At 40.0% G+C, this 72,089-nt stretch overlaps 1 long non-coding RNA gene across 4 annotated transcripts; it reads left to right on the plus strand.

The window, feature by feature from the left end:
• The first annotated feature begins 4,619 nt into the window (after nt 1-4,619).
• On the plus strand, nt 4,620-24,981 carry LOC122211268. 4 transcript variants are annotated; one of them, XR_006198618.1, is made up of 5 exons: nt 4,620-4,973; nt 9,808-9,909; nt 9,982-10,126; nt 19,198-19,445; nt 24,432-24,981. It is a non-coding gene; the product is annotated as an uncharacterized LOC122211268 (long non-coding RNA). The 4 variants fall into 4 exon arrangements; XR_006198592.1 differs by lacking the exon at nt 9,808-9,909; XR_006198664.1 differs by lacking the exon at nt 9,808-9,909 and having other exon boundaries at nt 24,647-24,981.
• Nucleotides 24,982-72,089: the final 47,108 nt, after the last annotated feature.

A 72,089-nucleotide genomic window follows, 5' to 3' on the forward strand; every position in this document is an offset into this window, starting at 1 on the left:
AGGACCGATGGGGACAGCTCGCAGCTTACAATGCGATGCCAATACTGACTGTCGTGAATGGTGCGAGAAGGAGAGAAAGTGATCTGCCTAAACTCCCTTTTCTGGAAAATGGGAACAATGCCCATTGCCACCTACCTCGCAGAGTTTTAAGTCAATCATTGTGGTGTTATGTTAAATCCTAGGAGTGTCACATTATCATAACATGAGAAACTTACCAAGCTTTGCTAAAGGCAGAGCGTTTTTAAAAATAGCCAGCTATTCCTGGGACCACATAGATCCATATTCTTTATCTGCAAATTCACTAACCTTATTTGCTTCTCACTGGCTTATGACTATTAGCATTATGCAGTGAATTGCATATAACTGCCTTATACAGTAACCATATCTTGAAATTTCCCAGGCAAGGGAAAAGCTCTTTGGCAGTTGTGTTTGCTTCCTATAGCCATAGGAATTTATCAGCCCTGGAATTTCACATCCACATGTGGTGTGACTTTTGGCAGGAGTATGTTAACAACCATCAAATGGTAAAAAACTGCGGACAACCATTCACATTAGCTCCAAACTGGAAATGACCCAAATGTCCACCCATATTGAGTGAATTAAATAATTTTTGGTAGTTGCCTACAAGGGCATACTACACAGCAGAGAGAACGAATCAACTATTGCTAATTGGCAGCGACATCTATCAATCTCACCAGTATAAGGTTGAGGGAAAGATGCCAGACAGGGAAGAATACACACTGAATGGTTTCATTTACAGAGTTTATAAATGTGGGTTTATGACAAAGTGAGCCTGGGGCATTCAAAGTCAGAGCACTGGTTGTCTACGGATGGCAAGTCGTGACTCGAAAACGTGAAGCAATTTCTGGGGAGTTAGCACTAACTCTGTTTCTTGACATGAGTGCTGGCTACTGGGATGTACTTATTTTGTGAAAATTTACTGAGCTGTACGCTTATAATTTGTGCACGTTTCTGTGTGTATGTTTTATACTTCAACAGAAATTCAGGCTTACATAAAGACATGAGCAGGGCCCCCCAGTTTTTTCCAATGCAGATATGTACTGTGTTCCTCCAGAGCACATACCTTTTTTAGAGAGTTGGTGATATTTTAAAATAATGTTAAGAGGGGCGCTTGGGGTGGTGGCCCAGTCGGTTAAGCAGCCGACTTTCGGCTCAGGTCATGATCGCACGGTTCATGAGTTCAAGCCTCGCGGGCTCTGCGCTGACAGCTCAGAGCCTAGAGCCTGCTTCGGATTCTGTGTCTCCCTCACTCTCTGCTCCCTCTCTCAAAAATAAATAAACGTTAAAAAATTAAAAAAAAATAATGTTAAGAAATCTGCAATTTTCAATTGGGGCTTTTGATAATATGCAAATCACCAAAAATAATTGCCCATCCACCCCTGAATTGGGTTATCATTCTTTTTATTGACGTATCTGTTCATCTTAAATAATAGATATCATAAAGCCAACTGTGTGTTCTAATGACTTGTTAAAGTGGCCGGATACAAAGTGAGCCATGATGGGGACGGACTTATCGGAAGCTTCTCTGCAGGAGGCAGGATGACGGTGGTGTAATTTTGCCCTGGTAAGGCCACCCGGTCAGGTTGATACACTGCATCCAGTGTAGCGCATGCAGCAGGAAGAAGGGGGAACTTCTATGTGGTCAGCGCAGAGAGGGCCTTTTTCCTAACTGGTGGACCTAAATGGGTACTATTTCAGAAAGAGGATGTGACAGGGATACAGCTTGCTTCTGTCCCCCACAGGGCCCTTTTCTCTGCTCATCACTGTTGATGTAGGGCACTGTCCCTCCCTCCTCCAGTTACCTACCTTTTTTTCCCCCTGTTTTTACACAGGAAGCCTTTGGGAACCATCTCTTTTCTTTTACGTCTCCCTTTTGTTCTGCCCCACGCTCCAGAGCAGAGCTAAGGGTTACACTGTTCACTTCGTAGAGATAAAAGGTGGGAGTCCTGTTTAGGAGCCACTGAAAGCCGGTCCCTAGGGTTGATGTCTAGGAGGAATTTCATAAATCCTTGTTCAAAAAAGGAACTACAGATTCCTGGTATTTCTTTTGGCCCCTCTGCATTTTTGTCTTTCCCTTATTCTGGGCTATTCTGATTATCAGTGAGGTACAGTGGAAAGCGAGCGGGTATCAGAGTTGGACAGACCTGATGCCGGAATCCTGCCCTTTCCTTGTCACTTTTTTAACCCTGGGCAAGTTGTTTATCTTCAGTTTCATTTTCCTCAACTGTAAAATTGGGATGATACTATCTTCTTGCAAGGGTCTGGGGAAGATTATATAAATAAAAGGTGTGTGGTTCCTAACAGTGTTTGCACATAGCATTGCACATTTATTCATTTTTTCATTCATGTGTTTGATAAACAGAACCATGGGGAGGGATGCATTTGTAATCAACAAATGTAAAAATGCCTTTTTCGTTATGGGTTTATAATACAAATATATGATCGGTCATCTATCTATCCATCATCTTTTAGCTGTCCAGGCATCCATTCTTTTATCTTTACATGTATGTGATTGTTCTATCTGTATCTGTTGTGATAATATCAAGTACTATACGTGTTTGCTATTATTATTAATGATAATATTATAACTCTGTACATACAGAAAAATGTCTGTATAACTATATACATTGAGATGTTTACATTACAATTATTTCAGGGGCATAAGATTTGAAGTGGGTTTTTCAGTTTCTTCTTTCAACTTTAACTTTTTTTTTTTTTAACGTTTATTTATTTTTGAGACAGAGAGAGACAGAGCATGAATGGGGGAGGGTCAGAGAGAGAGGGAGACACAGAATCTGAAACAGGCTCCAGGCTCTGAGCAGTCAGCACAGAGCCCGACGCGGGGCTCGAACTCACGGACAGTGAGATCGTGACCTGAGCCGAAGTCGGATGCCCAACCGACTGAGCCACCCAGGTGCCCCTTCTTTCAACTTTTCTATGTTGTTTGAAATCTTTAGCAGCGGCTAACATTTTCAAAAAAAATTAAAATACTAGAAATGTTATGACCTAAAAAATTTGAAAATTTAGAGAAAATGGAAAACATATTACATGTCAAAACTGAAGTAAGAAATAGGGAACTTGAATAGACTAGTAAGTTTTAAAGAAATTAAGTGACAATTGATAACTTCTCCCAATCAAAACACTGTAGGCCCAAATGGTTTTTCAGGTGAGTTCTATCAAAGTCTTGAGGAACAATACATTTTTATCTGCATTGTAAGTTATTCCAGAAGAGACAAAACCAAATGCTGCAAGCTCATTTCATAAACTTGGTATAAATGAGATGAACACAGTATAAACAAAGAAAGAAAACTATATGCCTTTTTCTCTTATGCAACTAGATGAAAAATATTCTGAAATATCAGCTATTTGATTCCAACAGTATGTTTTAAAATAATACAGTTTGATTAATTAATGGTTAGTCATTAGGGATTCTGCCAACATAATTCAGAACATTAATAGATTAAAATTTTAAAACTCATGATAATTTCATTTGATGCAGAAAAAGCATTCAATTCTTTACTTATTTATGATAAAAACTCTTAGCAAACTAAGAGTAGAAAAGGATTTCTTTAATTCCCTTAAATGGATGATCGTTATATTCCAAAACCATTTTTACTTAATGGAAAAAATTTAAGTCCATTCCTGCTAAGACTGGAACAAGAGAAATATTGTCAAAACCCACTATATATTACAACCAACACTATAATGCTGGAAATCCTGGCCAGCCCTGAATAAAAGAAAGAAATAAAGGAATTGGAAAGAAAGAAACAAAATTATCAGTTTTTTCAGGTGCTATACTTACCTACTGAAAAGAACCAATAGAATCAACAGGTAAATTATAAGAACTTGATGGGTATGTGATGAAATTATGAGAGCATTTCCAACAGCAAACAGCTAGAAAATGTTATTTTAAAAAGGCAAGATACCGTTCACATATCAACAACTGAAAAATGTTGGGTAATTAACTTAACCAAGATTATATAAGTCCTCTTTGAGAAAACATAAGAGTTCTAATAAAGGACATAGAAAACAAAAACAAAAACAAAAACAAGTGAATGAGTAGCATTCCTTGTTCTTGACCCAAAGGACTTAAAATTGTAAAGATATCAACTCTCCCCATATGTGTTGTAGTTGCAACAAAATTCCAGTTAGATCTTTGAGATCCATGATAAATTTATTTTAAAATGTATCTGGTGTTGAGGCAGTGAAGGACTTTTTAAGCAAAAACTTCCAAAAAACATGGGATAAAGTTGATTAGAGAGTACATCAAAGTTAAGGATTTATGTTATGCAAAGGGAACATGGATAATGTTAGAAACATACTTCAAAATGGGAGAAGAGCCTTTACAATGCGTCAACTGGATGAGGGATTCCCATCTAGAATATAGAACATAAATCAAATAAGAAATCTAATAAACAAATCAACAAGAAAAAGACAGTGACCTCAATAGAAAAATGGACAAAGTATGTCAACAGGCAACTTACAGAGAGATACACTCAGAAAGCTAAGACATCATAAATAACTCAGGAAACTGACATAACAATGAGCTATAATTTTATACCCAGTTGACTGCAAAGGTTTCAAAAGCTGAATTACACTCTGTGTGAGCTGGATATGGACCTAGGTCCTGCTGGTGAGAGTAAGGACCAACACAGTGATTGGAAAGCACAATCTGTACTACTCAAGCAAAGTAAGAACACCCATGTCCTATGAGCTGGCAAGATTGAGAGGAGGGTAAGGAAATGGGAGTAGAGAAAACAACAAAGATTCTGGCTTAATTGACTTGGTAGATTCAGGTGACATTACCCAAGATACAGAATGAAGAAGGAGGAAGAGCTGGTCTGGGGGTAAAGATGATGTTTTCCAATTTGGATATGTTAAGAATTATGAACTCAGGGGATGCCTGATGAGAATAGTAGACACTCAATCGATATTATCTTCTCTCCAATCAGGTAAGTTCCCTTTTTCTTCTCTGTTTAGGAAAGACTGAATTTTATTTTGTAATTTTCTCCAACTTAAATGCTATTAGTTTTTTGTTGATAAGGACCAACGTTTCTACTCCCACCTTCTCAAAAATAAACGAATGAATAGATGACACTGATTTTTAAGATCATTAAAACTTTTCAGCTATTTTTAGGAACTGAGTGGGAAGATATCCCTACTTTTTCCGAGTCACCGAATGTCAACATTCTTGGGCATATATTTTTTTTATGTTTATTTATTTATTTTGAGAGAGAGAGAGAGAGAAAGAGCGCGCGCGCGCGCGCGAGCGAGTGGGGGATGGGCAGAGGGTGGGAAACAGAGAATCCTAAGCAGGCTCCACACCCAGTGCAGAGCCCAATGCCGGCCTCAGTCTCACGGACCATGAGATCATGACTTGAACCGAAATCAAGAGTCAGCCGCTCAACCCACTGAGCCACCCAGGCATCTCTTGGGCATATTTTTTTAAGTGAGGTAAAGAATGGTTAAAAGACATCATGTCAGACTGAAAAGCTCATGTGTTTTGGTGCCAGAAAACCTGAATTTAAATACCAGTTCTGCCACTAGAGAGCCATGCAACTTGGGGGAAGATATTTAGCCTTTCAATAAATGTAACTAATAAAAATTACCTTTTTGTAATGTTATTAGGGTTAAATAAAATCATATAAATCAAGTGTCAGACACATAATAAATGTGTCATAAAGGCTATTATTATTATTTTTTTTCTATACCATTGTAGACCCTTATCTTCAATAATTCTAAATTTCACAGAATAGTCTACATCAACACTGTCCGATAGGAGTACAAGGCAAGCCATATAGGATGTTTAAAATTTTTAGTAGCCATACTGAGAAAATAAAAAGAAACAGGCCAAATTGGTATTAATAATACACTTTAGCCCAATATATGCAAAATACAATTTCAACATGTAACCAGTATGAATGTTATTAATAAGATATTGTACATTTTTGTTTTTGTATTGTTTTCAATATCTGGTGTGTACTTTATACATGAAACATAACCTCAGTTCTGATGAGCCACACCTCAAGTGCTTAAAAATCACATGTGACTAGTGGTTACTGCGTTAAATGGGTCTACATCCAGTGTTTAAATCCTGCATTATTTAAACATTCTCTTAAAAATCAACAAGTTCCTCTGTATGGTTCTCAGATAGTAAGAGTTTGTCTAACAAACAGCATGGCATTTCTCCCCCATCTCAGCCACTAGAAATGGAGATTCTTTGGAACACTCATTAGGTAGTTAGAAGTTCTGGCAAGAGGGGGTACCTGGGTGGCTCAGTTGGTTAAGAGTCTGACTTTGGCTCAGGTCATGATCTCACAGTTCATGAGTTAGAGCCCTGCGTCGGGCTCTGTGCTGACAGCTCAGAGCCTGGAACCTGCTTTGGATTCTGTCTCCCTCTCTCCCTGCCCCTCCCCCGCTCACATTCTGTCTCTCTCAAAAATAAATAAACGTTAAAAAAAGTGTATAGAACTTCTGGCAAGTGGTCTTTGCAAATCTCCCCCCTTTCCCTCCTGGCGGCTACATGGCCTTGGAAGGATCTCTTGGCCCAGCCCACAGAGCAGTTTTGGCTGCACTTTGAGGGGCTGAGGATTTTCTGACTCTTCTCCTCGAGGTTCAGAATATTAATTCTAAAAGAGATCTTATTCCCTCCCAGACCTAGGAAGATCCAAACCACAGTAGCCATTAAACCAATGGGAAGGAGGGAGGCAAAGTTTTCCATGTGGGGCTCACTCACGTTCCAGTGCAATCAAGCAGACCATTTGTTCTGTTTGGAATTAGTTTGGAATGAGACAGAGAGGAAAGAAATACATATTACATAAACTTACGGGAACCACAAACTGGATAAGACAAGTATTAACAATACTTGAAACATGAAAATGTATGAAATTATTACCTTTCTCTGCAGTATCTAATGGAATACCCTGCTTTGGGTGAGAGAGTGACGGGGTGACTTCTCTCAGATCCATTTTAAGTCTATTATTCTCCTGTTTTTGAAATAATTATGTCGAGAACTTTTTTTTTTTTAACTTGTGGTAAAAACATATAACATGAAGTTTCCTATCTTAACCACTTTGAAGCGTACTGTTCAGTAGTGTTAAGTATATTCGCATTATTATGAAACAAATCTCCAGAATTTTCTTGTGTTGTAAATACAAAACTCTGTCCACATTCAATGAAAACGCCCTTCCCCACCTCCCACCCCCCAGCCAACAGACAACCATCACTCTACTGTGTGTTTCTAGGAGTTAGCCTGCTCCAGATACCTCATATAAATGGAATCAAACACTGTCTTCTTCTGACTGGCTTATCTCACTCAGCGTAATGTCCTCAAGGTTCATCCACACTGTGGCAACATTCTTTTTAAGTTTAGTTTTCCAGATTTATCATTTTAAAAAATGCATTTGACTTGATTCACCAAACTTTTACTAGGCAACCACTATCTGCTACATGCTCTATCTATTTTCATGTTTAGTGGCTTGAAAACTGGAATATTCCGTCTCAAGTTAACGTAGCCATGGTTGGGACTTCCTTGAGACTTACTCCAGGAAGCTCTGAACAACAGGCCAGGGGATACATTCGCATTGTGTCCAATTTAAATTCCATCCATGCTCCTCAGCCAGGCGCTTCATTACTGCGTGTTTTCTCACTCCCCTAGGGGCTGATTCAGGTCCACGGATTATGGAGAACATAGGTAAAAGTAAGCACAGAATATGCGTGTGGCCTTGAATGAGGTGGAGATCGTTTCGTAAACTCATTATTTCATTCTCAGTGATTTGGGTGGCTCACCGGCGATAGGCTGGCCAACAGCAAAGAATCTCACATCACCAGACTCTGTCCCCATCCTCTGTCTTTCCCATTCCCAACACTTGATATGTCCAGAGCAGCAGGGAATGCAATCCTGCCATGTGCAGCTTAGCTCAAAGAGAAAAGGCACAGAGTTCCAATTTGTGATTCCCAGCCTGAAAGGGACCAATAAACTGTTGTTCTGATAAACAACACTTGAGCTTTTTTTTTTTTTTTTAACGAAGGCATTAAACTGACCTTCTTTTGAAAGGGGCTAGACAGGGTAAACAGGAGAGGTCTTGTTTTCTCTTCGTCCTGGAAAAATAACATTTCTCCCTTTCCAGCTCAGTACAGTTGACTGAATTGGAAAGGAATCTATTTTCTCTGGAAAGATTTATTTGCCCAACAGTCATGTTTTTGTATATGTGTGTGTGTTGGCAAGAGGCGATAGATTTTCAGAACAAGGGTCGTCTTGTTCACAGTTTAAAGGGGCCCAGAAGTTGACTAAGGAACTGAACGTTAGGGAAAGCTTTTGCAGCCTTCATTAATGCTATATACAGACTCCCAGTACATCTCCGGTTGGCCTGGGAGATGGGGCAGTGACTCTGTGGTGTCACCAAACTCATCTGAGAGCAGGTAGAAACATTTCTCCTTCCTTCACCTCAATCTCAAGACATGTGACAGCCAGAGTCTGTAAGAAAGCATCTGCGTTTCTAGTTGTTTCCAACAAAGTTCAACAATATTTGAATAAAGCCATGTGGAAAAGTTAAGCACAGAATTTCCTCCTTTCCCCACAACCAGACTTCTTTCTCCACCTGAGGACACATGTCCCAGGATCGAGCAAAGGAGATATATAAATTCCTTCCTGGCCAAATCAGAGATAAGATGTACAGGAATTATTAGCTGTCCCCATCTCCTCTCACCTCTCATCTCCCCTACTCATCTTGACACAGGACAGGTATCACATTGAAGATTTGGGACCAAATATGTTCTCCTTTATGAAGAATGGATTTCACTACTTTTAGTTTTCTCACATTGTGTGCCAGGCATTAATATCGCATAAAGTAACATTGTGTACTTGGGGGTATATTTTTTTGCGAACATCTCTCTGGAGGTGGATGGCCTATTTCTTGTCAATTCAAAAAAAAAAGTTGAATATATGTATATACCCTGGCACTAGAGACGCACTGTACTTTAAGCTGGTGGCTCCTTCCCCTGGTTTTGTTTGTTTGTTTGTTTCTTTCTTTCCAAGTCACTGTTTGCCGCACTCAACTGACATCTCAGCTAGATTTTGCACAAGTGACTTTTCACCCAGCTGGTCTTTGCCTTGCCAGGTGCGGCTGGCCAACATAAAGAAAGAAAACGTGTTTTTCCTTTTAGCAGGAACGTTAAAACTTTTCCCACATTTTCCATCACCTGGTGTCTGTTTTCAAGGAAGCACAGATCAGCAGAAACCAGAGGAGTCTGAGATTGCTCCTTCATAGGTGTTGGCTCTGAGCCTTTTAGTGCATTTAATTTAGCAGAAGTCCACATCGTGAAATGAGGGCAAAATGTAATTTTTCTTTGATGGCAAAATGGTTTCCATGAGGAGAAACTGGCTGACGGCACTGAGTCCCGTGTTGCTGGAAGCCTTCACAGCAGCTACTCACCTTTGTCTTGCACCCAAACTCCCCCAGAGGCTGGCTGCACTCACGGGGACGAATGGCTTTCCCCTCAGCAAGTGCATACCTTCTTGAGGCATTTTTAACTTTCACCAATATATTTCCATTGTGTGCCAAAGTCCATGTACCTGGCAGAATTGGCAATTTCATCAATTCCTAGCGTGTTCTTTATTCGCCTGGTTGAAAGGTAGTTCGGACTGAATCTGAGCTAAATGGGTTTTGTACTTGTTTTCAAGCAGCCCAGCACAGCGACTCCCAAAGAATCAGCATGCTTCTCTGGGAAAGACACCAGAAGTTTTCCAGGGTAGGGTCCAGCTTTTCTTCTTAATCTCTTTTCCAGATATCTACCCCATGCTTGGTGTTAAATAAATATTAATTGGAAATGCTGACCACAAGGTAGCAGAAATGGAAGAGAGGAGAGAAATATGTCAGCTCGCTGCAGGTTAGCAAAGGATAAAACAGGGTTGATCATCCAGGAGAGCTGGACCTGATTCTCGATCTCTTATTCTTGTAGGCCTCACAGCCAAGAGAAGTTTCCAGGCCTCTCTCTGCCATGATCCCTTCTCTGATTCACCTCCAGTGATGCCCTCTCTACTCTGCCCATTCGTCGTCCATCAGCACCCTTCCTTTCCCACCCCAAGGTGCTGAGAACCTCCAGGGTAAGTGCCTCCCGTATCTCTCATCCTATCTCTTTCCCTCCAGCCACTGGCCTTAGGATGGGAGTGGGGGAAGGTGGGATTAGAAGCAGGAAGTCTCTGGGATGGGGTATTATGTAGCTAGTTGAATCTTGCCCCCAGGGTTTCCAAATGTAGGACAAGAGGTAGCTGCCTGGAGTGGTAAGAAGGAGATTTAGGGATGTTAGCACTTGCCACCTAATTGTCAAGGTGGGCTGTTCACAGAGATGTGTTCTTCCCTTGAGTTGTGGACAATAGGGAGAAAATGTAAACGAATAGGGAGAAAATGCACAATCTCAGCAGCTGGCTTCAGAATTTCTCCTATCTTGATGAACCAGCCTGATGTGAAGAGTTGAGCAGGAAGGTTAGGCCCCAGGAAAGTTATGGAAGGAAAAAATAGAACGAAGAGAGGACTATACAAAACAATGAAACTGTAATACTTTTTGTTAGTGAGGATGGGGGTAGAGTGTTGAGCTACCAGGTAGTAGATCTCAGTTGATGGAAAAAAATGTTTATGTCGTATCATTTTTAACTGTTTTATTTGTTTGCACTAGTATGATGTAAACTCCTCTATTTAAGTAAAGGGCATAAAGTACATATGAATTACAATAAAGTACATGTAAAGACTCTGTGTGTGTGTGTGTGTGTGTGTGTGTGTGTGAAAATCGAGGGATCCTTCTGGATTTTCTACATTCAGGTCCACATGTTAGAGAAAGCCCACAGCGGACAATGAGATGATACACATATTGAAACACAGAGTCAATATGTCAATGGGAGGAACTGGAATCTGATCAGCAATATCGAAAGGCAGACCTTCCTTATGCATCCAGAATCCAAGAAGCAGAAGGTTTGCGAGCTCCTTCAGGTGGCAATGAAAGGCAATTCATTTAATACTCAAAAGACAGATTTTATTTTTCTCTGATGCCTTGGTCAAATGGAGAGCACATTTAGTAAAGTAGGGAGACAGGGCTGGGCAGCCATTTACTGACTTGATTTGGGTCTAGCAGTATTACCTGGGAAAAGACACGAATGGAAAGAAAATGTAAACTTCTATCAGCACTTTGACCCTACTGAAAGAGATTGCCTTCTTTCACAAAAATATATGGATCAAAGATATACGGAATCATCCAAAAATGTTGTCATGAACCTAAATTTGACAAAAGCCATACAACATATGAATCCAACCTCTGGAACCAGTTACCTGGACTTGAAGCCCCTTTACTTGTAAGTGACCATATGCAAATTTCTTAACCTCCTTACACCTCAGTTTCCTCTTCTCTAAACTGAGGATAGTCATAGCCCCTAGCTCATAAGGTCCTTGAGAAGATGAAGTGAGTTTGGGTGCAGAAATCACTTAGAATAGTTCTGGCACATTCAAAACGTGCCAGAATAATAATTCAGAAGTGAACTAGAAAATTCATATACATATTTCAATCCTCCCAACAATTAATTTTCATAACAAAGGGACAATATCTTCTCAGCTGAAGACATGAGACCAAGGAAAACAAGTAAATTTTCTAAGGTCACACAACTGGTTAGAAGCAGATGCCTTTGTGGGTCACTTATTTCGTAAATTTATACAGCAAAAATTGTAACTATTGATTACAGCTCACACAGGGAATAGCGCAATATCTTATATGGCATTTAATTAGAAATGGAAATCCAAACAGGAAATAGCTATGTTAAGTGCACTAGCTTAGACACACAGCACTTTAAATGGGAAAGTGTGAAATATAGTGAAATCCTTACAGTTAATCTCTGAGCGGAAACCACACAGGATAAGCAGTGTGGCTGAGCTAGCAAGGTCAGCAGAAGTCTATATTCTCAATTTCTGGTCTTCAGTTGCTTGAATTTTTTAAAACAATAGTGAGAGTATAATTAGCAAATATTTCACATGCTAAATACATTTGTATTAGCTGAAAGAAAAATAATTTTTCTCCTTAAAGTTATGCCTATAGTAAAAGTTCCTTTTCCTCTTGGTAAGCAATTTGGGCAAGCCTGGCTTACTGGCAGCTTTCACATCCCCCTCGTGACTTACAGCCTGATATTGATCTGGGTTCTGGGGGTGGCTGGGAGGCAGGACAGAATCCTTCTTCATGGAGCACCTCCTACTGCCAGTGTCAACCTGATACCTGGCAGCCACCGTCCCTTCCCATCCCGCCTCCCATCTTCGGAGGGTGGTGCTCTCATCTTCTTTTTAGAGGTGAGGAAACCGAGGCACAGAAAGGTTAGGCAACTGACTCATTTTCTCGCAGCTACTAAGTGGAGACACCAGGCTTCAAACCAAGGATGGACTCCACAGTCCATACTTCTGTTACTCATAATTTGCCCCTGTTAGTTAAAGACGGATCCACATTAAATTAAATTCCAGGCCAGGCTGCTTTTGTAAAACTCAAATGATGCATGTACATGTGTGTAAAAAAATGGAAGTTCAGGTACTTTCAAGTAATTGCTAGATGGACAAAACAGAACACGGAGAGCCCTTAGATCTGAACGAACAGCTGACGAAGGCCTACGATTAGGTCAGATTGTTTCTCACGTGTTTACTCAACAATCTTTGACTCTATTCAAAGAAATTCACAGCCTCTAATCTCTTAAACCAGTGGTTCTCTTACTTTTCACACGTGAAAAGGCATGGCACGTGCACATTTCAACGCATCTCCAAAGGAACAATTCTGCATGTTCCTCTCTTTTTTATCCTTTCTTTTTTTCTGTGCTGCTCCTTTCTGTGCTCCGTTCCCATCAATAGAACTAGTTTACTCAAAGTTGTCCAGACTCAGGACCTCAGGGCCATTATAGTGCCAGCCTCATGCTCCATGATTTCTCTCAGACCTGGTCTCTCTTCTCCATCCGTAGTGACTTCCGAACTATCTTCTGTCAACTTGGTTCCCTGCCTCTTTTCTCTTTTTCCTATAATCTTTTATTTTCACTTCTGCCAGATGAGTCTCCCCAAATACAGTTTATGTTTATTTTTATTTTTTCTAAATACAGTTTAAATGATATCATTTTATTGTAACAGAACCTTAAAAAACTACCACTCCTCACTTGAGCCCCTAATAAACCTTGTTGTTCAATCCCAGCAAGCTTTGTACTACCTGTACCCGATGCCCCAGCCAGAATGTCACTGAGGACTGTGTTTCTCTTTACTCATCCATTCTGTATTTGATTAAAATACTACCCTGCTCATCCTTCTCCAAAAACTTGTCTCCTGATTCTCAATCAAATGGAATCGTTCTTCCTTTGGACCCTCTGTCATAAAATGAGCAGAAATTACTGTGTTGTGTTGTGATTTCTATTATTATCTCCAGTTCTGTGGTCTTTTGTCCCTCCCCTCCCCCACTCCCATCTCCCAGTAAATTATCATTTCCTTGGCGGTTGAGATTTTGCATCCCCTATAGTTCCAGTAGGGTCTTTCCCATGCAGTGGTAATTGTAATCGTGATGTTGTTGTTGCTAATGAAGGAGGAGGAGGAGGAGACGTTGCAGGAAAAGATGGTTAGAGAGCTCATTTGCTTCTTTAATCACCCTGGTTGAACAGCTCTAACTGTTGAAAAGTCTTTTCCCATATTCATCTGAAACCTGCCCCACTGAAATTTGCCCCCATAAATATTTATTGAGTAACTACTAGGTGCAAATTGCACCATTTTAGGCACAAATCACTCTCACTGATTCCAATACAGCCTGTATGCTCACCTTCCCATGAAGGGACCTTCTTCTCACACATAAAGGAGGAAAAATGCTGTTCCTAAGTCCACACTCTCAGCAGCTTTTCCAAGCTTCTCTCACTTCTGCCCTGAGCTCTGCTTTCCAAGTCATTTCTTGAAAGTATCTCTCTACACTCATTTCTGAGCTATAACATTGTAATGGGGGTGCATAGAGGGTTGCTGAGAGATTTATTGGATTTTTTATCATAATGCATAGCAAATTCCTGGGAGTCAGAGGTAGAAAGGCTTGTTTCGTTTACACAAAAAAATGTATCAGCCTCATGGTTAAATCTTAAAATATTTGAAGATCACACCCTGTATCCCATAAATCTTATTTGGAAAGATTTATTTACTTTGGAAGCAAGAAGTGGAGAGCTAGGTAAAGGTTCGTAGTTAAAATGTCAGGAGATGGGCTTAAAAGGGGTATATTTAGAAAGAACACTCATTTATGTGGGATTGAGTAGATAAATGACAGTCCAGCATTACAGCAATGGGGAAAGTGTTATGAGTCGGAGTCCCTGATGAAATCAGACTTTGGTGGTACTCTTGCATAGCTGGTGGAGAAACAGACCAAACTTTGGTCTCATAGGTTAATTGTGTGATCTGATATTACTACAGGTAGCAGCTTGCCGTGCATGATCTATTTTGACACTGGGACCAGCCAAAGCCACTGATGTCTTCCCATCACTGACGTCTGTTACCCTCATTGTCTCTCTCCCAGAACATGCAATGACCTCCCAACCAGGGTCCTTATCTCCAACTGCTCCTCTCACCAAACCGTCCCATCTGACCCAGTGAGGCTAATCTTGCTAAAATGCAGCTCTAATCATGGTCCTGGCCCAGCTATTCTGTTTCTTAAATCGTCAACCTTAAACTTCAATGTCCCCTCCCACCTTGTCCCTGGAGGTGACCCTAAGCTCCAGATAGGGTTGACCACCCCTAATTTTATCTGTTATTTCTAATATAGGTTTCAGTCCTAGTACCTATAACATTTTATTTCTTTACATCTCTCTCTTACTTCTAAGACTGTAATTTTGCATTTGTATTCCCAACATGTACCGCAGTGCCTAGCATCCAATGAATGCCTAACACCTTGTCTTAGGAACGAATATAGGAGAAAATCTAGTCTCCCTGGTATAGCACTATAAGCATTCCATAATCCTGGCTTGCCCTGTCTGTTCAGTATGCCTCGTAATGGCTGCTGTTCCTTTGCAAAATACAAAGCAAACCTTTCCCTTAACAAGGCTTGAATCTTCCCACTCTGATGGGGAAATTCTCTGTCCAGTCTGTTGCTTTCAGCTGGATGGCTCTTCTTAATCTCTCTGCTTGTTGAAACACTATTCATTTTCCAAGAGACGGTCCAGATGTCCCTTCTTTATGAAGCCTCCCCATGCTCTGATTGATCTGTCACCTGGTTCATCTGTCTTTGGCAGCATTGATCAGACACTTATTTCATGACCTCATTCCCTTCCATGTTCACCACCGCCTTTCGAGTTGGCAATGGGCCAAACTGGTGCTAAGAAAATTGTGTGGAGTGGAAATAATATGACTACATGCCTTAATACAATAAGACTCTGCTGACTTTGCTGAGCACACAGCCCTGTCCCACATGCCTAGATCTTGCTACTGAAAAAGTGCTAGAAAATGGCACTGATGGCATAGTTAGCACATGACCAGGTCAAAGTCTTTTCCTCTCCTGATTTTCTCTGGAGGAGTAGTGAGCTGGGCTGAAGAGCCTAGAGTTTCCCAACCTGTGTCCCCACAGTGATGTATGGAGAGAGGGATTCCTCTCACCCCTCAGAGTATCTGGGCCGGGCTCAAAACACCCAAGCCCCTAGGCCTCTGGGTGTTAACCCAGTGTGCTTCATGGACACTGCGTGTGTGTCCTGTTATGAAAAAAGTTGGGAAGCACTGGCCGTACTTAGTCAAATAGGGCAAGACCATGAACATGTGGGCACACACACACTATAATGGGAAATATCTCCATTTGGATTTGGTGTCACCAAATCCTGTAGGCACAGCAGGAAAAACCAGGAGGCTGGAGTCAGGAGCTGTATTCCAAACCCGTCCGTTATGTAGGTGTGACTTTGAGCAAATCATCTAAACTTTCTAGACTTCTCTTTCCTCGAGGATTTTTTTTCTTCACAGATTTTTCTTTCTTTTTAAGCTGGCTTCCATTGGGGTTAGGGAAAAGCCATGGACTAGGTGATGTCCACATTCTCTTTCAATGCTCATGTCCTTGGAATCTTTGAAAACCTGTTTCTTATCATTGTTGAAAGTAAAATAAATAACCTTTAGGCCACAACTATTTCATTCTTAGAATAGATTGTTTTTCTGGTCTGGTCACTTGATCGTTTGGTTTTCTGAGAATGTAGAGCCTCTGGGTGAGGTAAAAGCTTTCATGATATGGGTGTTAAATCTATCCAGGTGAAGGCAAAAGCTATGGCCCCTCCTGGAAAAGGAATGTGAACATCTTTGGGGGGGCATCAAATGCCATAGATATCATTTTCAGGTGGCTTCATTCTCCCCCTCCCAATTAAATATGACATGACAGTGAACTAACTTTAGAAAACTACAATCCGTAGGTTTGTGTTATTCATTTATTACTTCAACTGCTTATAGTAACCATACCACTGTTTGCCCTAAAACAGTCCAGGTTAGATGACTTTTTGTGCATCAGGTGATCTCTACTAACTATTTTCCACCCTCCCTTTTGCTCTGCAGACTGAGTGCATACTGCACCTGCTCTCTGCCAGCAGTCTGCCCCTTCCGGGCTGGGTTGGTATAGATTCACAGGTGACTCAGCTCATTCAGAGAACTGGGTCAAAACAATGTCCTGAAATCTCTGTTTCTGAACCTGATCAAATGAAGGCGGTTAGTAGTAAACAAAGATGGTGGACTCTGGATGAATTGCAGAATTTGAAATCAAACCCCCTAGCCGAGAGCCCTGATTCCATGTTGGATATGAATTTTTAGAAGATTCTGAATTCACGCTTTCTTCTCCGTGTGTGTGTAACTGTGGCTTATAAAAGTTTGATTTTTCACATCAGGAATTTTGTCGTTGGTGTGGCCCCTCACCACATCTTGACAACAGAAGCCTCTTGCTGTGTCTGAAACCAGCCCTTGAGGCAAGAATTCACTTGGTGAATGAACACACCTTTGAGGTGCAAGGCCTCTCCTTCACCATTCACAGGCACGATTTATTCACTTGTTTCCACACACTGGCTTCTGTCTTCATCCACGGAGCTAGAAAACAGGGTCTTGTTTATATAAAGGTGTCGTAAAATGAATCCATCCCCACAAGGCCCCTTGGCCACAGGAAGGACTCCCAGACATGCTCTGCACTGTATAAACACACACTTTTCATCTATCCCTGGCACACTTTCTCCATTTATAGCCTGTGGATTCCCTTCTCTGATTCTGACCTAGTAATGCTTCCTTCTTTACTTTAAAGTGTGAATGGGTTTCTGGGATCTTCTTTCTATTAATGCTTTACCATGTCAGAGCATGGTAAGGTCTTGTTTCAACACAGCCTTGTCTAAAGCCCTCGCTGACCCCATCCCCCTACTGTGGAAATGAGTTCTTCCTCATCTCCTATGACATTTCTCCGTAACCTTTCTTCTTGCATTTATCACTTCTTAAAGTGATCAAAGATCTTCATCTCCCCACCAGGGCTGGGACTGTGTAAGACAAGGGACTTGTGTCAGATGTCAAATTTAGGGGAAGGAGCCAAACCCCAGTGAAAGTAAATCATGTTGTTAATGTGACATTAAAAAAAAAAAAAAAAGAATTAGTGAAAAAAATCCATGATTTTTCCATTAACAAAATATCAACATTTTCAAGAAAGACAGGATCAGTATTTTTCCTTTTATTTGCCCTTCTCCTTTCAGATTTTTTTCTTTTGCCGGAGGGTCTGCTATGGCCAAGCACTGTTCATTGATTCGGTGGTTATTGGAAATTTTGATATTTTGTTCATCATAGATTTTTGCATTCATTTTGAGTTTTTAAAATATATTGCATTAGGGTGTTATTTGTCTTGATTCCTACGTTTTTGGCATCCCCTTAAATGTTGTGCTTCTGGCCACTGCCTCCCTTGCCTGACCTTGACCCTGGCTCTGATCACCATAGCAACCGGCACAGGCCTTTGCCCTCCGATACACACTCAATTAATATTTCATGAACGAACGAACGAATGAATGAATGAATACTAGCAGAGATATCTTAGATGCTCTTTTCTTTTCTTTTTCCTGAAGGTAAAATGACACCTGACCCACAATTTAGTATCGACCATGACATCTACGCGGGGAAATTATAGGGGCCTGGAGTGACTGTCTGTAGTTAGCCGTCAGCATTGCTCCCGCTAATTAAAATCATTGATCCTGGACCCCTTTCACTGTCACAGAGCCCCTCCTCCAGTCTTGCTTTATTTCATAAATATAAGTGCTTCTCAAGAAGCTAAATAGTCACAGGGCTACCAAATTATCTTTCACCTTCTTCTAGTGAACTGCGAGCCACTGACAATAAGAATTACTTCTTTGGAAGTCCAGAATATTGGGAGCAGAGGTTCTGTAGATGGGTGCAGTGAAGGAGTCTCAATGCCTCCAGGAGGAGGAAGATGGCAGAGGGCTGGAAGACCAAACGTCAGGGAGTCTGCTCCTTCGACGATACTACCCAGTACGCAGTGGCCCAGAAAGTGAAATTTTGCTTCATTACAATATCACAGACACATAGGAGAGGCTCCCCTTTCTGGGGGGGAGAAAGACACAGATCATGTAGGTGTTGAGTCTGAGTCTCACGTAGGCCTCGAAGAGTATGGTTGACTCCTCACTGTATTCATCAACATTGATCTTTAAAAGACAAAATGATCATTCACAAATCTTCTCACAAAATCATCTCTAGGAAGTTGAGCCTGTCATAACAAAATTATTTCTATGTCCTGGTAGACGGCCCATGAAAATAATGTTTTTGATTTAGTTACAGGAATTCTATTCAGCAAACAGTGCTGTTAAAGTGTTTTCCCTGGGTTCTGTCCACATAATAGTCGCTGTCCCTGGGAGGGTGGATTTTATTCTGTAATAGTTACGATGATTTACACTTTTGTCCAGTTATCAAATGATCGTTGACCTCTATTATCCTCACTCCTCTAACCCTATGCAGTCCAACTGTAAAAACATTAAATTAACTTAAAAAAAAGAAAAAAGAATAACCTATCCACCCCCCCATCCCCAATCCAGGAAGAAAGAAAGAAATCCAGAAATAAGAGAATGATTCTTAGAGAATGCTTTTTTTGTTTTCCTGGACGTCTTCAAATCATTTATTTTTCCATTTCGTTTTTTGGGTGTTCCATGTGGAGTGCCTGGAACTTCACTTCCGCTATACCTCTGGAAGTTTGGGGATCTGAGACCCGGCGATGTGTTCCGTTTAATAATGCATCTTACTGGAAGAGTGTTCAGACACTTCCCGGAGTATGGAGTGAGCGTCAGGAACACGCTGGGGTTCAAGTTCACGTTTCCTGAGGGCCTCGTGTGTGGCAGCCATCATGCTTAGCAGCTTTCCCAGGTTGATTTATCTGATACTTTGAAGAGTCTAGAGGGAGAACAGGTATGGCCAGGCTCATGCTAAAAAAATAAAAACCAAGGCTGTAGCAGGTCGTTATGTGCCCAAGGCTGCGAGACTAGTGAGGGGCGAGACTGAGGCTTGGCCCAGGTCCCCTGCTTGTCATATTACATACAATTGCCTGGTTATTGTCACAGAAGGGAAACACCACACTGCTTCTTCTCCAAGAGATGCAGAGAATATGTTTATCCAACCCAGTATGTCATGTGGTTTCCATGGGGAAAAGAAATAATCCTAAGAGGCTTCAGACATTATTTTCACCTATTTGAAGGGACAAACACTACCTGTTCAGCTCTCTAGACCCTGTGTATACCTTCCCTGGGATTCCATATTTTATCAGAGCAACTTCTCCCTTTTCAAAAAGTCACCGTAACTTCCTAAGAGGCTTACAAGTAAGAGTTTCTAGATCACCTTGGAAGACTTTTGAGGGTATATGCGGACCTATGTGTGTGTGTGCTGGGGGTGAGGGAAGAATGTGTGGAACGGAAATTGAATGATGCTGAAAAATATATCCTGATTTCTCAGGATCATATTTTTAAAATGTTTTTAATGTTTATTTATTTTTGAGAGAGAGAGAGGAGAGAGGAAGCAGGGGAGGGGCAGAGAAAGAGGGAGACACAGAATCCAAAGTAGGTTCCAGTCTCCGAGCTGTCAGCACAGATACCGACGTGGGGTTCAAACTCACATACCGCGAGATCATGACTCGAGCCGAAGCCGGATGCTTAACCGACTGAGCCCCAGGACCATATTTTTAATAAACAAGCAATCAAGTATTCATGGCTACAACTATAATGGATAAAACAACTGACGTTAAAAACAGTCTAGGAGAAGTAAGACAGAATAGCATGGCACAGTGGTCGAATGTGTTGGCTCTTCATGTTGCTCAATGTATTCCAGTTCTGCTACCTACTGGTTATGTGACATTTAACTGTTACTTAAAAACGAACAGTGGGGCGCCTGGGTGGCTCAGTCTGTTAAGCGTTTGGACTTTGGCTCAGGTCATGATCTCATGGTTCATGGGTTCCAGCCTCGCGCTGGGCTCTGGGCTGACAGCTCAGAGCCTGGAGCCTGCTTAGGATTCGGTGTTTCCCTGTCTCTCTGCCCCTCCCCTATTTGCACTCTGTGTCTGTCTCTGTCTCTCTCAAAAATGAATAAACATTAAAACAATGTTTTAAAAGACTGGAATTAAAAAAACAGTTTAAAAAAGTAACCAACCATGCAGCCGCTCTGGAAAGCAGTGTGGAGGTTCCTCAGAAAATTAAAAATAGACCTACCCTATGACCCAGCAATAGCACTGCTAGGAATTTATCCAAGGGATACAGGAGTACTGATGCATAGGGGCACCTGTACCCCAATGTTTATAGCGGCACTCTCAACAATAGGCAAATTATGGAAAGAGCCTAAATGTCCATCAACTGATGAATGGATAAAGAAATTGTGGTTTATATACACAATGGAATACTACGTGGCAATGAGAAAAAATGAAATATGGCCTTTTGTAGCAACATGGATGGAACTGGAGAGTGTGATGCTAAGTGAAATAAGCCATACAGAGAAAGACAGATACCATATGGTTTCACTCTTATGTGGATCCTGAGAAACATAACAGAAACCCATGGGGGAGGGGAAGGAAAAAAAAAAAAAAAAAAAAGAGGTTAGAGTGGGAGAGAGCCAAAGCATTAGAGACTGTTAAAAACTGAGAACAAACTGAGGGTTGATGGGGGGTGGGAGGGAGGGCAGGGTGGGTGATGGGTATTGAGGAGGGCACCTTTTGGGATGAGCACTGGGTGTTGTATGGAAACCAATTTGACAGTAAATTTCATATATTAAAAAATAAAAAAAAATTAAAAAAAAAAAAAAAAAAAAAAAAAGTAACCAACCAACCGACAAGCAAACCCTGTGTGTTCAGTGTTCCTACCTATACAATGAGCGTAATAACAGTAAGTATGCATAAGGATGTTGAGAAGAATAAATGAGAAAGTGCATATAAGATGTCTGACACTTTGTAAAAGTGTGCTATTATCAAGAGGAGATACATATATATACACACATATATATATATATACACATACATATATATACACGTATACATACATATATATAGGTGTATATATATATACGTGTATATATATACACTATATATATACATACGTGTATATATACATATATATACATACATATATACACATACGTATATATACACGTATACATACATATATATACGTGTGTATATATATATATATACACACGTATATATATGGCATTTTGTTAGCCCCTTGTAGAATATTTCTCAGATTTAAGACACTGGGAAAGTGTTAATCACGGCAGAAATTGTCATCAGATTTGATAGAGCAGGCGATTTTATTAGTGGAAGTCAATATGACTCCAGTAACTCAGGAGCACAGGGCCTACAAAGCATGGGGAAGAGGAACATCCAGCCAATAAACAGTAATAATTGCAACATTGTTGGCAGCTGAGCCTCCGGAGCACCTAATCGCCTTCAACAACGAATTGGCGACTAACTGCCCAGTGGTGGCGGATCGGCATTAACCATACGAGAGGCACCAGCACAACCAGAAAACGCCCAGCAGATGCCCCTTGCAGGAAATGTAATTAAAGTGGAAAGGACTATAACAACATTCCCACTGGGCTCTTGACTCAAACTGGAGAGGCAGAGCAGTGTGTGAATTCTCCAGACCAGGAGGCTGGCGTGGAAACAGCTGACGCTGTGGGCCCCCTCGGATCCTGCCGAGGGCGCTTGTAGCTCTGTCAACCCCCCAGTCACAGAGCACTTGCAGATCAGCCCAATTCTGGGTCACGAAACAGGTGGGGAGCCGCAGAGCTCTGGGTCCTTTAAAGGAAATGAAAGATCACACACCTTCTGTAATGAAACACCCTTCTATCTCCTCATGGCCACTATTATTTAGTCACTGATAATACAGCAAACTCTTCAGAAATAATTCAAGCAGATAAGAAATCAAGCCCCACCCTTTTATGTTCTGAGGCCTTAGCAGTGGCTCCAACTCTTGGAAGGGGAATGAAATCTATTACACATCCTCAGCCCATGATTTTTTTCCTACAAATGTATGAGACCCTAAACTTGGGAAGGTGGTAGGCAGTTCCACAGGGAGACAGTGTGATGGGTGCCCGCCCTGGAGGAGCAGCTTCGGGTTTCAGATGTGGTCTCCACGGCACTGGGCAAATTGCTTCATTCTCGGTTTTCTCGTTCAGAAAATTGAGGCATAACAGCATCTGCCTCTTACGGTTTTTTGTGCCTGGAACACTGTAGGCACTAAATGATTGTCAGCTATAACGCCCAGTTTTTCAAGTAGTTAACGATGGCTTCACTTACTGACAGTCTGGCGAATAAATTTTTTGAAAAAAAAAACCAAACACATACTAATAAAATTGTATTTCTCATAACTAAACCATCTAATAGGATATATACCCAGAGTGGGATTGATGGATCGTATGGTGGTTCTGCTTTTGATGTTTTGAGAAATGTCCATACTGTTTTCCGTAGTGGCTGCACCATTTTACATTCCCACCAACGGTCCCATTTTCTCCACATCCTTGCCAAAACTTGTTTTGTTTTGTTTTTTATAGTAGCCATGCAGACTAGTATAAGGTGATATATATCATTGTGGTTTGGTTTTGCTTTTTGTATATTAATTATATTTCAATAAAGTTGTTAAAAAATATCTTACATTGTCCCTTAGACATAATAGGTTGCTATTGACCCTTTGATTGCTGTGTGAAAAGATAACATGTCTCTGAGTAATTTCAACAGTCGACGTGTTGAAAGGATCACAAATATCTACCTTTGGCAAGTACTTACAGGGATCATTCTAAATACGTATACCAGGGGTGCCTGGATCGCTCAATTGGTTGAGCGATCGACTACAGCTCAGGTCATGATCTCATGGTTCATGAGTTCAAGCCCACATCGGGCTCTGTGCTGACAGCTCGATCCTGGAGCCTGCTTCAGATTCTGTGTCTCCCTCTCTCTCTGTTCCTCTCCCGCTCATGCTCTGTCTCTCTGTCTCTCAAAAATAAACATTAAAAAAATAAATAAATACATCTACCCACCAGGTGCTATGCATAGAGAGAGATGGAACATAGGTGGGACATAGTCCCTCCTTCATGGAACTTAAATTATGGTTAGACAGGCGGCAACGACAAAGCCTGAGAAGTGTTAGCATCAGAAACTCAGAGTGTGAGGGTGTCATGTCCTGGAAGGAGAAAGAGAAAGCTTCCCTAATGCAGTGAAGTTTACACCGAAAACTGAAGGATTCAAGGGTTAACTACACCTGAGAAGGCGCTCCAGGTGAGTGGGAGCATCAAGTTCCAAGATCTGGAAGGAAAAGGAGGCTGTGGCTGAGAGGAGCCGTCTCCTCCTGCCTGTAGCTACAGGAGATGGCAAGGTGGACGGTGGCCAGATTCTGGTGTAGGCTTGGAGGAACCTCAGAAGGTGAGGCTTGATCCAGAGAATGATGGGGAAATCACTGACAGGTTTCAAGTAGGGAAGTGAAATGGTCTGATCTGAGATTAGGAAGCATCATTCTGGCTGTTTGGTGAGGCCAGAGGGAGTGTGGGGATCCCGGTAGGAGGCATAAATGCCTCATCTTTGATGATTCTGGCCCAGACTTGGGCAGTTTGGAAGCAAAGTAATGGATAGATTGGAGACGAATTTATATATTTGGCTTCAAACTAAAGCTACTACCCACTCCCCGACACTGCCCAGATAGGGATGGGATATGTAGAAACCTTAACTTTTAGGCTGCCCTCTGCAAACAATACCCAGAACATATTTAGATTAGAAAAAAGAAGGGAACTGATATCCAAAGTGGAGCTAGGGGGTTGCCCATGCCAATTATCCGATAATCTGCTTGGCCCATTGCTTCAGCTAACGAAGGGCTGTTTGCCCTCCTTCCACCCCAATTATGCTTATCATCATGCTTACCATCGCAGGGCCCCAGAGAAGCCAGAGAGAACTCAACACCAGTCCCTCTAGCCAAACAATCAGCAAACGAAGATAACTTTAAAGAGTGTCAAGCCCAACTTTATGACTCCCTCATAGGCACCAAGGGCATTGTCTCAAGAGCCTAAGCCACCAGACAGGATAACCCAGGACTGCTTGTCGGTTGACCTGCTGAGACCAACTATGACTCATCTGTTTACTGCAGAACGGAGGTAACGTGGGATGCAAAGGTTGACAGCCACCTCCCGGGAGACCGTCGGACCTGGAAATCAGGGCCCTGGGTTTCAACCGGAAATGTTTACACTGGCACAGACCCAAGATGGATGGAGGGCCACGTCACGGAGAGCTGAGTGAGCACATGCACACATTTTAAGGGACCGGGGTCTTCACAGCTGACTGGCTGGTCACTCTCTCCGCTGCGCTGAGCAGCCTGGAGGCTAGCGGTCATCACTTACATGTGCTCTGCTACTTACACTTGGATTTATAACCACACTTTCCCACGACCGCATTTTCTTTCTTGGCAGAAGATTAAGGGCAGCAATAATAAACACGTAATAATAGTGATATTGGTCTCATTTATTAATAGCATATTATATCTGGGGGCATTATGTCTTTCAGGTGATATACATTACCTCTACTCTGCCATCACAGCCTGGTGCACCTATGAATCACCTGGGGACCTTTGAAATACTAATGCCTGGGCCCACCCTCCAAGGGCTCTGATTTAACTGATCTGGGTGGAGCCCAGGCATGGGCATTTTAAGGCCCCCGGGGGGGATTCTGGTGTGCAGCCAGGGTTGAGAACCACAGCTTTAATCATCATGGCAACCTACAATGTAGGGATTTGCAGCTTTATTTTAGAGATGAGGAAAAAAAAAAAAAAATAGAGCCCAGAAAGAACAAGTAATTTGCCCAAGTGCAAGAGGAGGAACTTCAACCTTGAGTCTGTCTGGCCACCAACCCTCCCTCTGAAGTATTGCTTCGCACACGGTTTAGGGAATCCTTGGGTGAAGAGTAAGCAGGGAGGGCACACAGAGGAGAAAGGGCAGCCACGGGCTCCCCGTGGGTACCTAGGACCTCTGGGAGGCTCCACCCCACCCTGGGCCAGCCATGCCGCACCATAGCGTGCAGATCAGTAAAGGAGAGGAGCCGAGTGGGCAAACGACCCACCTTCCTGGCTGCAGCAGCCCTGGCCTCCCTCCAAGCCCCAGGGGATGGCACAGAGGAGACACTTGGCAGAAAGTTGAACAGGGCATGGCCGGGCTGGGCCAGGCAGCCCCATGCACTCATTCACCCTTCGCCTTGTCATAGTGCTGCAGGGAGATGACCTTCCTTCCTCAGCCTCTGCCTTCCCATCCTGTGCCGTGTCTGCTCAGGGCCGTGCCAGCTTCCCCAGCCACCTCTACGTCGTACTTCTGAAACCTGCTATTCACTCACGTAGGTCACGCGGATACGCACGCTACTGCATGGAAAGGAGGCATCCTCTGGCTCTTGTCTCCCAGCCGTGAGCACCCTTAGCCATAACTGCCTGAAACAAATATAATCGAGTGTGAAGCCGCACTTTTCTTCCTCCCTGCTGGGAGACCTGGACTAGGCTCTCTGCTCACAGCCTCCTAGAATGAAGCCTGGACACAAAGCAAGGAGCTCAGGTCCTCTGTACCCACCTACTCCCTAGATCAAGGTGGCTCTCCCAAGCTATTTCTGATATCGTTGCTGGGAGTGGCCGAGAAAGGATCACACTCTGAGGGATAAAAGAAGGAGGGAAGAAGTTTCTGGAATCTGAGGTGGGCAGTGTCTGCGCCTCTGTGTTCTTCAGGTCGGAACTCTACTTTCATACTCTGCACAAAGGCTTGGGCTAGCCAGCTTCATTCATGTGTTTACTCAACAGTTATTAAGGGTTTGTTACACGGGGAATTTGAGAGGAGGAAGACGCATCCCTGACCTTAAGCAGCTCACAGTTTCAGCAGGGGTGAAGTCACATAGACAGCAACATAATGGCAGGGGGAAGCAGTGGAGTGGCTGGGACACGGGGAGAGGCCCTGGGCCCAGTCAGAAGAGGGGGCCAGGGTCCGGGGCAGAGCAATCCCTCTCTGGAGACTTACTGCATGTCAGAAAGGGAGAGATGGTTTTCTAAGTGAAGCGGGCAGCTTCACCAGGGGAGCAGAGATTCTGTCCCTCGCTTCAATAAAGGACATTCCCTTGTTGGAAAGTCACAGTTGACTTAGCTGCAGGAGCAGAGCTCTTCCCTCTCTAGGTTGCAGAGTTTTGGACTCCCTTCTCTATGTTCAGGTCGAAGGACTGAGTCTAAAGCGCCACTGAATTCCTCACTCAGGTTTTTTCTCAACAGACACATGCAATTCTGAAGGCCTGCCGGCCGCACCAAAGAGCTTCTCCCAAGAAGTCCTGGGCTGGGTAGAGGCAGCTGCGAAAGGGGAGGAGTGTTCTGCTTTGGACCAAAAAACACGACTCAAATGAGGCTGACGATACCCAAAGTGCAGAGACTGCATAGAGGAGTCACTGTCCCTCTATCATGTGTCATAATATTAAATGTCATAACAGGGCAGACAAAAAGATCCATGGAGGGACGTGTACCCGGCCCTGCCACATAGGCTCCCGGATGGTCTACTGCAGGTCTCTGAGCTTCACGGTTTTCGTACATAACACAGGGCTTGAGGGCATCCCCACATCCCCTGTGGTGGTGAGAATTAGGTGGGATGACAGCGGGAGGGGCCTGGGGCTTGGCACAGAGGGGATCTCAACACATGCCTGGTGTGACCCTCTTCCTTCCAGCCTACTCACCAGAGAGCCCCCCAAGTCGTTAATAACCCAACCCCTCCCCTCAGAAATGTTGGTCTTTTCCCAAAAGTGATGATTCCAGTTTGATCATTTTCTGCCTCCTGATACACCCCAATGTGCTCCTCCCCAGGCTCCTCGGTGGGGTGCTTCTTGACACGCCTTTGTTGGGTCCCTGTGCACCGAGTGCAGGGAAGGAGGGGCGAGCTGTGGTTCCAGGAGCAGGGGTGAAGCCTGTGGGCCTCCCAGCAACATTTCTGTCTCCTCCTTGCCTGACAGAGCCATAGCCGATGCTCTCACCAGGTCACTTAATTTCCCCACCACCATGACCTTCGCTTGGCCCGTTTTGGAACAATGCGCGCCCTCTCGTTAACAAGGGTTTGTTTCTTTCTGCCTGCGCTGAGCCTGTCTACCTTTGAAGAGAAATCACAAGAGTTGTCACTGTTATGCTCTTTACCCTCTGAATGGAACCTGATTTATATTTTACCCTCTGATGTTACCTCATTTATAATTATCTTAGGGATCTCTCCTGGATGGTGGTGGCAGAGGAGGATTTCTAATTCACCCCCTTACAATGTTTTGCAAATAAGCTCCCAGAACCAGGTCCATTTTATTGTCTTCTATTTTAAATAGATTTTTTTAGTGCTCATCCAATGAAAATCCTATTTAAACACCTGTACTCTCTCATACAATGGTGATGGGGGGAAAAAAAATCCAGAAGAAGTGGAGGCCACAGAAATCTTTTACAAGGCAGTGCTTGGACAGAAATCCTTTCCTTTCCGTTCCCACCGTCGTCCTTGCGGTGAGGCCGTATCAGCTCGTACAGGACCTTAGCAAGAGCTTCATGCTGGTTTCCCAGCCTCCAGGCTGTTTCCCTCGCAGTCTGTGTTGCTCCCGCCAGTATCTCAGGCATCACGTGACATGTCAGCTCCGAGTTTCCCAATAGCTTTTCAGTGATTGCAGGATAAATTCCATCCTTCTCACCCAGACATTCGAGGTGCTTTACTATCTGGGCCCTCCTGACCTTCCGGGGCCCCCACTGCTATCAAATGGGTCTACTTCTTATCCCATGATAGCCCTGCAATTGCTTCATTTTGTGCCTCGAGTTATGGATCCTTCTATATCCCCCCCTGTTCAGAAACCTTCCTCTCCTCGATGGGGGCAAATCCTACCCATGTCCTCTGACTCCTGAGCTGAAAGCACAGTCCCCGCCCCGAGATATGCATGGGGTTATCACTTTGCACTCTGCTTCCCTTTGCCCAATATGGGTGCCCCTTGTCCCCCGCTCTTCCTTTCCCTTCAGCTCCTTCATAGTCCGCTTTCTTCGCAAACCCAGAAAGGACTTGATGTCTCAGAGGTATTGCTGTCTGCTGCACCCTGTGTCCAGGCACATTTTTACATGGTCTCATAGTCTTGTCTCTCACACTATGCACCTACCCCCCAGACACAAGTGGGCAGGTAAGGAGAGCAGGAGTCCTGGTGTTTACAGCATAGCTACTGTGTGTTGCACATGGGCACATTTAGATACATCCAAATTTACCTACAAATTTGTCTGGAAGTGTTTTGTGCCACACTTTCCAATGAGTGCACTGAAGTTCAGAGGGACTTAATGACTTTCTCAAAGACAGTTTGATGCTGGATATGGAACCAAAGAGAGAAAAAAAAAAATTGTGGCATGGAGCTTGTTAGGCCAGGCTTCACAGATGTGGTAGGATCTGAGCCAGAGCCTGGTCTGGTGGGCAGGATGCAAGAACACTGTGAGTGTGAACGGCATCACAAAGATTTCAGAGTCAACGTGACAATGTGATCATTCACGGCTTCTAGAGATTGTACCCAATCTCCCTTAAGAATGAAGTATTCAAGTTAATTGCCTGGTTTTGAGCATGCAAACACTGAAATTGTGCCAGAAGGGCCAAAGTTCAGGGGTAAGTGAACTTCACTGCAGCATGGTAAGAACAGAATAAATGCTGACAAAGAAGCAGAGGTTTTTAAATTTTCACTGCAGGTCAAAAGAGGGCTCCTAACACAAGATGGCTGAAATTGAGCAAACACACAGTCCCAGATGGTTTCAGACAGCGGGATAAAAATGAATGAGCCAATATGGGTTCATCAAAGATAACAAATGTACCACTCTGTGTGAACGTGTGTGTGTGTGGGGGGGGGGGGGGGGGGAGGGAGGGGTACTAAGAACTCTGTGTTTTCTGTTCAGTTTTGCGTGGACCTAAAACTACTCTTAAATAAAGTCTACTGTAAAAAAAAAGTAAAATGAAACAACTTGAAAAAATTATTTTAAATGAATGAGAGCAGGTCCCAACACCGTCCCCTGAGGCATGAGGGAAGGGGAGTATGTGACATCTCTTGGTATACTGGAGCACAGACACCCTGCCCAGCTGTGGTGAATGCCACCATTCCCCCCCCCGCCCCCAGGTCACTTGCTAATGAAATGTTTATGAGCATCTACTGTCTCAAAAAGCAACATATGGAATATGGAGAAGGAAGAAAAGGAAAAGAAGAGAAGGAATTGAAGGATGCTTTAACGGCCTGCATATTAAAAAATAAAAAGCTGGCTGCATGGACAGGTTGCAAAAAACATAATGATCTAAGTGCCGGAGAAGAGAGGCTTTACAGAACAGCCAATATATAGTAACATTGGGAAATGGCTCGCTTGTCTAATTTTCCTTTACCTCTTCTCTAAAATGGGGATAACGATACCTGCCTCCTGTGCTTATGATGAGGATTAAATGACCACGCATATAAAATCCTTAGCCCCAAAGTCTGCACTCATTCATTAAAAATAGTTTTTGAGTTGCTGATTATGAGCTAGATACCAATTTGGACAAAACAGATGTGATGCCTCCTGGCTCACAACTGAGAGGGGGGGAGCCAAATGTTAAACAAGGAAACATAAAGATACTTAGTTACAAATTGGGAGGTGTTCTACAAAGAAAAAACTCAGAGCCCCTGAGAAAATAGCAGGGCCTCCAAACCCATGGTCAGTAAATAGCAGTCATTTCAAGACAGAACTTTCTTTGCAACTGTGACAGATTAGTTTCTATCAGACTAAAACCTTTCACAAGGAATAATTGGGAAGACTTGGATTAAGAAAATAAATAAAAGAAGAAATGTGTTTGAAGGAACACAAGGGTTGCCAAGGCTTCAAGGGTGTTAGTTAGTTAGTAGAGAAGATACTAGAACAAAGGTAAATGGGAAGAGGTCAGATTAACATGCAGCTCTACTTTCTCCTGGAAGCTTCGGCAAGATCGTAAGTGGCTATGGAGAATTTTCAGCAATCTCATGGGACAAAATTGGAGTTCATGGCCGGCTAAGGAGGAGGGGAACTGAGAAACACCCAGCTTTCAGTTGGGAGATGTAAAAGGCAACAGTCTTGGGAGTAAAGGCAAAGTAGATACAGACCAGCTCTCACCAAAAAAAAAGCAGCTTCAGCTGAAGTTGAATTAAGGTGATTTGTGTAGCTTAATCACCGAGAGATTATCCCCTATGAAGAAAGATAACTTTATCCAGAACCTCAAGCCACCCCTATAATTTTTCATACCATAATGTCCAATATTTGGAATAAAAAAAATGGGACAATATAATGACCAAAAAAAAAAAAAAAAAAAAACATTAAAAGATGGTAGAAACAGACTTCTAGAGTATTCAGATATTATATGGACACGGACGTTATCAGACACACATTTTAAATACTATGTGAAATTTATTAAAGAGAATTGACAGCAAGATGGAGAATTTCAACAGGTTACTATAAATCTATATGTGAATCTAAAAAAGAATAAGAAGGGGGGGGGGGTGGTGCCTGGGCAGCTCAGTTGGTTAAGCATCTGACTTTGGCTCAGGTCATGGTCTCATGGTTCACGAGTTCGAGCCCCATGTCAGGTTCTGTGCTGACAGCTCAGAGCCTGAAGCCTACTTCAGATTCTGTGTCTTCCTTTCTCTCTTCCCCTCCCCCACTTGTGTGCGCTCTCTCGCTCTCTCTCTGTCTCTCTTTCTCTCCTTCTCTCTCTCAAAAATAAATAAAAAACAAGAAGGGATTAAATTAAAAGTTAAAGGAATCAAATTTAAAAATAAGAAGGAAATTCTAGAACTGAAAAAAGAGAATAAATAAAATTGAAATTTAATAAGTGAACTAGGAGCACACTGAACATAGCTGAAGAGAGAAATGAAGAACCAGACTGTAGGTCAGTAGATAATATCCATACTGAACCACAAAAAGAAGGGATGCAAAAAATAGAGCAAAAGAAGGAAAGAGATATATGGGATATTGTGAATTATTATATATAAATGTAGAATGGTAGTGCCAGAAAGAGGAGAAAAAGAATGGGTAGTAGCAATATTTGAAGAGATTTTCCCAAAACTGAAGGGAGGCATTATGCCACATACACAAGAAACCCTATGAATTCCATGATGGACAAACACAGGTAAACTACAGTAAGGTACACCACAATGAAGCTATTGCAAACCTAAGACAAAGATAATGTTAAAAGCAGTTAGAGGAAGAAAGACACGTGGTCTTCAAAAAGAACAAGACTTGGGGCGCCTGTTGGTTAAGCGTCCGACTTCGGCTCAGGTCATGATCTCGCGGTCCGTGAGTTCGAGCCCCCCCCATCGGGCTCTGTGCTGATCGCTCAGAGTCTGGAGCCTGTTTCAGATTCTGTGTCTCCCTCTTTCTCTGCCCCTCCCCTGTTCATGCTGTCTCTCTCTGTCTCAAAAATAAATAAACGTTAAAAAAAAAAAAAAAAAAAGAACAAGACTTAATGCTGAATTCTTAAGAAAAATTATGGAAGCCAAAGACATTGGTATACTGTTCTAAGGTGCAAAATACTCCTTCTAAACTAAGATTATAAAAATTGTCCTTCAAGAGAAACAAAGTACAAATAAAAATTGCCTTTCAATATCGAATATAAAATTTACTAACTTTTAATTTATTTTTACTTTTATCTTTTTATTATGAAATAAAACACAGATACAGAAACCACCCAAATCAAGTATATAGTTTAATACATGATTTTAAGCCTAACAGCTTTGTAATCACTGTAAAGAAATAGAACTTGACTGGCCACTCAGAAACCTCTCCTTGTGTGCTATCCTAATCACAATGTACTGCTTTCCCTAAGAGCAGTCCTTACCCTTTAATACTTTTATTGTAATCTCTTCCTTGTATTTATGTTTTGATTATCCACATATGCATCCCTAGACACTATAGTGCAGTCTTGCCCACTTAAAAAAAAGAAAAAAAAAAATTGACATGTTCTGGAAATCTCTTTTATCTCCTGGAGCTCCTTCTATTTTTCTTCTCCTAGACTCTATCTTGAAGATCCTGGCCTGTTTGACCCATAGAATTTCCCAAAGTCTAGATTTTGTTAACGTTGTGGTACAGTTCAACAAGTCCCTTTCTTCTCTGTTTCTTGCAAATTTTTAGCTGGATCCAGAGCCTTGAACACTATATTTTTCTGGAAGAATTCATCACCAACACTTGCATTAAAGGAAAAACACAAAGAAGCTCTTCAGCAGAAAAAAAGTGAAGCTAAATGACAAATATATATATATATGTATATATATATACACACATACATATATGAAAGAAAAGGGAAAAGGTACATATGTAGGCAAATTTAAATAAATATTGACTATATGAAAACAATACTAATAACATGGGGTTTTAAATATATGTAGAATTAAAATAAATGGTGATGATAGCATAATATTCAGAAGGAAGGTAAGTAAAGTCAAAGTGTTTATACATGTCCTTTCACTGTACAGGAATTGATAAAAATATACTGTTATGTATTATACTTCAATAAAGTTGAGATTCATATTGAATCTCTAAAGTAGCCTCTGAAAGAATGCCAAAAGATTTTGTAACTGCCAACATGTGAAAAACTGGAGTAGTAAAACCTACTTGATTAACCCAAAAGAAGGTAAGGGGGGGGGGAAGGAACATAGAATAAATGGGATAAATTGGGGGGAAAAACAAACAGTAAGATGGTAAATTTAAACCCAAGTATTCCAGCAATTATATTTGTTTAAATATAATTAACAATTATAAACAATTTTTAAAATGTATATTGTCAGACTGGATTAAAAATAACAAGACCCAATAATATAATACTTATAAGAGAAGCACCTTAAATAAATTTTAAAAACCCAGAAATAATAAAAGTAGGGAATAAGGAAAGACACACCCTACAAATCCTAACCAAAAGGAAGCTGGCATTGGCATATTAGTATCAAACAAAGTAAATTGTAAGGCAGAAAGGGACCATTGAAAACTAACAAAAGGATTAATCCTCTAGAATAATAGACTAGTCTTAAGTTTGTAGTGTTTAATAATATAGGTTTAGAATAATAAACTCAAAATGGATAAAGGACCTGAATGTGAGACAGGAAACCATCAAAACCCTAGAGGAGAAAGCAGGAAAAAAACCTCTCTGACCTCAGCTGCAGCAATTTCTTACTTGACCCATCTCCAACGGCAAGGGAATTAAAAGAAAAAATGAACTATTGGGACCTCATGAAGATAAAAAGCTTCTGCACTGCAAAGGAAACAATCAACAAAACTAAAAGGCAATCAACGGAATGGGAAAAGATATTTGCAATGACATATTAGACAAAGGGCTAGTATCCAAAATCTATAAAGAACTCACCAAACTCCACACCTGAAAAACAAATGATCCAGTGAAGAAATGGGCAGAAAACATGAATAGACACTTCTCTAAAGAAGATATCCAGATGGCCAACAGGCACATGAAAGATGCTCAACGCCACTCCTCATCAGGGAAATACAAATCAAAATCACACTGAGATACCACCTCACGCCAGTCACAGTGGCTAAAATGAACAAATCAGGAGACTATAGATGCTGGAGAGGATGTGAAGAAATGGGAACCCTTTTGCACTGTTGGTGGGAATGCAAACTGGTGTAGTCGCTCTGGAAAACAGAGTGGAGGTTCCTCAAAAAATTAAAAATAGATCTACCCTATGACCCAGCAATAGCACTGCTAGGAATTTACCCAAGGGATAGAGGACTGCTGATGCATAAGGGCACTTGTGCCCCAATGTTTATAGCAGCACTTTCAACAATAGCCAAATTATGGAAAGAGCCTAAATGTCCATCAACTGATGAATGGATAAAGAAATCGTGGTTTATATACACAATGGAATACTACTTGGCAATGAGAAAGAATGAAATATGGCCGTTTGTAGCAATGTGGATGGAACTGGAGAGTGTGATGCTAAGTGAAATAAGCCATACAGAGAAAGACAGATACCATATGTTTTCACTCTTATGTGGATCCTGAGAAACTTAACAGAAGACCATGAGGGAGGGGAAGGAAAAAAAAAAAAGAGATAGAGGGAGCCAAACCATAAGAGACTCTTAAAAACTGAGAATAAACTGAGGGTTGATGGGGGGTGGGAGGGAGGGAAGGGTGGGTGATGGGCATTGAGGAGCACACCTGCTGGGATGAGCACTGGGTGTTGTATGGAAACCAATTTGACAATTAAAAAAAAACTGTTAATAAAAAATAAATAAATAAATAAATAAATAAATAAATAAATGAAATATATAAAGAAAAAATGATAGAATTAAAGGAGAAATAAGCAAACCCACAAGTTAGAAACTTTTTAAGCACATTTCTCACTGAACCTGATAGAACAAAAAATACAATAGTGAGAAAAATCCCTGCCATATTGAACTTGCATTAGGGTGAAGGACACAAACAGTAATCAAACAGGCACACAAATGAATGTAAAATTGCACATTGGCTGAGTTCTCTGCGGGAAAGGAAGACATTCTGTATCAACGAACATGACTTGAACCGAGGGAATCAAAAAATCTTTTCTAAAAAAGTGACCCTTGATTTCAGATCTAAAAGATGTGTAAGTGTTAATCAGGTGAGTAGAAAAGGAAGTCTGAAGCAAAGAGCTGACACAGCAGGCATCGTGGCACCTGCAGAGATTCCCCAGTAAGGAGGGAGCATGTCAGTTTGAGGAGGTGGAAGGAGGCCCGAGTGACTGAAGCACGGTATATGAAGGAAAGTAGCCCCAAATCAAGCTGGAGAGGTGAACAGAGCCAGAACACTGAGAACGTTGCAGGCCATGTTATGGATCTTGGCCTTCAGAGAGTAATGGGAAAGCAATCAAGATTGCTAAAGCAGGCTTATATTGTCATTGGATTCAGGTTTGGAAAAGACTTTTCTAGCTGTGGCATGAGAATTGATTGTGGAAGGTCAGAGTCAACAGAGGAGGCCAAACAACTCAGCATTCCTCAGATGACCAATGATGGTGGAGACAGTGGAGGTGGAGAGGAGTCAGATTCAAGAGACACTTGAGAGGTAAAAAGCAACAGAACTTAGTGAAGGATTCTACATGGTGCCTGGGAGCAAGGGAGACATCAAGAAAGTCTTCTCAGGTTCTTGCTTGTACAAATGGGTCCAACAGCGATGCAATTCTCAAGATAAGAATCAGGAAGAGAGCCAGATTTTGGAGTGAAAGCCACAAAGTCAGCATTGAGTGTGTTGAGGTTGAGGGTTGTTTCTGTTAGAGATTGTTCTGTAGAAAGTCTCCTCAAGGCTCTTAATTGAGTTTTCTTTGTGGTGTTTGGTTTGTTTTATTTGCTTGTCTTACCCCCTGCAGTCTAACATTTCAAAAATGGAATAGCCAAGTCCTAACTGTGGAAATTTATCATGTCACTGCATCAAAATATTGACGTTTGCCTAATTTGAACCTTCCCAGGGAGTAATGCAAATAAGAGAGAAGATGGAAAATTTCTTGCGATCCCCAGGAGTGCCTGCAGGATGCTGGGCACTGACCCCAGTTAGAGTCCAAATGTGTCAGAGAACTTTCCTGGCTCTGGTTGTCGAAGGCCATTTAATGTGGCAGGATCACTTTTCTTTAAAATGCTGCACAAGGATGAGCAAGCCAAGTTTAGGAGAATTGGCTCTCAACACACAGGGCAATTTCAGAGAAACATTAATGAACTCTCCCTTCATTGAAAATTAAATCTGTCAAGGATATGAATCAGGTGTCATGTGAAAGAGAGCCCAATCAACTCTTTCAAAGCAATTTCCTGTTAGAACTCCAGGATAGAAGATGCCATTTCCCTCACTCCAAGGTGGTTGAGATCCTGTTGGCAAGTTGTTTTGAAATTCTTTCCATGAGAAAGAACAAAGTGAAGAAGACAGCCTGTACAGTTAGTTACCATCCAGAAAAATGAAATATATATTCATGGCTATTTCCCTCTATCTCTCTCTCTCTCTCTCTCTCTCTCTCTCTGTCTCAGCATTGACCAGCAACCTTATGAGGGTATATCAAGCCCTTTTTCAAACACATTTTTCCCCCTCCTTCTTCCCCATCCTTTAATTCTTTTGAGGCTTAACTTAAAAGAAGAAATGGAATTTCTATCTTTTAAGAAGTTTGGTTATGGTATCTGATTGGAATAAGTTTCATAGATTATATAAGGTTTAAGTTGTGTATTCTTTATGACAGCTTGAGTTTTAAGGTTTTTGTCCTAAATCATTATTATTGAGTCTGCCTACAGTTTCAACAATTGTCAAACTGAGGGCAAGATCTGCTTCCTTGCTTAGAATAGAACACTGAATTTTGTAACTATATGAAGAAGGTAAGAGACAGATGATTTACAGCTATTTCACAAGCTATGAACCTAAGTCAATTGTCAAAAAAGGAAAGGAGGTAAATGTTCAGGATTTGTTATTTTATGTGGTTTTATGTATTTCTGATTTGTTTGAGGATCATTAACTTAAAATTTTAGAAAATGAAAGGTCAAGGAGTTGTGATTCTACCAATGCTGCTCAACCAAAAAGCACCATAGAATTTTGAAGCACAGAGACACTTAAATCATCAGGTAGTCCAAGGGCTTCTGAAGTATCTGATTTGGGATCGTGGTTTTAATCCTCCCCACCTCCTATTACCCATAGGGAGAACAAATTCCAGAAGGGAGGTGTCCCAGTAAACATCACATGACTTGTATCTCAGAATTCATCCTCTTATGAATTTTCTTCAGAGAAAAGAAGCAAGAGCTTGAGCCAGTCTTTATTCTAACAGACTGATTAGGCATATTACAAATGGAAAGTCTCAAATGATAGCACTGGAAAGAACTATCCTATATGAAGTCCCTTTCTGGGGGTTCTGGGCTTTGGATGTGCTTAGGACATTTTATTTCCATTTTGGGTTCCTACAGACTCTGTAATTTGGAGGATGCCATCAGGTTCTTGGACAATTGCTGAGTAGAATTGAGGGAAATGAGAGGAAGGAAGCATCTCAGAGCCTGTCTGAACTTCCTCCTTGCTTTGGACCCCTCCTATATACTGATAACTGAGTATGGAGTTCTTGAACTGATAAACAAGGGTGTTGGACTTGGGTGTTTTGCTTTCTTGTTTGCAAGCTTTGTGTTTGTTTCTGTTCCTCTAAGAGAACACTTGCTTAGTCCCCTTGTGGCCCCCAACCACATACTGGGAAAAATGGGCCCACTCTATCTTTTAATAATTTATCATGTTGTTGCTTATTCTTGAATTCAATGGATGAAACAAATGACCCAGAGTTTGTGAGTAATGGAATCCCATCTCCACTCCAACCCCAACTCATGAACCAATGACTTCTACTTGTACCTGACATAGTAACAAATATGTTGGGGGCCTTAACTTAAAGCTGGTGATCTCAGTTGAAATACTCTGATTCATTCTGAACAATCATTTGATAGAATAGTCTTAGTTTTCCCGTCTGTAAAATGAATTCCATGTTGGTGACTCTGGTATTAAAGTAAAATATCTTTAAGAAAATTGCTGGAGGCTGTGACATATGACCCAGTGTATTATTATTTTATAATGGAGAGTTTTACCTACCAAAGAGAAGAGCTATCAGCTTCTCTTGGCATTGCTGGTAATTTATTATTCATGACTTCTAAAAATTCCAGCACTGCAGGAAGCTTCAGCATCATTACTGCATTACGTTTTGCTTTTGTGTTAATGCACAGCTATTTTTCACTGTCACTTTCACGGGTAGCAAGAGAGAATAGACGAAAAATTTTAACAAATGTAGGACAGTACCAGACATATTCCAGGTTCTGTTTCTTGTTATTAATTGAATGATCAAATTCAGCTTTATCAGAAGTGAGACTTTTCTGGATGTCCACAGGTTAACCCAAATACCTCCTTCTCCTTGGTGTCCTCAATACATCATGCTCACTCAGAAGCAAGGGACAGGAAATAATGAATTTAGTTAGCACTTTCATATTTGAAGAATCAAGAACATCATCAATTTTTTTTGCTTTTCATAATTAAGAAGAAAAAAAGTCATGGTTTAATTTCAGGCAGTGAAGAAGCTTCCATTCAATTCAACTTCTCTGTGGATTAGAGTAAGGAAGTCCTTTTGATGGGACCAAAGAGATTTCTCCTTCTAGAAGGAGGAGAGGATTCTCTGCTTTGAAGACAGCTCTTGAAGGTAAGGACTCCCTGCTTCCAAAATCTGGAATAATCTAAGTCAAGCCCAGGTAACATAATGTAGAAGCAAAACTATGCTAACCCTCGATGTTACGAATGGAAACAGTTCTTTTCTGTCTAAATCACAAATACCCATTGTACATCTCCAGCTCTGTAATTCGTCTTTCTTCAAATGTTTGTGCTCTTGGGGTGACTGTATCTGCAGGTGCTAACAATCAGCAAGAACAAAGACATCGGGGCTCTTGTTCTGTGTCTTTTTTTTTTTTCCACGCCTGCCCTTTGGTTAGCTGGTACTGTGTGAACAAAGTTACAAATTTGAATGACATATTTTCAAAGGGTTGAAGAATGCCAAGACAATAGCTCTCTGCAAATGTAGCACAATTGGCAGATGTAAAAAGTGGAGGAAGGGGATATTCAGCATGTATACACTCATTACTAATAGCTTACAGCTTAGCAATTTCATATTTTGTTTTGATATCTTCTGACCTCATAGAGGTTTCTTTTATGCAGTCCAAGCATGTACAGAAATACTTTTTCATCCAATTACATATGGCAGTGTATTTTTCCCAATTAGCAGGGTCCTTGGGTGTGTGGTAACAGCAGAAATAAGGACATCAGGGGTCTCATTCTCCTCTCTCCTTATTTTTCATGACCTCCCTTTTTTGTTCAGCTTTAGGTTATTTTGCCAAGAAACAGCTCTAGATGCATCATATTTCCACCCATTAATCAATGCTAATCCAAAAAAGCATGAGGCATGGATAGGAAAGTTCTCTTGCCTTACAAAACAAGTCCGTGTTTATACTTGGAATCTGTTCTAGACAAAGTAAAGGACAAAAGAGAATGCGCTGGACATTTTTAAGCATCATGATAGCCTGACTGTGAAACCTCACAATTTGTTTGGAGCAAGTAAATGGATATTGTGATATTTGTAATCTGTATCATGGTCCAGTGAAGTATTTCCAAAAAGCACTTCATGGAAGAGAAATCCCTGGAGATACTTCAGAGAAGGAATTGTGGAGTCCAGTAAGTTTGGGGAGTGTGTCACACAAGATTTCCCTTTTTGAGACTCACAATGCATAATAGAATTTTATAGCTCAGACAACTAACAAAACAAAGAAAAAAACTATTGCACTTCGTGTAACCTTAGCATTTCAGAAACTCATTTGATCACAGATCACATTTTACAACTCATTGTTTTAAAAAAATAATACTAATATCTGAAAGTAGCAAGTGAAGTAAATGATCTATAAGCTATAGCTTGGGAGCAGATCAGTACTTTTAATCAAAAGAAAAACTTTCAAACTTAAGGTCTGCTACTGATTTGCAGTACATCACAAATGACCATTATATCCTGCTATATCTCATTAATAAATTTCACTTTTTTTTAGAGTTTATTGATTTATTTTGAGAGAGAGAGAGAGAGAGAGAGAGAGAAGAGAAGAGAAGAGAAGAGAAGAGAAGAGGAGAGGAGAGGAGAGGAGAATCCCAAGCAGGCTCCTCACTGTCCGCAAGGAGTCCAATGCAGGGCTCAAACCCAAACCATGAGATCGTGACCTGAGCAGAAACCAAGAGTTGCACGCTTAACCAGCTGAGCCCCCTGGCACCCCAATATTTTTAACTTTTAAAAGAAAATAATAATATAAGTGAAAATTTATTAAGTTCTTATGATGTGTCAGGTACTGTACTAAGTGCTGTAGATATTTTATTCCATTTATTACTTTGAACTTGTATTTATTTTTATTTATTCATATCTTTTTAATGTTTATTTTTGAGAGAGAGAGAGAGAGAGAGAGACAGAGTGCAAGCTGGGGAGAGGCAGAAAGAGAAGGAGACACAGAATCTGAAGCAGGCTCCAGGCTCTGAGCTGTCAGCACAGAGCCCAACGTGGGGCTCAAACCCACAAACCGTGAGATCATGACCTGAGCCGAAGCCGGACGCTCAACCGACTGAGCAAACCAGGTGCCCCTGTATTTATTTTTAAATAAACCCAAGTAGTGAAAGAATATATTCTCATTTTTAAAAAGTAAAAAAACCCCACAAACCTATAAAATATCCTTTCATTTTAGCATAAACATCTATATCTTTTTCTGTGCATTTAAATAAAAATGTTTCCTTGCAAAAGCATATACATTTCTTATTTTCTACATAACCAGAATCATATTATGCATACCACTGTGCACTAGCTTTTTTTTTTTAATTTAAGGTATATGTTAGAGATATTTCCAGTATATATATCAGTATATACACATCTACCACATTCCATTTGGAGGCTTCATGACATTTATGGTGTATATGTACCTCCCATTTTTTTTTTTAATGTTTATTTATTTTTGAAGGAGAGAGAGAGAGACAGAGCGTGAGCTGGGGAGGGGCAGAGAGAGAGGGAGACACAGAATCAGAAGCAGTCTCCAGGCTCTGAGCCGTCAGCACAGAGTCTGATATAGGACTCAAACCCACCAACCTTGGGATCGGATCATGACCTGAGCTGATGTCAGACACTTAACCGACTGAGCCACCTAGGCGCCCCTGTACCTCCAATTTTTTTAATGGTAGATATTCAGTTTATTTTCAAATTTTTCACCAGTGTAAACAATTATTTTTATTTCTATTTCTGGTAGTATGACAGATAGGTAAACTTGGATGATGCCCTACTTGAAACAATCAGAATGCTGGAGAAAACACAGGGTACATCAGCTTGTACATAAAGAAGGGCGACTCAAGGGTCAAAAGACAAAGTGAAAGCAAGGACCCTGTGGAGCAAGAGATGGCCAAACTTATCTTTCTTTCTGAGGTTTTCTACTGAAGCCTGGACAATTTGAGCTACTGCTTGGTGAGGTGCAGGAGCCAGGAAGTAAGACTTAATGTTTGTACAAGGAGCCAAAGCCAATAGAAAACACCCAACATAAAGCTGGCATCCAAAGGACTATAGCTTCAGTGTGGCAGTGTCCCTCGGAGGGACAATTCACTTGGGTGCATGGTAGGAGATGAGGGTAATCTCTCCTAAGAGTTTAAAACCACAAGCCTGACTTCATGTGGGTTTGACATCTAGCTCATGATATCTTTGTGTTTCAAAAAACATCAAGTCAAAAATACATAGCTCATGCTGCATTAAGGAGGGCACTTTTAGGAGGAGCACTGGGTGTCATATGGAAGAGATGAATCACTGGGTTCTACTCCTGAAACCAAGATGACATTGTATGTTAACTAACTTGAATTTACATAAAAAGACAAAAATAAAAATAAATATACAGCTGACCCTTGGACAACCCAGGTTATGTGGGTCCACTTATACATGGATTTTTTTTCCCATAAATATACATACAGTACTATAAATGTATTTTCTCTTCCTTTCTTTTCTTCAGCTTGTTTCATTGTAAGAATACAGCATATAGTACATATGATATACAAAATATGTGTTAATCAAGTGTTTGTGTTACCAGTAAGGCTTCCAGTCAGCAGTAGGCTATGAGTAGTTAAGTTTGGGGGAAGTCAAAAGTTATACACAGATTTTCAACCATGCCAGTAAGTCAGCACCCCTCCCCTCCCCCCACACACATTGTTCAAGGGTCAACTCTAATGTGGATGCAGGTTAATGGTGCCCCTAAGCATATTATATAAGTAAAAAAATCCAAATCCTCAGAAGAAATTCAACTGAGGCCTATAAGAATTCCCACAGATATTGTTACAAGAAAAATGATCAGCCTACAGTCAAAGTTCACAAGACAAACAGGAACCAAGACACCATGAGTAAAACCAGCAGAAACAATAAACAGTAGATTCAGACTTGCAAAGACTTCATATATTGGAATTATCACTAAAAACTTTTTTAAAACTATATTTAAGGGGACCTGGATGGCTCAGTAGGGTAAGTACCCAACTTCGGCTCAGGTCATGATCTCATGGTTCATGAGTTTGAGCCCTGCTCGGGCTCTATGCTGACAGCTCGGAGCTAGGATTGGATTCTGTGTCTCCCTCTCTCTCTCTTTCCCTCCCCTGCCTGTGCTCTGTTTCTCTCTCTCCCTCTCAAAAATAAACATTAAAAATTTTTTTTTAATTTAAAAAAGAAAAAAGTATATTTCATGTTTTGAGAAATAAAAGAAAGCTTGAGGATACGAAAAAGAATAAGAAATTTTAAAAAGGATAACCAAATATATTTGCAAAAGAATTACTAGAAATCTTCAAGAATTCTAGAAGTCATGAATATATAAATTGAAATTAATAAGGCAAGATAAACAGCAGATGAGATAGACACAGATAAAGAAGTAGTCAGTTCGAAGATATAGCTAAAGAAGCTATACAGAATATAGTGTAGAGAAATGAAGAGAGAGAAAATATGAAAAAGAGTTCAAAGACATAGAAGATACAGTAGGAATGTCTGAGGTACGTTAATGAAAGTTTCAGAGGGCAATAATCAAGATAACGGAGAAAAAAGCATTATCTGAAGAGGTAATGGGTGAGAATATTCTCTCATTGCTGACTTTCATACCCGTTTCCAAAAAGGCAAATGAGTCATAAGTATGATAAACAAGAGAAATGTTTATATCTAAACATATAGTAAAGCAAAACACCAAAGAAAGAGATTAAAAACAGCCAGCCAGCAAGACGGCACTAAAGCAAGTAGAGTTGTGGCTAACTCTTCAAGGGCAACAATGGCAACAATCATTTGTTCAAGCTGAGAGAATATACATGTGAATTTGGAATCTTATACTAAGAACACAGCTTTCTAGATTGAGGTGACATAAAGATATTTTCTATCCTTTTGCATAGTCATTCTTACTCCGTGCTATTTACCTTGTCGCAGGACGGTTGCTTCACCTCTGCATTCTGGTAGGAAAAAGAGAAACAGCAAAAGAAAAAAAAAAAATAGGCCAGTTACTCTCCTTTTTTCCTGGAAGTCCCATCCATACTTCCACTTATATCTCGGCCAAAACTCCATCACATAGTCTCACTTACCTGCAAGGCAGCCTGAGATGCATTGCCTCCCCAAAACAAAATTTAGTTTCTATTTGTGAAAAGGAGGAATAGCTTTATTAGGATATTAGATAAGTAACTAATTAATGATTTCTGTTACAATCAAGAATAAAACATGATTTCTGTCCTCAAAGATTTCATAGTCTGGCGAGAGAGATGGACCTATAAAAAAGGTAAATGTGGAATTTCGCACATTTATTTCCATAGTTTTTTTTCTATAAATTAAATGAGAGGCTATTTACTACTATCATTTGAGTCTTTGTTTATTTATCATTCCATCAGCAAGCCAACCAGGCGACTTTAGTAAGCAGGCTCATGTGCTAGGAATTACACTAGGTCACGGGTACATAGAAAAATCAAATGTGGTTCCCACTCTGTGAAGTCTTGTGACCTTGTGAGAGATGTCAGGTAGGAGAAAAACAGGGTAGTGCAAGAAATTATTACAACATAAATGGGGGGAAAGGAATAAAAGAGGATATTATAGGTTGAATTGTATCCGCCCAAATTCATATGTTGAAGTCTTAACCCCAAGTTAAGACTAGAATGTAACCTTAGAAATGTACCCCTAGAATGTAACCTTATTTAGAGATAGAGTCTTTACAGAGGTAATCAAGTTAAAGTGAGGTCATTAGGATAGACCTTAATCCAACAGGACTATTATCTTATAAGAAGGGGAAATTTGGACACATGTAGAGGGAAGGCACTGTGATGAGACAGGGGAGAAAATGGCCATTCATAAACCAAGGAGAGAGGCCTGGGACAGATCTACCCCCCACAGACCTCAGAGGGAGGCGGCCTTGCTGACACCTTGATTCTGGACTTCTGCCTCCAGAGCCATGAGACAATCAGTTCCAGTTGTTTAAGGCCCTCAGGCCGGGGTACTTTTTGTCACGGCAGCCCTAGCAGGTTAATAGACAGGAAGGGATCCATTCTCAGGGAGGCATAGAGAGTAAAAATGCTTTAGAAAGGCCTTCATGATTACCTGAAGGTTGAGTTGTAGAATGAACAGACATTTGCCGCTCAGAGTTGGAGAAGCAGGAGCCATAGGAATTCCAGTCCAAAAGGATGTCGTGAATAGAGAATGAGCAATGTGATGAAGCATGACAAGACTGAGAAAACATTAAAGCAGGGACATAAATTTGGGGTAAAGATGCCGTGAGGGAGGAAGCCGGGATAGCAGGATGCTCACATTAAGAAGGACCTTTGATTTTCAAAAAAAAAAAACCAAAAAACAAAAAACCAGCATCTCTTTGAAAAATAAATATGAAGCAGAGAAGTCTTTGTAGCTGGTTTTGTACTGGATTGAGTCTGTTTCTGATTTATCTGATGCCATTTAAATGAGCCTTCTTCACGAGTTAGAACTGGCGTTCAGAAGAAATTTGTGCCTCCAGTGCACTATGCACAGTCCCCAGGACATTTGCAGGCACCCTGTCTTGAGCAAATAGCTCCTGATGGAAATGTGGATACTCGGTGCTGTATACTCAAATGTGCAATCCAGCTATACAGCTTGATGTAGTTTCATGAGGCCAAGGTCTTAGTCCTAATACAAATGTGTTTTGATTCTTCTGAGACAGCGCTAGAGTTGGGCCTTTGCTCAAAAACATGAAATCACTTAATACAGAAGATTATAGTGGCATGTGGGTGGCTCAGTTGGTTAAATGTCTGGCTTTGGCTCAGGTCACGATCTTGCAGTTCGTGGGTTCAAGCCCTGCATCGGGCTCTGAGTTATTAGCTCAGAGCCTGGAGCCTGCTTGAGATTTGGTGTCTCCCTCTCTCTCTACCGCTCCCCTGCTCATGCTCTGTCTCTCTCTCTCTCTCTCTAAACAATAAGTAAACATTAAAAAAATTTTAGAAGATTATAATGTTTAAGGATGGGTTGATATAAAATTGCTACAATTCTGTCTCTTCAAATCATTGTGAGACCCTTGTACCGTTCTAATCTGAAATCTCTGCTCTTATTATGCAACATTTAATAAAATCAAGTATAGGCAGGAAGAGCAGTAGACAACGAGACCTTCATGTTCAAAACCAGAGAATAGAAAACTCTTGTGTGTTTTAAAATAGAAACTTTTGCAATTAAACCAACTCCCTCCTGCTCAGGAAAATCCATATAAATCAAATGTGATGCCAGGACTTTCTCACTGTAATAAATGACTATAAATAAGCCTACTCTTTATGATAATGTTTGTCACACCTTGAATCAAAGTTATTAAAAAGGCTGTTTTATAACAGACAACAGCCATTCATAACTGATTTTTTTTATGCCTGTGTTTGAACCAATAGTCCATCTTCTGTACAGAATTAAATCTTAAAAGCAATTAAATAAGACAATATATTACAAATCCTGCGAAAGGCACTATACATGAGGAAAGTCTAAATAACATAGCAATTGCGTTCCATTTAAGATATCTGCTATCCATTCATTGTGAAGCCTGGGTAAACTCTCCATCACTAGAGTACTTCTGCTTTTTCATCTGTATTATAAAAACAGGAGAAATAGATGTGTCCTCGTCCAAATAAAGCACATTGGGATTAAAGCACTAATATTCTAGTAGTCTTTGCTTAAATGTATACAAAACAATTACAGCAAAATAAGCATTTTTGCCTGAAAAGACTATAGCAATTTATAGCTAATGTTGGAAGACGATGATCAGACGGAAAGGTAGATTAATGCCAATTTTGCTTATGCAGAGATTAAATTTGTTTTTATCCAGTGTACTTATGAATAAGAAGAAATAACTAAGTAAATAAAAGTTCTTCAGAAGAATACTGATGCTAACTGAATATGAAAATGGGTATGACTGGAGTTGAGCACTCCTGTTGCTTTGCGGATGGAACTGTGGTTGATAAAAAGGACTTACTTCATGCCAACTCTCACATCACAGTAGAATCAGTAACAGATTTACACATAGACAATGACCATTAAAGGGGTTTGTTTTTTCAAATGCAAATGAGGTAGATGTTTATAGATTTTATTTTTATTTATTAACTAAAGTTCTGTTCGGCATAAAATAATTGTTGGCCACCCTGAATTTTACATACCTTTCTTATTAGCTCATGTTTATGGTCTAGACAATTAGGATGATCATGGGGGTGGGGGGGGGGGGACACTCTTAGGATCAAAAGAATGGGAATAATTCCCTGGGTCTCCAGATCCCCTCATTACCAGCACAGGTTGCTGGGATCTCCCTTCCCTGCTATCAATCCATTTTTACCACAGATTGAAAGGTGCTACACTTTTTATTTTTTAGAATGTGGGTTTAAAATTCTACTCTGTCCAAAAGATTTTTAACAGATTAGAAAATAGTCTTCAGTATTTATAATAGTGCAGATCAATTTCTAAAAAATAGATTGTCTATACTGTTTTTGGCATCAAGATCATGTAATGTAACTCGGGAGCATTTTCAAGTATCTTTTTTTCAAATTTTCTCTATGTAGCTCATACTTCCTCAAAAGCAATTACTGTTTCATTCCTCATCACAATATGTGTGTTCATGTTTTTAAAGAACAGCTAGCTTACTATCAGCCACTTGTCATGGTAGAAATGGTAAGCAATTCAGGATCATTCATCTTTTTATAGAAGAAAAAACTCATCCTAAAATTTGACAGCTCTTTTAACTACCTTGCTGTGAGAATGGGGCGCCTGGGTGGCTCAGTCGGTTGAACATCCAACTTTGGTTCAGGTCATGATCTCAGGGCTTGTGGGTTCGAGCCCTGTGTCGGTCTGTGTGCTGACAGCTCAGAGCCTGGAGCCTGCTTCGGATTCTGCATCTCTCTCTCTCTCTCTCTCTCTGCTCCTCTCCCACTCACTCTGTCTCTCTAAAAAATGAATAAAAACATTAAAAAAAACTTCTTAAAATACCTTGTTGTGCAGTAACCAGGGAGCCTCTGCCTCGTACACAAGAACAGTCATGGGTACAGGCACATGTCAACTGCAAAATGTCAGAATACTCTGACAATGAACAAATGCAAAAGATGTAATCAGAAAAAACAAGACACGTGAGTTTTGTGAGTTGTTTGGTGTCTACTAACAATTTCTCTTTAAGGAAATGAAAGGGGAAAAGGGGAAAGTAGGAGGTAAAAGGAGAAAGCTTCTGCCCCTTGTGTCAAGATTTTAGCTCCTGGTGTTTGAATCTAGTGCCTCAAATATAAAGTCAGTTAGTGTCCTGAAACATCACTCAAGTGGCTGCTGGCTCTTAATTCAGATTTTGGATATGCAGTGTCTATAAAAGTTTAGTTATTCATTTGATTAGCTAGAGTCATTACATTGACAGACACTATTTATATCTTAGACAAAACTACAGCCTTTAGCACTTTCATTTGTAGCAAAAGTAAAATATATTAATTTTGGCTTTATTAATTCATAACATTTAATCATTCTATGTTCATCACCTCTGGCCTAGTAATTATACTTTTGGCATTCACCACTGAGAATATGTTAATAAAATCTTAATGTAACTTAAAATAGCATAATGTTGTGTGCAACCTAAAATAACCACTAGTAGGAGATAGTTGTGTAGCCAAAGCCAGCTGTTGACAAAATGTTACGCAGATATGAAAGGTTATATTTATAGAGCATTTTATAACATGAAAAAAAATCCTATAAAATTAAGTTTTAAAAGCTCTGTTCTAAATTACACATAAAGTATAAATGCAACCAGGCCAAGCCTTCTATCTAGAAAAATTACTGGAAAGAAATATTACTCAATGTTATCTCCAATTGTGTGTGGGTGCCACAAGCATGGGATTTTCTTTTCATGATTTTTCCCCCCTAAATTATTTTTATTGTAGTGTATATTCCAAGCCGTCATCATCTCCTGCCTGGACCATTACAATAGCCCCCTAGCCAATCTCTCCTTTTTCATAATTATATGTTTTGTTCATTATCTATATACTAGCCAGAGTGATCTTCTTAAATAAGTTGGACCTTTCTTAAATTAAGTCGGCTTTCTATTTCAGTTAGAATAAAATTCAAAATCTCTGACCTGTTGACAATAACCTGTTTGATTGGACCTGCTACACAGGTCCTATTTTACTGAGTACAAATTTAAAGGATTTCCCATTTCTTCTGAAATTCACCATTATCTTTCTGAAATAAAACTTACATCTTATTTATGCTCTTCAGTTCACTAGATTCCAACTAAACCCTGACTATGAATTATATTTAACACTCACAGCTTAGCCGACTTGATAATTTCAGCAACTTTTAGAACATATGTGTATTTCACATTCCACCCACATAAAAATAGGTACAAATAAGACAAATCACCTAAAAATGCTGCTAGTAATAGAGACTGAAGTAAGGGAGTATGAATGAATGATTGACAAGATGAATTCACGCTAAGCAGCTTCTTCCTTACTGATTATATAGGAAGGATGTGCTTTAAGTAGCAAACACTATGATCGTTGAAGAGAGATTAAAACATTTGCTCTAGGAAAGGAGAAGTTCATTATCATTTACTGAGTTCTCGAGTTCTCTACCTATGGTAGATAATTAATATTTGTCACCTCACTTAAGTCTGGAAGTGTTAGTAAACACCTGATACAAGGAGAACAAAAACTGCCAAACAGCAGTCTGAAATAAACTGAATCTTTTTCTTTGTTCCAGTTTAGCGGGTCTCCCTGGGTAGAAATTAAAACGGCTAGATCAGTGTTGTCTAATAGGAAAATAATGTAAGCCACACAGGTAATTTTAAATTTCTGGTAGCTGCATTACAAAAGTAAAAGTGAAACAAGTGAAATTAATGTTAATAATATATTTTATTTAACCTAATTTACCTAAATATCAATATTTAAATATGTAATCTACATAAAAATTACTAACAAGATATTTTCCTTTTTTTGTCCTAAGTCTCCAAATTCCACCGTGCATTTTGTATTACAACTTGACTCCAACTTAACATGGACTTGAACTAGTCCACGTCAAGCATTCAGTAGCCATCCATGGCTAGGGGCCACCGTGTTGGACAGCATAGAGCTCAATAATAATCCCAGAGGAGAAAGTAACCAAAGAGCAGAGAGTCTACGTTTAGTTTTCTGGGTGGCTCATGAGGCAAAGTGTCACTGCTTCTCTGGGATTGGTTGCCTTCAGATTTTGAGACACCAAAGCTGGGAAGTCTGCATTCAAACAGTCAGAAATGGGTTATGCAAGATCCCAGCCAGCCAAAGGTCAATCAATAGATGTGGTTGCACACCGTTGAAACTTGGCAAGATTTCTCTTTGCCATCCAAACAAGTCTGCAATCCAGCACGGATGAGAATAAGAGGCGTTTATTGCTTCATCAGCCACATTGATCTTTAGTTAGGATGGCATGATGATTGATTATTTAAACAGAGAGGCTTTGAGAGGGAAAAGAGGTATGCTTAATAATTACCTTAGGACAATAGGCATAATATGAGACTGTTTCTGCTGGCAGATGAGGACACATGGTCACTCTACCTTTACTCAGCGTTTTTACCTCTTAAAACAACCGGAGTTCCGGCCAGTAGGCACACGCTTCTTCAGAATCTATGTAACTCTATGAACAGGAGCCAGATCCCACAGAAGCCCGGCACACAAAACCCTAATTTTCCCCTACAGAAGTCGAGGTCTCATCCCAAGAACCAGCATCATGAAGGGTCTTTTACACGCATCTCTAATAACATTGCTTTGATGCAATTTGCAAGCTTCCTGTTTTGCAATTTTCCACTCTGGGTCTTGCTTCAATTGGGGTTTTAATGAGAAATGGCTGTTGTCAGCTGAATGGAGCTTCTTCTTGGCAGGGTCTCCCAAGGACACTATAGGACCAGTAAACAAAGCTGTGCATGCGGGTGGCCAGGAGAGGGTGGGTTTTGTGCGTGTGCATGTGTGTGTGCACGTATGTGTATGTGGTTCTTTTCTTTTTCCTTTCCTTTCCTTTCCTTTCCTTTCCTTTCCTTTCCTTTCCTTTCCTTTCCTTTCCTTTCCTTTCCTCTCCTCTCCTCTCCTCTCCTCTCCTCTCCTCTCCTCTCCTCTTTTTCTCCTTTATAAAAAAAGAAATAGAATAATCAGCAATGACAGCTGAGAGAAATGTTTCACAGAAAGTAACAGATGGCTCAAAGCCACCTTCATTTCTGAGTAAGAAGGAGAAGGCCCATGGGCCTGGAAAATTGAAGGTTTGGAAACTAATTTTGTTTGACTCTTTAATCCATTTCGAACATGGGCCCCAAAATGGAAGATTAAGGGATTTTACTTTTGCTGCTGAGTATATTCAGCTCAGAAGGGTAAAAGACCCAGACGTAGGATGTCTGTGGGTGGAACACCAGGAGATTAAACAGGAGAAACTTATCTTTATTAGCACCAAGGTAGTTGGATAAAATTCTCAAATTGGAGTTTTGTTATTGTTGCCGTTTATGTTAAGATTGAGGTGTTTTACAAAAGTGGAGGACACTGGGTTAACAAATGAGGCTATGTTTCATACAGAAACTACAGGTCAGATTACTCAGAGCAAAAAGGCATAAAGATTTAGAGGTTGGTTAGTATGAGCACCATAGCAAAAGTAACAAAAAGCACAAAAGACTCGAGTCCGTTCAGTCATTCATCAAATATTTATTGAGGACTTACTATGTGGCAGGCAGTGTTTTCTTTTAGGTTGGGGGATCAGCTGTGAACAAGGTGGAGAAGTACTCTGTCCTCTATATTACAGCCCAGGAAATTGACAACAGAGAAGTAAACGGATAGTAAGATAATTTCAGGTATGCATTAACATGTGACGAAAATGTGAAAGGGTGTTATTGGGAGAAAGATCAGTAGGATGGAAGGGGGGTGCTTCAAATAGCGTGGCCTTCTCAGAGGAGGTGGTATCTAATCTGAAACCTGGATGGTAAGAAGGAGCCTTCCAGATGGTAGGAATAGTGTGTAGCCTACTATGTGGCAGGCATCATTCTAGGGATATAGCGTGAGCAAATCAGGCACAGTTCTTGTCCTTCTAGAAGTTACATTTTTATGGGGGTAGAAAATTAAGTAAGGGCTGACTAGAAGAACTAGGGTGCTAGGGTAGAAAAACCATCAGGGAAGGTGATACGTGGCTCAGAGAAGCTTTCACTGGGAAGCTGACATTTGAGCAAGGACTTAGGGAGGCAAGGGAGTGAGCCGTGCAAAAGTATGGGGGAAGACAAATGTTCTGGATGGAGGGTTCAGCCAGTGCAAAGGCCTTAAGCAAGAATCTGTGCAGCTTATTTGAGAAAGAGCAAGGAGACCAATGAGGCTAGAGTTTACCCCTGAAAAGGACAAGAACAATTTTTACTTAATAGTTAATATCAGATGTGTGCCTTGAAGGTGGAGAGTCTTTAAAGCCCAGAACTATTATACCTGCTGCCCAGAGAAACTCTTTCTCTGACAGTGGAAGGCCTATGCCTAGCTCAGGGGAGATAACACTCACTTTAGGTAATACCCTTTCATTTTCTTTCTTTCTTTTTTTTAATATTTATTTATTTATTTGAGAGAGAGAGAGAGAGAGAGAGAGAGAGAGAGAGAGAGAGAGAATCCTAAGCAGACTCTGAGCTATTAGCTCAGAGCCTGATGTGGGCCTTGAACTCACAAACCTGACCTGAGCTGAAATCAGCAGTCAGACACTTAACTGATTGAGCCACCCAGGTACCTTTCATTTCATTTTCATATATCCCTCACATACTTCAAATTTCACAATTCTTTCCAAATATATTATAAACTCTACAATATAAAACATGTGTTCGAAGGTAATTTGCTTCAATATTTTCTTTCTTTTTTTTTTTTAACACTTATTTGTGTATTTTGAGAGAGAGCGCAGGGTAGGGTAGTGAGAGAGAGACAGAGAGAGAGAGAGAGAGAGAGAGAATCCCAAGCCAGCTCCACACTGTCAGAGCAGTTCTTCTTCCCATCTTCTGTGTTATTGCTATGGTCAATTTTTCTTCTACTTATTATCAACCCCACAATACACTGCTATTAATTTTGCTTTAAATAATCACTTAAATAGAATAAGTAGTCTCTTAAATAGAATAAACATAGTAATTATTTCTGACACTTTTCATTTTTTAATGTAGATCTAAATTTTCATATAATACCATGTCTTTCACTTCTCTTTCTTATACTATAGAACCCCTGGCAATGAATTCTCTCAACTTTTCTTTAAAAAAAAAAAAGTCTTTATTTTCCCTTAATTCTTCAAAGACTTTTTCCTGGGTGTAGAGTTCTACTTAGATTTTTCATTTTTTTCTCCTGGTGTTTCAATCCATGGTCCACTAAGGCTTGTATAGATACTGAAAAGAATTCTGCTATAATTCTTATATCTGACCCTCGTTACATAATGTCTTTTTCCTCTTGCTGCTTTTAAGATTTTCCTTGAACAGTGATGTTCTGAAATTTAATTGCAATATGCCTTTATGACTTTTTGTGTCTTTCTTTAGGTTTATTCTGCTGTAGCCACTAAGCTGCTTTTACCATTACATTATTTTTTAAACTGATCCACCATTTCTTAATTTCTCATCTCATACCTTTTTTTTCCGAGTAATCAAATATTTTTATTATTTTATTTCCCCCAATCATTTGTTAGTTACCATCCAAGTGATTAGAGATTTGCAATATGCACATTAAACTTATTAGTCTATAATAAAATTAGCATTTCCCAGATGATGCAAGAAACTTAGAATATTTTAAATTCATTTACTCCCTACTGTCTTTTGTGTTGTTTGCATATACGTCAATTCTGCCTGTATTTTCAACCTCACAAGATATTATCTTTATATTATTGCTTCATTTTGTTGTTGTATACAAGTCACTATATTTACTCGCATATTTACCGTTTCCAGTATTCTTCCCATCTTTGTGCACTGCTTTGATTTCATTTAAAAACATTTTTCTTCTTCCTGAAGAATTATTTTAAATATTTATTATTGTGTACTTTTGCTGGGACTTAATTCTCTAAGCTTTTGTTTGTATGAAAACAATCTTTATTTTCCGTTCATTTTTGAGTAATATTTTCACTCAAAAATAGTATTCTAGATTGCCAGTTATTTTATTTCAGCACTGTTTAGATGCTACCCAATTGTCCTCTGACTTCTATCATTTCTGTCGAGAAGCAATCAATTTGTAATTGACATTGACTTTGAAAGTAATGTCTTTTTTTGACTTTGAATTGACTTTGAAAGTAATGTCTTTTTTTCCCCATCTACATTTAAATTATGTTAGTTTTTGCTTTTATCTATAGCAGTTTGGATACATTCTACCTCAGATGGGTTTTTTTTTGTGTTTAATAATTTTAGGATTCTTAGAGGTTTTTGAACATGGGTTGATATGTTTCATCAGGTTTTGGAAATTCTCAGTCATTATTTCTTCAAATATTGCTCCTGTGCTATTTCCCATTTCTCTCTCCTCTATTTTTGTAAACCCTATCACAAGTGTTAGCATTTTTTCTTTTTTTTTTTTTTTTTTACCTGTATTTTGGTATTTATATACCCTTATACACTCTCTGTATTTTTGGTCTTCTTTTCTTTCTGTGGTTCAGTCTGAATTTTCCTTCACTTACCCATTTTCCAGTTCACTAATTTCTTCTTCTGTTCTAATTTTCTATTAAGTCCATTTATTGAATTATTAATCTAAAATACCTTATTTTTTAATTTCACAATACATATCAGATTCTTTATTTAAGGATTCCAGTTTCCTATTCTCCAGCTTGTATCAGTTTTTTCAAAAGTACTGATTACAGTTAATCTGAAGTCTCTTTCAGATAACTCCATTATCTGGGTTGCCTGTGGATCCATTTCTATTATTTTATTTTAGTCTTCAGGCATTCCAGTAATTTTCAATTGAGTAACTGGTATTAACTATGAAAAACTGTAGAGGCTCTCGTGATATTATTTTCTTCCATAAAATGTTTACTTTTCTTCTGGCAGGCAATTGGAGTAGGAGCATGTAACCTTGATTCAATGGGTATTGGGAGAAATCAAGGTGGAATTTTAGTATTTTTTGAGGGCTAGTCTATTTCTAGTCTGTCTTTACTTTCCACATGTAGTTCTTCATGGGTCTCAATTCAAAGAGTAGAATGGTTATCATTGCCGCTCATCCTTGGTTGGGACGTGAACTCCCATTTGTGCCTCCCCAGCACCACGATATCCACAAAAGTTTGCTAGGCTATTCACCTCTTTTGTGTGCCGTTATGTTTGTCTTCTAAACTTTTCACTTTTCACAGTTGTGCAATGGCAAAATGTCTCAAGGGGGAAAGCAACAGAGAATGTCAAATAGTCTCATTGCATTTTCTTTCCTTCCGGAATATTTATCCCCAACCCTTTTTCCCCCTTGATTGTTCTCTAGTGCCTTCAAATTGCTACATTTTAGTATTTGTGCAGCTTTCAATGACGTTATCAGAGGGAGAGTTGATTTGACATAAACTATTCTGATTCTCAAATATGTAGACTAATGTAATTTTAATTTTTTTCTAAATATAATTTTGATGAAAACAATTATTTAGATATCAAAGAATCATTATATTTCTGCCAAGTAAAATAACAACATGAAGCCAGGACACCTATTGCTTGACAACCACATTTTTAAAGAATGACTACATTGTAGTCATGCTGGAAAGCAGTGATAGGAGGAGAGAAATAAACCATGAGATCATATTACCAGCAGAATGTTAGTTGAAACCAAAGGGAAAGATACTGGAAAACAAGTTCTGCAATGTCAGTGTGGGTGTATGTAGGAGGAAGAGAACCATTAATAGCCTATTTATTTTTAGAATGTATCTTTTTCATTCTAAAAATATGACCATTTATCAGGTAGCACTATGATCTTTCAGTATAACTTGATAAAAGAAGTTGATTGAAAGGCAGGTGATATTAATTATTCTGTGTCTGCTGAAATTTTGAAAATAAGGTGGCAGGACTGAGTGTCCCCCTTTCCTCAGCCATTAAAAAAATCACAGCTGGGGCACCTGGGTGGCTCACTCGGTTAAGCGTCCGACTTCGGCTCAGGTCATGATCTCGCGGTCTGTGAGTTCAAGCCCCGCGTCGGGCTCTGTGCTGACAGCTCAGAGCCTGGAGCCTGTTTCAGATCCTGTGTCTCCCTCTCTCTCTGACCCTCCCCCGTTCATGCTCTGTCTCTCTCTGTCTCAAAAATAAATAAATGTTAAAAAAAAATTTTTTTTTTAAATCACAGCTGCATCGGTTATACGCGAGACAGCACAACATGATAATATTGGTGGAAAAGCACTATTTTGTGCCCAATCTATAGCAAGAGCCGTTATGGAAATGAGTGAATGAGGGAAAAAATGAACAAATACAAACTTCTTCAGCAAACTTCCGACCTGTCCTCCCACGATAAAAATACTAAACCACTGGAGAACGATGTCACAGTTTACCAAACAGGTGATACTAGAGAGTATACAGAAGAAATCCAAGAGGAGAGGAGAGGAATGAGAAGGGTCTCGGAATCATAGTCTAGGAATCATAGTAATCAAGATTCAAATTCCTGAGTTCTGTCACTTCTTAACTATGTGGTCTTAGTCATGTTGCCTGAGTCTCTGATTTTTCATTTGTAAAATGAGGATGATACCTACTTGTAATGCTGTTGCACAGGTTAGAATTATACTAGCAAAATGACAGACATAAATAGAATCTCAATAAGTAATTGGTATTCTTGTTATCTCTTTCTCAAAATCACCAGGATAATAATGTATATTTGATTACTCGTTGTCGTGTAATCTTTACACGGAAGACAATTTGCCTTAGAGATTCCTTCAGAATTCCTTCAATTTTTATATTAAAAGAGTCATGTAAAATTAGCAAAGGGTTAGCTAATGATAGCTTAGAAGAGTTCATAATAATCATCCCTGGAGCTTTTAGTAATTTGACATGGAGAAAAGAAACAAACATTATACGGTTGAGAAAAAAGGAAATCAAAGGAATGCCTTTGTCATTATGATTTGTTTTCCATTTATCATTTGAATACAATTAGAATTCAATATAGGCTTCTTTGTCCTCGGTGACTGGAAACACAAAATTAATTTGTGGCACAACGACCTTGACACTGATCAGCATACTCCTTCTGGTACCACAACTTTGATGATTCTTCATACACAAGAACATCTACTTTATTGACTTTACCACCACTGTTCATCACCTCCTTCATGTCCTCAACTTACTGCCTCACTAGGGTTAGGATCCTTGGTCCACTCATAATCACTCTATCTCCCACTCAATTTCCTTGCTCCTTCCCCTTCCATTATGAAGGCATAGAAAAACATCAACCTCTGGAGCACCCTGGTGGCTCAGTCAGTTGAGCATCCAACTTTGGCTCAGGTCATGATCTCACGGTTCATGAGTTTGAGCCCCACATTGGGCTCACTGGTGTCAGCCTCCCGGCAGCCCACTTCAAATCCTCTGTCCCCCTTTCTCGGTCTCTCCCCTTCTGGTACTCTCCCCACCCCCCAGAAAAACCATCAACTTTCTCACTATTGCCCCATTCTTCTTTATAGAAAAACTTGAGTGCTGTTTCCTTGTTCTCCCTCCTCCCCTTGCACTCACTCCCTAGTAAGCCCACTCCAAGCAACCAGACCTGTGCACATCACTCCTCTCAAACTGCTCATATCCAAGGCATCAACTCCAGGAGTCAATGCCACATCTTCATCTTACTCAGCAGCACGTTGAGTGATAAATCCCTACTTAAAAAAAAAAACTCCTTTGATTGGCTACAGGGACACATAATTGCCCATAATTGTCCCAGACTTCGCAGGTTGCTCCTCCTCAGACTCCTCTGAGACTCCCCCTCCTCCTTTCCTTTTCCTGATTTCTCAATGTTGCAGTCCACCGGCACAAGTCCTCAGAGTCTTCTTTATCCACATCCACTCTCTTGATCATCTCATCCAGACTGTGGCTTAAAATAGCATCTACGTGGTTCATCCGAGATTCTGCGATGGGCTGAATAGTGTCTTTCAAAGATATCCTGGCACAAGTCCTTGGTGTCTGTAGACGTTACCTTAATTGGCAGAAAGGACTTTGCAAATGTGATGAAATTTAGGATCTTCATATGGGAAGACTGATCAGGGTGTTCAGGTGGGCCCTAAATGTAACCACGAGTGCCTATATAAGAGGGAGGCAAAGGAAGATTTGACTACAGAGACAGAAGGCAATGTGATGGCAAAAGAAAGATGCTATGCTGCTGGCTTTGAAGATGGAGGAGAGGGCCACTAGCCAACGAATGCAGGGACCGCAGCTCTGAGAGCTGGAGAAGCAAGGAAATGAATTCTCCCCTAGAGCCTCTGAAAGAATGTGGCTTTCCTTTCAACTCAGTGAGACCATTTGGACTTCTGGCCTCCAGAACTGTAAGAGTAGAACTTTGTGTGGCTTTAAGCCATCAAGTTTGTGACAATTCATTATAGCAGCCTTAGGGAACAGTTACACTTTATTCTTTATATTTTAACATCTTTGAGCTCAGGAGGCATCTAACAATCATGGTGGCAGAATTGTTCTCAGCCAGACAGAAGTTGTGACCTGGTTCGAAAAACTGGGTACTGTTAAGTACATCCACATTGTTGTGCAGCCAATCTCTAGGACTCTCCATCTTGCAAAACTGAAACTGTATCTTTATTAAACAAGTCTCCACTGCCCTCTCCTCCCAGCCCCTAGCAACCGCCCTTCTACTTTCTGTCTCTATGAATTTGACTACTCTAGGGACTTCATGTAAGTGGAATCACACTGCTTTTGTCTTCTCATGACTGGCTTATTTTACTTAGTGTAGTATCATCAGGGTTCATCCATGTTGTAGCATGTGTCTGAGTTGCCTTTCTCTTTAAGACTGAATAATACTCCATTGCATATATACCACATTTTGCTTATCCATTGGCCTGTCAATGGACATTTCGTTTGCTCTCCCCATGGCTTTTCATCATGCTTGCAATAAAATCTGAAGTCCTTACGGTGCCTTACAAGACCTTTTATGATCTGGTCCTTAGCCATCACCTTGGCCTCTTTGCCTATTAAGCTTCTCCTCACTATGCTCCAACCACCCCAGCCTCCATCACACCCTTGCTGTTTCCTCTTTTCCCAGGACTCCTCTGTGCATAGCCCACATGGCTCCTCTCTCTCTTCCGTAGGGCTCCCTTCAAATGTCCCTTCGGAGAAGGCACTCCCCGGACCACTGCATCTAAAGCAGGGCTGCTTCTGCCTGCCCTGCAATTGTGTGGTGCTGACTCATGTTCCTCCAGAGCTTACTGTCTGACATTATTTGAGATTTTAAGAGTTAATTTATTATCTGTCTCCCAACCAGAATAAGACACCAAGAGGGCAGGGATTTTGTGTCATTAAATGTTGAATCCTGAGTGCCTAAAATAGGAAATAGCACATACTAGAAATTCAATAAGTGATCTAGAACATTGAATGCAGTCAAAGAGATCAGATTCAGTGATTCACTTTCAGAGTATTTTAAGCTTTTCAGTGAAAATACTTTATTTCTCAGAGCAGGTTTTGGTTTTCAGAAAAATTGCACAGAAAGTGCAGAGGGTTCCCGTATACTTTCTCCAGTTAGTTTCCCATTATTAACATTTTGCATTAGTGTGGCACATTTGTTGTAACTGATGAACCAAAAGTAATACATGAGAATAACTAAAGCTCATGGCTTACATTAGGGTTCAGTCTTTGTATTGTACATCCTATGGATTTTGACAAATGTGTGATGTCTCGTATCCACCATTATGGTATCATACAGAATAGATTCACTTGCCCAAATTTTCCTGTGCTCCACCTATTCACCTCTCTTTCCTTACTCCCAACCTCTGCCAACTCCTGGAGTGTTTTAATTTTATGTGACTAGGTGACTGGATGCTTCCTAGGACAAATATGAGAAAGCCCATGTGTGAGTTTCCTGCTGCTCCTCACGCACTGTCTTCAGGCTGAATGTTCTTGCCTTTCAGAGCTATTAAGGAACTGCAGCACATTTCTTGGGTTTAAAAAAGGAAAGAAAAAAAAAACACTTCACCTAATAATGTTCCATCTTGTTCTCCTTTCAAAAAGATTGCTTCGTTCCTAATTATCACCCAGCTGTGGTCCCAGAGGCTGACGTCGGAAAGCTGTGATGAATAGAGGGACTCACTGGGAAATCGTTTCTCACAGAGAGTCATTTCCTCCTTCTAGGGCTCTCCCCACTCCCACTTTTTTTCCCCTCATCTTCATTTTCTAACAAGCTTGAGTTATTGAGATTTCTAAACCTGTTTTTATGCAATGCCATGTTAATTAAGAAACAGCCACAAGCAAATTGATTTTCCCAGTCAATTCTGGGAGGAAGCTGTGCTTGAAAGTCTCCAAATCATACATGCTCTAGTAGGAGTACTAGGGACAGGAGGTCAGGAGTAGGGAGAGCCACAAAAGCCCAGGTGTCTTTCTGTGGGAATGGGGACCGGGGAATTGCCAAGTGAATGAGTTGTCTTTCCTGATAAGGAGAGGGTCTCTATCCTATTTAATACCTATGAAGGGACTGAAATGTTGTAAGGGTGAGTAAAGCTTTGTGGTCTTCAGCTTAGTTCCTGGTGGTGGTGGGGGTGGGGGAGGTACCTCCTTCCTTTACTCATATGACCACCAGCATTAGATCCTTTCATTAGTCTTCAGTACTAGGCTCTCTCTTTGGAGAAGCTTGGCAGTTATGAAATCACAGCTATTGCTAACTGCAAAGAAGTCTACTGAGTGGTAAGGAAGAAGATAATGTATTCATGAGAAGAAATTATTTATGTTTATTGTATACATCAAGTTCGTAAGAATGGTTTGTTTCCCCAAATTGCTTGCCATTTCCCCAGCACATAATTCATTCTTTCTTTCACATCTGTTTTCCATGTGCTCATCCCAATGTCCGTGTTCCCATTTCATTCTTTCTCTTCTTTCTCAGTGGCATCTTCTCTGTGGTCCCAGGGAGTGAGTCACTCCTTGTTCATTTTTCCCATAGTTCCCTACATAATTTTAATATAATACTTTTCACTCCTCTACTAAGTAAGAAGTCCTTTCTTAAAGGCAAGAGTTTCATTGAGAGCTCCACAATCCATAGTTAGGAGCTCCAGAAATTATTGATTGCAAGAATGAGCTTAGATCTTTTAGCTACCGTACAGCAGGAGTCCTGGCTTGGGTGCCAGCTGTGGGGACCCTATGGCCACTCTGGCATGTCTGGAGGATAAGTGGAACCAGCACACTACGGGCTGTTTTTATGAGGACGGAGAATCTCTGGGGAAAGAATTAGTACTACAAGACTCTTTCCTGGAAAGACCTAATCTCTCTTGCCTCCAGGCCACTACACATGCTGAGCACATGTTCTGCCTGAAACTCTTCCTCCACCTCTGTCCTGAGCTAATTTCATTTATGTCGCAGAGCTGAGTTTAAATCTCATTTCCTTAGGAAGTCTTTGCTAGCCACCCGGACCATAAGCTTCCCTCGTTCTTCCCCCCTAAAGCTTGCTGATCAGTACCCACATCATGCTTAGTTCTTGTCCAGTGTCTGTCCTACTTGCTCATAAATTTATTAAAGTCAGGACCATCCCTGTTTTGTTTACTGCTTTACCCCAGAATCTGGCCCAGTTCCTGTGCACAACAGTGACTCAAAAATATTTGTTAAATAAACAAATGAGTATATGCAAATACTCCACTTGAGAGACTCATAAGCACATCAAACTGAATATTTTGCAGACTCTTCTGATTTTCCCCTCTGAAGTCTATTCTTCATCTTCCTCATTTTAATAAATGCAGCCATATTTATCCAGCTGTTTAGCCCAGAAACTTGGTAGTTGGGCTCGATTCTTCTTCTCTTTTACCACACCTCCATATTGAGTCCATTAGCAAATCCTTCCAGAATACATCTTCCATTTCCTTATAGCCATCCCCAGTGTCACTGTCCTCCTTCAAGCCACCATTATCTCTCACCTGGATGACTGCAAATCACTGCCTCTTTGCACTCTATTCCTTCCTATTGCTATTTAAACTGCAAATGACTACCAAGAGGCAGTCAAGGTGACTTTTGCAAAATGTAAAGAAAACTATCACATTGCTCTGTTCTTTAAGGGCTACCCCAGTATATTCACAACCCCAAATGTAGCCCAGCCATTCCTTACTGCTCCAATCCTACCTCCTGCTGCCTCTCTCACTCAGCTCTAGTCACACTCACTCTAAGCTTACTTTAGGTCATGGAATGGACCATGCTTCAACTCTTTTTTTTTTTTTTAAGAGAGAGAGCGCAAGTGGGTGGTGGGGCAGAGGGAGAGGGAGAGACATTCTCAAGCAGGCTCGACACCCAGTGCAAAGCCCAATGTGGGGCTGGATCTCACAACCATGAGACCATGACCTGAAATCAACAGTGGGAAATCAACCATGAGACCATGACCTGAAATCAAATTAACCTACTGAGCCACTCAGGTGACCCCAGTTCTTGATCTTCATTATAACACCTCAATTATTTACTTCTTAGCATTTCATACAGAGAGTTACACATTTACTAATTTGTCATGGTGCTTGTTTTGCACATAATTGTTCACCATGAGCATGTGGTCGGCATGTAACAGTTATTCAATATACATTTATTGGCTGAAAGAACATGAACAAAGCTCAATGGCAATGGAGTGGGGATAGAACAGAAGGGCAGTTCTGAGGACGGTATAGGATCTGTTGCAACTACATGCAGTGGCCCAGACATCAGTTCCCTCTGCCTTGGTCACCATGAGCCTTGTTGTGGACATCTGCAACAATCTGCTTCTCTCTGAGCAACGGATGCCAACCCCTCACCCGAGGCACAGGAGAGACAGATGCAGCACCATGGAAGGCTAAACATGCTGGGGTCCCATCAGGGCCAAGAAATTTAGTTTTTTGATCCCTTGAGTGGCGCCATGTGGGAAGAACTTGGGCCTTGCTAGGACCCAAAAGGCAAGAATTTTAGGGGGCTGAAGATTCTACAGAGTGAGCAAGGGTAGAGCTAGGAAAATGCCATTTTGTGAGCATTGTGGCTAGGCACATGTAGGTTTTGACTCTTTTAAGCCTTGTCTCTCAATAAGTGACTTATTTGTGGTTTGATTTTTACCTTCAAGACAGAGTAGGCAGCATTAATAATCACTCGTATCAATAGTGGTGGAAGAAGTCTCAGGGAGTTAAACAAAACCTCAGTCCCACTGGTGGGAGTGGTTGCAATTTTATGAAGTCACTTTGGAAGTACATTAAAAAGCAGACACAAAAGGTCTTTCAGCCATGTTCCAGCTGCTGTAGAAACCCTTCAGGTATTTATGTCAATGAGTACATTAACAGTCTTAATAGGTCACAGGTGGCTGCATTTTTTTTTTTTTTTAAAGCATTCTTACAAGGCGATCCAATTTAAGTGTACATTTGGGCCAAATTCTCATCCTTTATGGCTCTATGGGGGCATGAATTCATTAGAGAAAAGGCATAGAGTTCTTTAAAAGGAAGAATTGTCTACCAGTTAATGAGTCGGCCTAAAATATTAGGAACTCTATATCCTGTTTCCACTCCGTTCGTTGTCACGTTATTTCCTTCAGTGGGGGCTGGTTTTCCTCAGGGCTGGTGTATCTTGTTGTCCTCCCTAACATGGATTCTAGGTCAGGAAAGTGAGATCACATGAAAACCAACATGGATTAGTCTTGCTCAATATCCAGCCTCTTCAGGCTTCCTCTCCCTCTGTAAATGGGGCTACATAAGCCCAGGCCTTTCTGTCTCCTACCCAAGAACCAGTCTCCACTTCTTGGGCAAGCTCTGAAAAATGGGCTTCTTCCTCATCCCTTGTGCCCAAGTTTCTGCACCGGGAACCTGATGCTACCATTGTCTCTCTTTTTTGAATTTTTTTTTCTTAAAGAATTCATTTTTTTAATATTTCTAGTTTTTATTTAAATTTTAGTTAGTTAATCTCTAGTGTAATATTAGTTTCAGTAGAATTTAGTGATTCATCACTTACATATAACACCCAGTGCTTATTGCGGGAAGTGTCCTCCTTAGTACCCATCGCTCATTTAACCCACACCCCTGCCCACCTTGCCTCCAGCAGCCCTCAGTTTGTTCTCAAAAAATTCATTTATTATGGTAAAATATACATGACATGAAATTTCCCATTTGAACCATTTTGAAGTGCACAGTCCATTCACATTGTAAGTTCAATCACATTGTTGTACAACTGTCACTACTGTCCTTCTCCAGAACCTGTTCATCATCCCAAACTGAAACTCTGTACCCATGAAACACGAAGTCCTCATTCTCCTACCCCCAGAGTTACCCCCAGGTAACTCCTCTTTTACTTTGTAGACAGTCTTGCACTGAGTCTTGCCTTGATCTTGCCTGCCCACCTCTTCATTCCCTAGCCACAAGGACGAGTCAGAGACCAGAAGGTTATTTTTGAACTTTGATATGAGAGATGAAGCCCTGCGACTTGCTAAGAAATTTTTTATGTTTTCTGCCTGAGTGGACTTCTGAGTATCCCTTCAGACCTCAGTCTTCACTGCCTGTCTCTGCCTGTCTCTCATGGTTTCCCTACTCTTTTTTCTTGAGTTCCCTACCCTTCAACACATTTTTCCTACTTCCGATCCCCCTTTCCCCATGTCTGTGGCTTATTTCTATACTCTATGAAGCAGTGTCCTATCTGCCAAACTACACTTCTCCTCAGCACCAGTAGCTGGACCCTTCTCCCTAATCCCTTCTTCTAAATCTTCATCCTTCCCAGCATGCTCTTCCAAGGCTACCTGGCAGCCTCTTGAGGCAAGAGAACATTGCCATTCACTGATGGTCACAGGGAGACAACACCATGGACTCTGCAACCTCCTGTAGTATAAAGCTCTATGTCTTTTGAGAGGACACAGGTTCAAGTTCAGAATTAGCAGCAAAAGGCAATGAGATTTGACAAAGTACTACACAAGGAAAACAGCACTCAGGCAACGTAAATGAAATGAGTTTTCATGGACTGCAATGACCCAATATGAAATCTCATTTCATACACAGATTTAAAAGACTGACTTCAAATGTCATTAGCTCCATTTCCCCAGGCCCCTCACACCATGGTGTGAAATGCGAATCTCTTTGCCAATACCCTCAACAAGGATAGGAACTAAATACATCTCCTAGTATCCCATTGTACCTCAACAGGTTAGATTATTCAAGCTCAAGGTCCTATTCTGAAGAAAAGCTTGTTCATCCAATGTAGAGTATTCTTCCTCTCTTCTATTAAAGACTGATTCAGCTAAAGAATTAGTTTCTATACCATTTTAATAGTAGGTATTTTTAGAAGTCAGTGAAATATTACTGTGAGATTGAAAATAATGACCCAATTCCTCATCACCTTCAAGACAAATGACACATATTAAGACCTACCTCCCTGAGAAGAGAGATGAAGTAGAATTAGATATTCATAATAACTTAGAATTCTGAAGTACTTCATTTTTCAGTGAACCTTTAAAAATAGTTCAGGGAGCCTATTTTTTTTTTTTTAATTTTTTTTTTTAACGTTTATTTATTTTTGAGACAGAGAGAGACAGAGCATGAACAGGGGAGGGGCAGAGAGAGAGGGAGACACAGAATCGGAAACAGGCTCAGGGAGCCTATTTAAAATAGCATTTGGGTCTATAACAGTCTAGTACTCTACCATGTGTCACTCCTGGTCAGGACCAAGGCAAAACAGGGACAGCAACAGGGCCCAGGGTCTCAGCATCAGGCAGGTGAGTAAGAAGTTTAAAGCAGAATTTTCAGCTGTAAGACGAATAAGGTCTGAAGATCTAAAGTAAAACATGGTAACTATAGTTGATAACACTGTGTTATAAAATCGGAACTTGCTAAGAGAGGAGAATTTCAACGTTATCACAAAAAAAAAAAGATAATTTAAAAAAAAAAAGCTGAATTACAGTGTGGAAGAAGAATCGCTTAAAACATAGAGCAACTTCTCACCAGCTGGGCAGGAATCAGAGACAGAAAAGTCTGATCAGACTCAAACAGAAAGCAGAGACCGTGAAAGCCTAGATGCCTGCTGTCTGCCGACATGTCATAGAACAGGACCAAGACTTTCTCAAAACATTTAGCGGTAGAAAGGGTGTTAGATTTTAATTTGCAAGACCAGGTTTAAGTTCCAACCCCATTACTTTTGAAATATGTATTTGGAGCAAATCACTTATCATCTCTGAACGTGTTTCTTTCTCTCGTTAGTAACCACACGGCTCGTTTTACAGAGTCCTTTTACGAATCAAATGAGTTGAGGCTTTGAGCACTAGAAGGTGTGGTATGGTCATAAAAGCTAGATTTTCCTAAAAGAAACAAATCTTGCAGGCTTTCAGAAGAAAAATCCAGCTATTTGTTCCATAGGAGATGTCAACTGTATCCAGAAAACAGAGTGGAGAGAGTTTGCATTTTCCTCTTCGGTTCTGTTCAAGAGTTCCATGTCATGTTTTTTCAGCTGCTAATCATGGATATTTCTGCCAAATATGTAACAATGATAGTGCTGGCTAAACCTTTTCTGGCTGCCACTTTAGCACTAAGCCAGCACAGAGCCAAATAGTACACATTTTTCTGGAACATATCTGTGTGATATCAGTTAATTTTATCTCAGACTTTCTATATAGATCTTCTCTGATCAGTCTTGTAATATTGCAGAAAAGAGAGAATTTTCATCTTTGTAGGAAACTTCATTTTTTAGACAGTTTTAGATTTATAGAACACTTGTAAAGGTAGTTCAGAGAGTTTCCATTTCCCCAAACCCAGTTTTCTCTGTTATTAACTTTCATATATTTGTTGCAATTTAAGGAGTCAACATTGAAACGTTATTATTAAATAAGGTGTATATTGAGTGAGTTTTCCTTAGTTTTTACCTTATGTCCTTTTTATGTTCCAGGGTCCCATCCAGGATACCACATTGTATTTTCTCATTATTTCTCCTGAGGCCTCCTTTAGCCGTGACAGTTTTTCACATTTTTCCTTGTCTTTGATGGCCTTGACAGCATTGAAAAATACTGGTCAGATGTTTTGTAGGCTGTCTCTTAGTTGGAATTTGTCTGATTTTTCAGACAAGGACCATAGAGATAAAAATACCATTTTCATCATATCATATTAAGGGTGCATTCTATCAACATGACTTATTGTTGCTGTTCATCTTGATCACCTGACTGAGGGAGTGTTTGTCAGCCTTCTGTACTGTAAAGTTATTTTTTTGTTCCTCCTTTTCACACTGTACGCTTCTTAAGGAAGGCACTATGTGCAGACTGCACAGCCTCACTTAAGGAATGAGGAGTTATGCCTCACTTCCTTGAGGACGGGGTATCTACATAAGTTATTTGGAATTCTTATGTGTGGGAGATATTTCTCCTCCATTTCGATTATTACTTACTCTATTATTTACATCAGTATGGACACGTGGGCATTTATTTCATACTTTGGACTACAATCCAATGTTACTTCGAGTTTTTGCCCAAATTGTTCCAGCTTTAGAACTCTTTCAGTTGGCTCCTGAATCTCTTTGTAGTACCTCCCTCATTATGGGATTTTGTTTACTTTGTTTGGGTTTCTGGTTTTTGAACACTTCCTGGCACTATAAAATGCTCCAAGCTTATTTCCTGGTGCAGCCCTAGAGTCAGCCATTTCTCCAAAGAGTCCTGGCTCTTCTTATTGGAGAATGGTATTTAGAAACCAAGATCTGGGTGATAGGTGTGCTTGTTGCTATGGAGTGTTGGTGCTTCTGGGAACTCCCAGCTGACAGAACAAGGGAATATATGTGTATATATTAACCCATGTATTTACACATCTCTAAAAATATTTTTATATATAATTGCCTTTATCTATATTAAGCTAAACATGAGTTCATATTGGCATCTCCAACCCCAGTCCATTATCACATGGATCATTGTGATCTCCTCCACTTGCTTATTTATCAGCTTCCATTCTAACAGTATGAAGCCTTGCTTGTTCAGTTCCAGTATATATGTATAGTAGTTTCAGAATTATTAACCCATCCTTTAACGGGGAACAACCTTACCAACTAGAGTACAATGCTTGTGTACAGTTTCTTTTGCTTTTAAATCTTACGGACGCTGTTCATTCTCTATATTACTTAGGTCAACACCTTTTCCCCACCTCCCTTGGTGAGGTTGTTTCATACGCTGTAACACAGTTCAATTCTCTTATGATAGTCTACATTCCTCCCTGGTATCTTTTGACATATAAATGCTTTCTTAAACTTTTACACAAACTAAGTTTCATTCTTCACACTATAAATTTCAATGGATTTGGACAAGTGGATAGTGCTATATCCACAATTTCAGTATCATACAGAATAGTTTCACCACCCTAAAATATCCCTTGTACTGCATATATTCAACACTACCCCCCCCCCCACCACACCTCTGAGCCTTTGGTGACAACTCATCATTTTACTATCTCTATAATGTTGCCTTGCCAGAATATTATATAGTTGGAATCATACAGTATAGAGTACTTTCAGGCTGTCTCTTTTTATAAAGCTCCATGCATTTAAAATACATCCATGTCTTTGTGTGCTTTGTTAGCACATTTCTGAATGCTGAATAACATTCCACTGCATGGATGTACCATAGTTTGTTTATCTATTCACCCAGTGACAAATATCTTGGTTATTTCCAGGTTTGGGTGATTATGAAAAAAAAGATGCTATAAGAATTCAGAAACAATCCAGTTTTAGCACATGTCCATCAACTAAAAAAATTCCTTTGAACTATTGGCAGTCTATCCCTGCTCTTTCCTTAATCCCGGGCAGTATCGTCTTTTTTAGAAATTATTTATAGATATAGTCATCATAGTCCAATGTGTCTGGCTTCTTTCATTTAGCATTATGTTTTTGATGTTCAGCCATGCTGTTGCATGTATCAGTAATCCATTCCTTTTTATTATTGTGCAGTATTCCATTGTCAAGATTTACCACATTTTTTTTTTTAATTTTTTTTTTTCAACGTTTTTTATTTATTTTTGGGACAGAGAGAGACAGAGCATGAATGGGGGAGGGGCAGAGAGAGAGGGAGACACAGAATCGGAAACAGGCTCCAGGCTCCGAGCCATCAGCCCAGAGCCTGACGCAGGGCTCGAACTCACGGACCGCGAGATTGTGACCTGGCTGAAGCCGGACGCTTAACCGACTGCGCCACCCAGGCGCCCCGAGATTTACCACATTTTTAATGCATTCACCAGTTGATGGACATTGCCATTTTTCTTGCTATTGTGAGTAATGCTACTATGACCATTCATGCATAAGTTTTTACGTAGACATATGTTCTCATTTCTCTTGGGTAGATATCTAGGAGTGGAACTGATGTTTGGTAAGGTTATATTTAACTTTTTAAGAAACTTTCGGTTTCCCAAGGTGGTTGAACCATTTTGTTTCCACCAGTAATGTCTGAGGGTTGCACTTCCTCCACATCCTCAGAAACACTTGGAATTCTTAGTCTTCTTGAGGTTAGCCATTCTAGCAGGCATGAGGTGGTATCTTGTGGTTTTTACTTGCATTCCCTAACGACTAATGGCATTGAACATCATTTCATATATTTATTAACCACTTGCCTATCTTCTTTGGAGAAATGCAAATTCAAATCATTGGCTCATCTTCTTTTCTTTTTTAAATTTAAATCCAAGTTAGTTAACGTATGGTACAATAATAATTTCAGGAATAGAATTCAGTGATTCATCACTTACATATAACACTCAGTGCGTATCCCAACAAGTGTCCACCTTAATGCCCCTCACTCTTTTAGCCCCTCCCCCCAACACCCTGCCAGAAACCCTCAGTTTGTTCTCTGTATTTAAGAGTCTCTTATGCTTTGTTTCCCTCTCTGTGTTTATATAATTTTTGCTGCCTTATGTTCATCTGTTTTATATCTTAAATTCCACATATGAGTGAAATCCTATGAAATTTGTCTTTCCCTGACTGACTTATTTCATTTAGCATAATATACTCTAGTACTCTAGTTCCACGTTGTTGCAAATGGCAATATTTCATTCTTTTTGATCACTGAGTAATATTTCATTGTGTATATATATATATACCACATCTTCTTTATCCATTCATCAGTTGGTGGACATTTGAGCTCTTTGCATACTTTGGCTATTGTTGATAATGCTGCTATAAACATTGAGGTGCATTGCATTTGCTCATTTTCTTAATTTAATTTTTTTCTTTCCTATTTGCTCATTTTTATGAGGGTTATTTGTCTTCTTATTATTGAATGGTAAAATGTATTTTTTCTATATAAAAGTCCTGTATCTGATAATGTTTTGTAAATATTTTCTCCCAACCTCTGTCTTGTCTTTTTATTTTCTTAGTGGTATCTTGTGAAGACCAAAAATTTTTTATTTTGATGAAGTCCAATTTATCAACTTTCTAATGGATGTGCTTTTGATGTCATTTTTATGCAAGAAATATTTACTAACCCCAAATCACAAACATTTTTCTCCTGTGTATTCTTCTAAACAAAGTTATAGCTCTTACATTCACATCTATGATAATTGATTTAAAATTTGGGTTAGTTTTGGGGGGGAGTTGTTTGGGGTTTTTTTGCAAATGAATGGAGCTCCATTTGTTGAAAAGATTATCTCTCCCCATTGAATTACCTAGGCACATTTGTTGAAAATAAATTGACCATATATATGTAGGGCTTATTTTTGGACTATTCTGCACTATTGATCTTTATGTCTATCATTATGCCAATATCACACCGTCTTGCCTACTATTACTTTGTGTTGAGTTTTGAAACCGGGCTGTGTGAGTCAACTTTGTTCCTCTTTCTCAAAATTATTTTGACTATTCTATGTTGTTTGCATTTACATATACATCCTAGGATCAGCTTATGGACAATTAATAAAGGAAGCCAGCTAGGATTTTGGTAGGGACTATTTTCAGCCTCCATATCAATTTGGGAAAACTTGATATCTTAACAATGTCAAATTTTCCAATCCATGAACATAATACCTTTCTCACTTATTTAGGTCTTCTTTCATTTTGTTCAGTAATATAATATAATTTTCAATATATAGAGAGGTCTTATCTTTAACAAAATTATTCCTAAGTATTTTGTTCTTTTTGATGTTATTGTGAATGGCATTTTTTATTAATTACAGTTTTAGATTGTTTGGTGCTGGTATATAGGAATACATTGCTGTTTGTATATTTAGGTAGTATCCTATGACCTTGCTAAACTCTATTAATAGTTCTATTAGTCTTTCTCTTAGGGTCCTTAGAATTTTCTACACAAAAGATCATTTTGTCTGTGAATTAAACATTTTACTTCTTCCTTTCTAATCTATATGCATTTAGTATCATGTTCTTGCCTTACTTCGCTGGCTAGAGACTTTAATACAATAAATTTCTCCAATCTAAGAAAGAAAGAATTTAATCTTTCACCACTAAGTGTGATATCAACTGTGAGGTTTTTTTTTAAATAGATACCCTTTATTAAGTTAATGCAGTTCTCTTTTCTTTCTAATTTGTTGGGAGTTTTTAACATGTGTTGGGATTTTCCTTCCAATTCTTTTTCTGCATTTGTTGAGTTGGGTTTTGCCCTTTATCCTCTTAATATTGTGTATTACATTGATTGATTTTTGATTTATTCTTGCAAATCCCACTTTTTCATTGTTTATAATCCTTTCCATACATTGATGGATTTGATTTGTCAATGTTCTGCTAAGGATTTTTGTGTTTATATTCATCGGGATTATTATTCCATAGTTTTATTTATTTTTCTTCTGATACCATCATTATATCAATAGAAAAAGTATTACCTCCCCTATTTTCTGGGTTTGTATAGAATTTATGTTATTTTTTCCTTTAAATGCTTGATAGGTTTTATGAGTAGAATCATTTGGGACTTGGCTTTCCTATGTGGAAAGAGTGTTATATATTAATTCAATCTTTACTTAATATACATATATTCGGTTGCAATTTCTTTATGAGTCTGTTCTAGTAATTTGTGTATTTCTAGGAATTTTTCTATTAATTTATCAATTCATTTCATTTAAATTATCTAATCTGTTAGCATAAAGTTGTTTTTAATATTCCCTTATAACTATTCTAATCTCTTTATGGTCTGTGTTATTGTGTCTCTTTTATTCTTGATTTTTGGAGTTTCTGTCTGCTTTTACCTTTTTCCTTGGTCAGGCTAGATAGAGGTTTATCAATTTTGTTGATGTTTTCAAGGAACCAAATTTTAATGTAACTGAAATTCTCTATTACGTTGCATTTTTCATTTTACTGATTTCCATTCAGATCTTTATTATTTCCATCCTTCTACTCCCTTTGAATTTGATTTGCTCTTCTTTTCCTGGCTTCATATAATTGAAACTTGCTATAAGCCCCCCTTTAAGCACTATTTTAGCTGTATTCCATAAATTTTGATATTGTTTGCTCTCATTTTTTAATTAGGTCACAATATTTTCTAATTTCTGTTGTGATTTCTTTTTTGACA

This window comes from Panthera leo, chromosome A1 (assembly GCF_018350215.1).
Source record: "Panthera leo isolate Ple1 chromosome A1, P.leo_Ple1_pat1.1, whole genome shotgun sequence".
NCBI lineage: Eukaryota > Metazoa > Chordata > Mammalia > Carnivora > Felidae > Panthera > Panthera leo.